The sequence below is a fragment of the Pinus tabuliformis genome, chromosome J (assembly GCF_031772625.1).
Source record: "Pinus tabuliformis cultivar Carrire ecotype Pingquan chromosome J, CPIR1, whole genome shotgun sequence".
Lineage (NCBI taxonomy): Eukaryota > Viridiplantae > Streptophyta > Pinopsida > Pinales > Pinaceae > Pinus > Pinus tabuliformis.
Window position 1 is genome coordinate 1,024,251,589 of NC_142295.1, and position 72,089 is coordinate 1,024,323,677.

The window sequence follows — 72,089 nt, forward strand, 5'->3', positions numbered from 1 at the left end:
TCCTCCTAAGTTGGTAGGGTATTTCCAGGTGGATAACAGTGTCCACCCACCTCTTACACAGTCTCAATGGTTCTTTATCTTCTTGGAAATCCTTCTATGATTTTTGAGTCCCAAATTTTTAGGGTCGTTTTGAGGCCCTAAATGATGTTTTTTGGTAATTCAAGGGTTTTGGTTTTCATGGCATCCCCTAGACATGGTCATACCTTGGTACCAACCAAAATTTGTAGTGCTCAAATAGTTATTTCCAATGAGCTATTGTGTGCCCCTAATAGATTTTGGATGCAGAAAGTTATTCCCCTGAGAATTTGGTGTACAAGCTAACCATCTTAGGCCCCGCAAACCTTTTAGCATTTCATCTTCTATAGTTACACTATTGGACCTTTAAGGTTATTTGTTTATGTTAAAAGACTATTCTTTCAATATTTTGTAGCCCTTTTTACAAATATGCATAGTCGCCATCTCTCTTTTTTCAGAGATAACTACCACCATTCTAGCAAGTTTGTGTTCTACAATATTTTGTTCTTCTATTTATTAATTGAAGTTAGGTTTTCACTATATTCTTCTTCTCTCTACTATATTTCTTAGTGTGTATTCCATTTACTTTCTTTTATTTCATTTCATTTCTTGTACAGCCCATACCACTCAACTATGTAAACCCCCTCCTATACCCACAAAAGTTTGACCCCAACCAAGAATTTCATCCAACATTTATACATCCAAACTTAAACCATATCCAAAACTACATGGATTCACACCCATAATCTTCAAACATATGGGAGATAATGTAATTCAGTCACGATCCTCCCATTTATGGATTTGGGCTAATGAATAATGGTAAAGACCCTCATATAGATATAAGTGTTATTCCCCTATTTCTTGATCTGACATTTTCCATTAGTCTGCATACTCTCCATAATTTTGTTCTAATGTTATTTTTCATGGAATTATCTTTTATTCTTTGATTAAGATTTCCAAAATTATATGTATGAAGGTTGCATTTGTAATTCACTTTTTGTAAAAGTGAATGTACTATATTTTTTTACATTTATTAAGGTTTGATAGATCAATTTATTTCTAGGTGGATATTGCTCATCGTCACTATCATTAATAAAAAATATTTTATTCAAAACAAATTAACTTCAAAAAATTTAGAAATTATTTTTGAAAAATTATAAATACAATTATATTTATATATTTCAATAACACAAAATTTAACTTTCATATTTCAACTTTTTTGTCCTAGGTGACGAATAGAGTTTTCACACAAAACATCAGACAATGTTAAACCACTACACAACTTCCTTCCAATTTTTTTTTAAATATGAAGAACCACTACAACTTTTTTGTCTCTAATGGTGGCTGAAGTGTACACATAAAACAACAAACAATGTTAAACCACTACACAATTTCTTTCTCTCTCTCTTACTGAGGTTTAAACAATAACCCATTTTATTTATGTAACATATGAAATATTTTTTTAAAAATAACTTCACAATTAAGTTAATCTTAAATCATTGATAAAGGAAGAACTCACATATCTCATATTTGATGATAAAGGTAGGTAATACCCAGAATTATGTTTATAATAATAATAATAATAATAATGAAATACTTAATAAATTTGAAAAATATTTTTTCAAGCAAACCACACATTTTATAACAACAAAATGCAACATTTCGATGACAACGTTAAAAGAAGATCCTTATAAAAGCAAATAAATTAAAAGAGTCATCTTAGTGTTTGAATGAAGCTAAAGAAACTACCACCACTAAAACAAAAGGCTATATTTTCAAAAATGCGTTTTTATTTAATTTTTAGTTTCACATCACGGGGAAACTTGCTAGGTCTAGACATGAGAATTTAACTATTTTCATTCTTTAAATGATGTTTTTCATATTCTATCTTTATATTATATATATATATATATATATATATATATATATATATATATATATATATATATAGAGAGAGAGAGAGAGAGAGAGAGAGAGAGAGATACATACGTGTGTGTTGAAAATCATTTATCCCCGATGGGGTGGCATTAACTAGCCTTTGGAGGGGAAAATGAGGAAAGACATTTGTCATTCACAACACATCACATGTCATGGCAATAGAGGGTGGACTCGTCCCTTACATAAGGAGTTATTTCATGTTAAATACATGTGCATGGGGTGGTTAACAAAAATTGTGTGTTGCAGTGGAGGTGAGGTGAACCACCCACCTCCATGCTTATGGTTTTATGAAGGTTGATTGCAAGGTTTTAATTGTTGAAAATATCAACAAGAAATGCTAAATACATAAGTGCTAAATTTAGTACTGCTATAAATAGCATTTTGAGATACCTTCTATTTTAGTTAGTCCCTGAACTAAAATAGAGAAGTAAAAAATTCGAATTTGATCTTAGCAGTCGTTTGTAAAATAATTGATTAATTCACCATGAGTTAATTATTTGTAGAAAATCAAACATGAAGTCTATGTGGGGACATGCAACAGTTTCTCCATGAATTGAGGAATTTATCCATCAGTTAAAGAGATAAGGATGAGTTGTAATTTGAGTTGTAATTAGTTGGCTCAGTTAACTGAGTCAAGTCCAGTTAGATTAATTCAAACAATTTGTTGAATTCATAGTGAGTTTAGTTAGTTAATGCATGCATGCATGTAACTACTACACTTCAGATAACTGATTATTCTCTCATAAATAACTCATGCATGTCAGTTGACAGAGACCCAATTGAGATTAGATGGAGGGGCAATGTACTATTAGTTGCTAGAATATTCCATTGTGAATATCTCTTGCATGCAAAAGGAGTTCTTTCCTTGAGGATTGTGTAGTTACTTCTTCAGGTTTTGTGAGTGTGATGAGGCCAATTCACACATGTGGCTTCATTAGACCGAAGAAAAACTGCACAAGGAAATAGGAGGCTTGGAGGGCTTGAAGAGGACATATACAGTGTCTATTCAGTCTGTGAGATGTATTGTTTGATTGCAGAGAGAGCAAGATATCTTGAGAGCTGATTCTTTTTATAACTTGAACAAGATTTCCACTTGTATTATAATACAGAGATTGGGGTTTTAGTTTGAGTCTTTCACCAGGTCATTTCTTCCATGTTATGTGTGATTGATTTCTCATTCTCAGTTATATGTGTTCTCATTGATCTTACTCAATTCGATTAAGCTTCTGCAAAGTTTGTTGTAGAAGTAGATCTTGTTTTTTACTCTAGTCTATTGCATAATCTATTGATCTATAGTGGGAATTTCTACATGGTATCAGAGCAAAGGTGATCAAAGGAGAAGAACAATATACAAGAAGGGAGAAGTTCAAATTTTGTGGTTCCTGAATATAGAAATCGAGTTCTTATCACATCTCAATTTCAACAATGGCGTTCAGTGGTTTAAGACTCGAGTATGCCCTTTATGGAAGCTTGAATTATATAGCCTAGAAGGATCGCATGGAAGAAGTATTAGAGGATAATGGTCTAAAGGACTTCTTTGATCAAGAAGTCCCCAAGCCGACTGATGCTACTCAATTGGTGGAATGGAAGAAATGTGTGGCTAGGGCAAGGAGAATCCTCTTGGAGGGAGTTCGAGACCATATTGTCTCGAGCCTCCATGGGAAGGAGACACCATTTTTGATGTGGAAAAATTGAAATATCTATATCAAAACAACAATGATTAGAGGAAGCTAGCGCTAAAAGACAAGCTTCGTAAGATCAAGTGTGAAAAGGGTGACACGATCTCTACATATCTGAACAAGCTCACCACCTGCAGGGATGAGCTTGGAAGTGTAGGGATCACGACTGCTGATGATGAAATGGTGAGTCTTGCACTCCTTGGTCTTCCTAAGAGCTGGCATAGCTACCAAGACTCAGTTAATGGAAGAGAAAAACTACCAAATTGGGAATGAATTTGGTCAGATTTCATGCAGGAGGAAATAAGAAGAAGCACTAGAGATGGATCCTCATCGAAGCAAGATGATGAGGAAAATCTAGCCTTAGCGAGTAAGGCAAGGAAAGGGAAATGGAAGGCATCCCATCCCAAATCCATTTCTTCCCATGGTGGGAAGAAGATTGACAAATCGAAAGTGTGATGCTTTCATTGTCATGAAGTGGGCCATTATGCTACAAATTGTCCATAGAAGAAATCCAAGAAGGGTTCCTCGAAGGGGTCTGATGGTGAGGCACTGGCCTCACAGTTTGAGTTGGATTTCCCTCTTATCGCATGCATGGTTTCATCCATGGTGGGATGTGTGTGGAACCTAGACAGTGGAGCTTCATTCCACATGTCAGGTGAGAAGAACCTTTTCAGTACCTTGGAGGAGAAGGATCTCCAGATGCGGATCGAGATGGGTGATGATGGAAAGTACCATGTTTCAGGTGAAGTTACGGTTGTGTTTCAGAGGGAGCATGGAGCTCCCCTCACCCTGACTGATGTAAAGTATGTACTAGGTCTAAAGAAGAATCTTGTGTCTATCGCTATGTTAGAAGATAAAGGCTATGATGTAGTCTTTAGTAAAGGAAAGGTATTCCTGAGGCATATCGGTACTGGACAGACAAAGCGAATTGGGATTTGAGTTAAGAATCTCTACAAGCTGGAGGTAGACGACTGTGTTGCATTGAGTTCCAAAGCTGAGATGGTGTTGAGCCAAGATGTTGGCAAGCTATGGCATAGAAGACTGGGCCACTTGCACCATGGAGCCCTAAAAATCATGCAGCAGATTTCTATCAGATTACCCAAGGGAAAACTTGAGTAGAGGAATACATGCAAAGGTTGTACCTTGGGTAAGTATGTGAAATATTCCTTTCTAGATCGAGACAATAGAGCTAGAGCAATTCTAGAACGAGTTCACTCAGATGTTTGTGGACCCTTCTCTACAGTCTCCACTGCTAAACAAAGGTACTATGTTATTTTTATTGATGATTTTTCTCATAGATGCTGGATCTACTTTATGCAAAAAGGATCAGACCTTCTTGAAGTTTTGTAAGTTGAAAGCGTTGGTAGAGAAAGAACCTAGAAAGAAAATAAAATCCTTATGTAGCGACAATGGTGAAGAGTATGTCTCCCAACAGTTTAAAGACTTCTACATTGCAGAAGGAATTAAATGGGAGTTAATGGCATCTCATAACCCATAGCAGAATGGGGTGGCTGAAAGGAAGAATGGATCAATTGTGGGAGCAGCTCGAGCAATGTTGCATGACCAAAGCCCACCACTACATTTGTGGGCTGAGCCATGCAATACACCAGTATACTTGCAAAACAAAAGCCCGCACCGTATACTGGGAATGAAGACACCTATGGAGGCCTTTTCCAGGAAGCAACCTGATGTAAGTCACTTCTGAATCTTTGGATCATCAATTTACTGTCATGTGACTAAAGATGCCAGGAAGAAGCTAGACCCAACAGCTAAGTTTGGAATACTTGTGGGGTACATGGATACACCCCACAACTATTGGGTGTACCTACCTACCACTGAGAGGACAGTGGTACGCAGGGATCTGAAGTTAAACGAGTAGAAATCCATGCGCTTATCACTTGAGAGGGAGCTCAAGTTGCATACAGAGGAGGAAATTTCAGGTCCTAAGGAGGAGGAGCCTCAGATTGATGCAAAGCAGCCGCATTCAGAGGATCTGGGAGTGGAGATGTCCACTCATGATGAGACTTCCAGAGATGGGCTGAAACACTCAAGGGAAGCTGACAGGCTGATGTTGGATGCACGGGAGAATGTGGGACAACCATCTTCTCAGCGCAGACAGAGGAGGTCATCGACGGTACACTGGGTACATGGCCCTGGTTGGGGAGTGTGTAGATACCAGACCTTCTTCATTCAAGGAGGCAGTGCAGCAACCAATCTGGGTTGATGTGATGGTAGAGGAGTACAACTCTATCATTCATACCAGTGTGTGGGATATTGTCCCAAGACCTTAGGGTAAGTCAGTGGTGAGTTCTAGATGGCTTTACAAGGTAAAGCAGGCACTGTTGAGAAACATAAGGCAAGGTTTGTTGCCCGAGGTTTCTCATAGGTTGAGGGGATTGACTACGATGAGACCTTTGCTCCCATATCAAGGTACTCATTGATTAGACCGATGTTGGCACTATCAGCTCAGATGGGGTGGAAGATCCACCAGATGGATGCAAAGACAACATTCCTCAATGGGAAGATTGGGGAGGAGGTGTACATTGAGTAGCCAGAGGGTTTTGAGACCTTCAATTGTGAGTTGCATGTGTGCAGACTCAAGAGGGCTTTGTATGGGCTGAAGCAAGCACCCCGTGCTTGGTACACTAGGATCGACAACTATTTCACCGGGTTGGGAATCACTAAGAGTGAAACAAATGCAAACCTTTACCACATCAGGGTAGAAGGTAAACCATTGATCATTGTTCTTTATGTCGATGATTTTATTTTGACAAGTGATGATCAGCTGATATAGTCTTGCAAGGAGGACCTTGCAAGAGGGTTTGAAATGAAAGACATGGGTCTTATGCACTACTTTCTAGGCATGGAGGTGTGGTAGAAAGATGGTGAAGTATTTGTGTCTCAAGGCAAGTATGCCAATAAGATAATCAGGTGCTTTCACATGGAGAAGTGTAAGACCATGTAGACTCCTCTAGTTGGGAACTAGAGGAAGGAGGATGCTACTTCAGGTGAGGTAGTAGCTGCTATTATTTATCGACAGCTGGTGGGTTCACTTATGTATATGGTGAACACATGACCCAACTTATGCTTTGCAGTGAACCAACTGAGTCAAGCTATGGTTCAGCCTACCAAGCTATTTTGGAAGGAAGTGAAGCATGTGCTGAGATACCTTAGAGGCACATCTCAGTTCGAATTGTGGTACAAATGAATAGAGGGAGTGAAGCTTCAGGGCTTCATAGATGTGGATTGGGTAGGGAGTCCATCAAACCAGAAGAGCACTTCTATGGGAATCTTCAACCTTTGTTCAATTGTAGTTTCCTGGTACAACAGGAAGCAGATATCAGTTGAACTTAGCTCAGCAGAGTCTAAAAACATGGATGCTAGTCAGGTTGCATGTGAAGCCATTTGGATGCGAAAGACTCTAGTGGGATTGTTTGATCAGAGGATGGATCCTACAATGATCTACTGTGATAATCAGAGTTGTATCAAACTCTCTGAGATTCCAATTTTTCATGACAGGTCCAAGCACATTGATATTCGGTATCACCATCTTCAAGACTGTGTAGTCAAGAGGATCATGTTGTTGCTGTATGTTTCGACCGAGGAACATGATGCATATATTTTAACTAAGGCATTGTCAAAATGCAAGTTCAAGTTCCACAGAGATAGGATTGGGGTTACTGATAATCCCTTTCTTGTTGAGAGGGAGTGTTGAAAATAGCAACAAGAAATGCTAAATATAGAAGTGCTAAATTTAGTACTGCTATAAATAGCATTTCGGGATACCTTCCTATTTTTGTTAGTCCCTAAACTAAAATAGAAAAGTAAAAATTTGAATTTGATCTTAGCAACTGTTTGTAAAATAATTAATTAATTCACCATGAGTTAATTAGTTGTAGAAAATAAAACATGAAGTCTATGTGGTGACATGCAATAGTTTCTCCATTAATTGAGGAATTTATCCATTAGTTAAAGAGATAAGGATGAGTTGTAGTTTGAGTTGTAATTAGTTGGCTTAGTTAACTGAGTCAAGTCCAGTTAGATTAATTCAAATAGTTTGTTGAATTAATTGAGTTAAGTTAGTTAATGCATGCATGCATGTAACTACTGCACTTCAGATAACTGAATATTCTCACATAAATAGGTCATGCATGTCAATTCAGATAGAGACCTAGTTGAGATCAGATGGAGGAGCAGTGTAATATCAATTGCTAGAATATTCCATTGTGAATATCTCTTACATGCAGAAGGAATTCTTTCATTGAGGATTGCGTAGTTACTTCTTCAGGTTTTATGAGTGTGATGAGGCCAATTCATGGATGTGGCTTCACTAGATCCCAAGAAAAACTGTGCAAGGAAATATGAGGCTTAGAGGGCTTGAGGAGGACATATATAGTGTCTATTTGTAGAATTTTGTAGAATTTTTCTGCAAATCAGCTAGCTCCAATACCATGTAGAACTTTTTCTACAAATCAGCTAGCTCTGATACCATGTAGAAATTTCCCACCTGTAGATCAACCTGGTAATGCAATGTACTAAAGCAAAACACTTGATCTACTTCTACAAACAATTTAGCAGAAGCTTAATCAACCATGAGCAACATCAATAAGAACACATATAATTGATATGGAGAAATCAAACACACATAACACAAAAGATATAACCAGGGGAAAGCACCAGCCTAAAACCCCATCTCTGTATTATCATACAAGTGGAAATATGTCCGGATTACACAAAGCCTTAGCTCGGAAGCTATCCAGCTCTCAGTACAATCCCTCTGCTGCTCATAGACAGTCAAAGGCTTCTCACAAACCTTCTCCTCTACCCTCCAAGCCTCCTATTTCTATGCACAGTTTTTCCTGGGTCCTCCAGCTGCAACCTGTGTGATTCTCACCTCACACACAACACTGACCTCTGAAATAACTACACAAACCTGAAGGAGATAAATCCTCATCATGGATGAGCTTCCTTTATAGGAAAAATATTCATCCAACTGATAGCACATTGTCCCACATCTGATCTCAACTGGGTCTCTAACAGAACTGACATGCATTAGTTATCCATGACTGAATACACAGTTATCTGAAAATAATAGTTGTCACATGCTTGCAAGCATCAAAAAACTGTATCTCATTAATTTAACAACTTGTTAAATTAATCTAACTGAACTTGACTAAGTTAAAATAAGTCAACTGATCCTCTCAATATAGAACTCATCCTTAATTCCTCAATCAAAGGAGAAAATCAAGGACACATTCCCCTTTTAGTGGAGAAATAATTGCATGTTCTCACAAAGACTTCAAGTTTTCTTTTCCTTAACTAATTAGCTCATGGAGAATTAATTAATTAATATTTTCCAACTACTGTTAAGACCAAAATTAATTTTACTTCCTATAGATAGGCTAGGGACTGCTATAAATAAGAAGGGACCCAGAAATGCTATTTTTAGAACTTTCTATATTTAGTAGTTTCACCTCTCACCCAATGTGGCTAATGACCTCACTGGCAAAACTGCTATTTTTAGACATGCTATTTTTAGCAGGTCTCTTCAGTCTGTGAGCTGTATTATTTGATTGCAGAGAGAGTAGGATAGCTTAAGAGCTGATTTTTTTTGTAACTTGAACAAGATTTCCACTTGTATGATAATACAGAGATTGGGGTTTTAGGCTGAGGCTTTCCCCAGTTTATTTCTTCTGTGTTATGTGTTTTTGATTAGTCATTCTCAGTTATATGTGTTCTCATTGATCTTGCTCAATTCAATTAAGCTTCCGCAAAGTTTGTTGTAGAAGTAGATCTTGTATTTTTCTTTAGTCTATTGCATAATCTATTGATATATAGTGGGAATTTCTACTTTAATGGTATAGATTTTGGTGTACTTTATTTTCCTCTTGAATTTTCAGTTGTGGAGGAAGTCTTGGGAGGTTCTGCGTTTAGTTCCTAGAATATTTTTTCTCACGGCGGTTTGTGTGAAGTGTCCATGTACTTTTTTATATTCCTACACTCTATAGCGCGATCGCTGATATTTGAATTGGTGGTAGTTTTCTCAAATTAGCCTCTTTCGAAGATAAATTTCTAAGGTATTTTGTATCTATGTCCAATGTTGGTATATGACTGTTGGTATCCTAGAAATTTTTCATTATGTTATGTGTCCTATTATTTATTGATTCACTGGGTGGATGTTCAATTTATATCCTGGGTTTAGAGTAACAGTTTCTTGTATTCTTCATTTTGGTGACGACTGTTGGTGGCTAGGGGTATTATTTTTTAGTGTTTTTCTGTCACAGTGGTTTGGAACTTTAAAACTAGTGTCTTAGGGTTTCATCTGGGAAAATTGGTATTTAGTGAGACTTGAATCTCTCCAATCTCTATCTTGGGGTTATTCATTTAGTCCTGGTTGTGTCTGTTAGTGCTATGCCATTATGAGGTATATGACTTTACAGTGTAAGGAATTGCACTCAGTATTTACATTGGGTCCTTTGTTGTGGTCTTTGGGAAACAACATTATTATGTTTCAGTCAGGTCTCTACAGTCCATTGGTTCACCCTTTAACATGTTTTTTTGGGCGAGGTTCCTCAATTAGTTGTATATCTTGTTCTTGAGTGTTAGATACCATGCCTTCTCGCTAACACATGGAGATTTGCAGGGGTGGTTTTGGTCATGTTGGAGTCATATGGGATCACATGTTTGTGGGAGATTCAATTTCATCCTTCTTCAATTATGTACCGTTGGAGGAGTGTAAGGAAATATTGATTCTAGAATCCAAGGATTCTAGGCAATGCCCATATTTCTTAGAGTGAAAGGTTGGAAATGACATTTTTCTTCGAGTTCCTGACCCTGGGAAAATTTACAAAAAAATATTGTTATTTTTTAATTCCCTATATATGCATTTGTAGATGGATTTTGTGCTACAATCAGTATTTAAAGACAAGAAAATTCACAACTATAACATTTTCTCTGGATTGTAGGATATCAAGAGAATATTAAGGAATGTTAGATTCAAAATCGATGGCATTGATGCACGCTTGAGTCATGTGGAGAATAATTTGTTCTTAGATTCAGCTATAGGATATCTCACAAACCCTATTGGAGACCTTGTTGGAACACCGTTTACTATCACTCCATAACCTACATTGCTTATGTCAGAATAAGCGACTCTTATGGTTGCCTAATTTTTCTTCATTTTTTGATGGCTAGTTATGGAAATCATAATCGTTTGGTCTTGTATATCTCATGGTGGTAGTGAATTCTTGGTTCTCTTTTGGTTTATTTATGTTTGGATAATTGGTTCCCTTTTGGAAATTAATTGTTGGTGTTAGAAGAACGCTCTTCTCATGTAGTTTGGATGTTAACCTTGGATTTTTCCTTTGTTAGATGCTGGGGTGTTTGGTACTATCTCTTTGGACATGTAGGATAGTGGTTGTTCTCTAGACGACTTTCTCTAATCTATGACTTTCTGGATCAATGCTTCGGAAGTTCTCAGGCTTTCACTATTTGGTAGATTCATGTTATGAAGAATGGTACTGGGTTTGGAGCCAATTGGATTTATATTAGTATTTATGTTAGTTATGGAAAGTTTTCCCTTTGTGTCATGGATTTATTGACTCGGAGGTGGTGGTAGCTATCGAGTTTTGTGATCACTGTTCTCAGTTGTTAATGCCAATGTTATCTTTTATGTGCCCTGTATTTTGTTGTCTGGCCATCTCCTAGTCAATTCCCTTTTTTGTCTATGGCCATATGTAGTCTTATTTTCATTATGTACTACTATTTTTCATAATGTAATATAATGTATTTATTTACAAAAAAAAATTAAAAATGGTTTAATTTAATTTCAATTTTCATATTATATAAATAAACAAGCATCTAAATAAACTATATTAAATACCATTATATTTTTAAAATATATGACAAAAATATAATTAAACAATAAAAATAATTATTAAAAATAAATGATAATAAAATTATTGTATCAAAAAATATCATTATTTTATCCTAATGGGGGTGTCAGACCCAAGGACATCCAAATTCAATGGTGGGGGTGTTAACACTCCAAGAACATATGTGTCAAATGGAAATGATGGATGAGGGAAAGTGGTGCAATGGAGGCCAAACATCTCGAAACTTCAACAACTAGGCTAACATTACACGGGTGCATGAAGGAATTAGGTTCATTGTGGTTATGGGAGCTCAAGAGGTTGGTGACAATGTAGAGGACTATGTACAGGCTAGCCGAGTGTGCATGCCCCTTTCCCGTGGTCATTTCACAATGGAGCCAGTTTGAGTTACAAGGTTGGAGGTTTGCTAGCGAGCGAGGGTGTTAATTGTTGGGTTTGGGACCTAGGAAATGAGCAGAGTGGTAGTTTTACGAATGGTTGGTAGATAAAAGGTCACGACGAGAAACTAGAGTATTACACCACTGTAATAGGTTTCCATACCTAAATGAGCTCTCTTGGCAGGTTAGTAATATCTATTGTCTCAATTCCCACCCTTTGGCTTAATGTGGTCTTAAATTAATTGATTTGGTATTATGTACGTCTATTTTGGTTGGTTGTTTCAATTGAATTGTGTAGGGGCCTAGCCCAAAGGGGCTTTCTCATTCTAGTGTCTAGAAAGGTTTAGGAGTCTATCCCAGAGGGACATTATTATTTTGGTGGTTATTGAGAGGGTTAGCATTTGGTGGTGTCTAGTTCCTTCTATAACTGAGAAAAGTAATTTGGGATTATGTGGGGTTATCTGACATCTTTTAGACTCTCGCCCTATAATGGGAAGTCTTCATGTGGTGGTATTAAGGGGGTAGGGGACTCTCAAGGTAGACAATGTGGATCCTGGTTGGTGTTAATGTGTTTTACTTGCAAGCGTGAAATGCTTCACGAAAGGGGTCAGGATAGACGTGGTGGGGCTCCCTGTAGTGATATGAAAGCTCAGGTTGGTAGAGCGGTGGCTAAGAACTCCGAGGGAGGGAATGATGGTGCTTCAGATGGAGAGGTTTCCCAAGAATTTGGGCTAGTGGCAACCCTTCCCTCCTTGGAATGTATTGTTAATCATCTTCAGATGCCATGGTAGATCTAGGAGAGATGCAATAGTAGTGGCTTGATGATAGAAATGATTTAATCACTTTTCTAAATGACATGTAGCATAATTAGTGGGTGATGATAGACAAGATGGATTCTATCTAAGGTATCCAACGAGGAGCGATGGAGTGGCTACATCGAATTGAAGGAAGAATTAATCACTTCAAACACCATGCTCATGATGGAATTCATCCCCAGACCCCTTAGATGTCAACAAGGCACACTTCATCTAAGAAATTTATGATGATGGTTGGTTTTGTTTGTATTCTTGATGTTTTCTAGTGAATTTTTTCTGGCTTGAGTTGCAGTTATAGTGCATGGCATTTTACTTTTTTTTTTTTTCATATATCTCTACTGGCTTACAAATCCAGTTAGAGTGGAGCCTAGAGATCAGGGAAAAAATGGAAAATCGAATGTAATCTTTTAATTAGATAATAGAATCTATTTTGATCAATAAAAAAATAAATTATTATTTTAATTAAATAATATTATTCATTCTATTATTATTATCAATATTATTATATTAAATCAAATTATATTTTTTTAAGGAAAATTATTCCCTCTTCATTGAGAGTGAGGGTCAATACAATAATATTCGTAAGCATGTAGCCATTAGAATAATATTTCTCATCATCATATAACTAGCAAGGAATTGAGCTTAGGTAGGCCAAATAACAACCATTTTTCTGAACCACCACAAATAACCCAATTGTCAAATCAAATTATATATTTATTTTAAATGTGTCTAAAATTTTATAATAGTAATAAATAAATATTATTGGTGAATTTTTCATTATACTATTATCATTAATTTTATTTACTTATGTTATTTTAATGATAATATTTTTACTTATTTCATAATAAATATATTCATTTTATATAATACTTAATTCATAAATAATAAAAAGGAAAAATAGGAAAAGGGAAAGTTAAAATTCAATAGTATAACCAAATTATCTATTATATAAATATAAAAAATTAAATTAATTTTTAAATTAATAAAATAAAATAAAATAATTTGAAAAAAAAAACTTCAAGGATTAACTCAAGTGGTTTAGAGCTAAATATGAATTTCTTTGATATTGTTGTTGATCATGGATTCATCTCTCTTAGATTTCCTTAGGGAATTGTCCCATAATTAAGCCTAATAGTTTACCTAATTTACCATCCAAAAAATATGGAGAAGTACTCCAAAGATTCCCATACTTTCATTCCAAAACAATAATAATAGTAATAGGTATATCATTTATAAGAAGAAGCTATACAACATGGAAGCCAAGAGGTTCTCCAAAATTGCTTCTAACTCTATCTAAAGCCCCACCTCTCACTCAAGCAAGGCTGCCATAAGGATGCCTATTATAGTATTGGCTAGACCGTTGGGGGTAAAAGAGGGGATCATCTTGGAGAATAAGCATAACATTAAAAATATTATTACTTCCAAATTTATGGATAAGTTTTATACCATTAGGGTTAAAGGAGGAGATCATCTTGTAGAATAAGAATAATATTTAATATGTTATTACTTCCAAATTTAAGGATAAGGCGTGGGAGGATAAAGAGTTAGAGGGGAAAAGGAAACTAGGGTATTATAAGGATCTCATCAACCCAAATTATAACCAGAATTATATTTTTGTCTTAACAAGTGCTAAGAAGAAAATGAATTTTCCTAGATAAGAACTAATTCTCATGAGCTTCAAAGTGAATGGGAATTCGTGAATTCCCAAAACACATTGGAATGAAAGAGTCTATCACCTTTGTGATACTAAGAGGGTTGAAGATGAAAAACAATTTCTCCTTGACCATTTGATTCTTGCACACATCCATTTGAATTTTCAAAATATTTTCTACACTACCAACCTTCTTGACATGTTAAGTCAACAATATTATGGTGATCTATGAAGCTTCTCTCCTTTCTTTTTTATCATAAAAGTAAAATATTAAATAATCTCAATTAATCTCTTACTTTCTTTAGGTTTGATATACCATATTGATCTTAGTAAATGTTCATTACCAATTATCATCATCATCAATAATTTGAAAAAAACAATAATTAAAATTATTACATATCTAGAGTATCATTTAACTTCAATAATTTTAATTTAATAAATTAAGACATTTATTATACAAATTAATAATAAAACAATAAAATTAATTTAATTTAACAATAATTATAATTTATTTTTAATTACGTAAAATAAAAATCAATCATCAATACATTAATACGTAATTAGGGATAACATAACATATCACAAATTTAAATATTCCATTTCTATTATTGTTAGGTCCCTATAATACTAGTGATGCCCCATTACTATTGTAGTTGTATCCCTTATTAATATTGTTGTGCCCCTATTATCCCCATATTGTTATTAATGTGCCCCATAGAATCCCTTTATTGTTATTTTTGTGCCTTTATATTATTACTGTTAGGTCGGCTTGGTTATATCGTGACACCTTATACTCCTATATATAGAAAGGAGGTTTTGTCATTTGTATCATCCAAGAATTATTCATTTGTGTAATGTAAAGGAGGTTGCCCTCTCGAAGAGGCTGAATTCTAAGGCGTTCAACTATCTTTTCTATCTTTTTGTGAGCTGGTTTCATAACATTTGGTATCATAGCTTTAGATTCTAAGGTTTCGCTACTCCAAATAGGTCATTGTGGAATTTTCGCTATAATTTTTTTCTGCGATGTTTCAGAAGAGAAAAAAAACCATTTGAGGCAAAATCGCGTTGAACCTCGGGTCCGAATTTCAGAGATTTTTGCGCAATATTTGTGGAGATATGAACTGAGGAAGTTGGTATTTTGCAGACTCCTGAATTTCATTCCAAATAGGTGACCTGGGGAAATCATCATAAATTTTGTTTTGAGCATCAGATTGACATTTCGTAAAAGTTCACAGAAAGAGGACGAACTGTAGTTTCCTGCATATATTTTTTTGCTACTAAGATCAAAATAGTGACACATGGCACTTCATACAAGTTCGCTCTTCTGGAAAGGTCTATAATTAGATCATCTTGGGAGATTGTGCATAACTCTTCCTTGGAGAATCTAAATTCGATTAGACTGGTGGCATTTGAAAGAGGACACAGAGGGATACTGTAGATTGAAATTTCAGAACTGGATGATTCGAAATTATAGAGATACATCAGATTCAATATTGAGCTCCTACAAAGTGCAAAAAGGTGTAGTTTTTTTAAAATTTTGCATAAGCTTGGTCTGAGAAATTAGTTTGAAGGAATTCAAAGGGCATAGTAAAGAATTATTATCGGTAATTGATGACCCTAGGAAAGAAAATGCAAACACCTAGTAAGCAACCTGAAAGCTCTAGCATGACTCATGAAGAAGAGGAAGAAATGCAACATGATATATCAAAATTACGAGACCAAGTGCAACAAATGTCACTCACACAAAAAGTAACAGAATCTAAGATGGATGGTTTAAAGAAAGATGTAGAAGCTAAGATGTATGGCATGGAAGCTAAGATGGATGGTTTAAAGAAAGGCATAGAAGCTAAGATGGATGGCATGGAAGCTAAGATGAATGGCATGGATGCTAAGATGGATGGCATGGGTGATAAGATGGAAGAATTAAAGATAAATTCGAATAAGATGCTACAAGAAATGGTCACTAATGGTGAAAGGGTAGTAAAGGAAACTCATGATGAGAAAAAAAGAAATGTTAATCATGATTTCATAGACTCTAATGTTGGATCGAAGACCCACCACATTCCAAAAATTGATATGAGGAAGTTTGATGGCAAGGATCCCGCAACATGGATACTATGGATGGAGAAATTTTTCGATCTCAATAATGTGAAAAACACACAAAAGGTATATATTGCAACTTTATATTTGGAACCAAATCAGTTTGTATGGTATCAATGGCTTTGCTCTTGTAAACAAATTGTCACTTGGGAAGAAATGATAGCACACTATGAGGATACAAAAAGCAACACCTTTTTTAGCCAACTGATAAGTCTCAAACAAAAGGGTTCAATGATGGAGCACATTGAGGAGTTCCAAAAATTGAACATAAGGGTAAAAAGTATTCCAGAGGAGCATAGGATTGATGTGTTCATAGGGACTTTAAAGGATAATATCCAAAATGGTTTTCACCTTTGGGAACCTGATTCATTAGAGAAGGCATTCAGGTTAGCTAGAAAAATGGAAAGAAAAATTATGGCAATCAGGAAGCCTTAGCCTACCACTCACAACTACAAAGATGGGAGTGTTGTTACCCCTAGCCTTCCATAACCTATAAGGTTGACACCACAACAATTGGAAGAAAAGAGAGTAAAGGGGCTTTGTTACAGTTGTGATATCAAATACACTAAAGGTCATAAGTGTGCTGAGAATAAATTATTCTACATAGATTGTGAAGAGGAAGAAGAAAAGGAACAAGAAAGGTCAAAAGAAGAGGATATACTCCAAGAACAAAGCCTAGATAAGGAAGAAATGAATCCAACCATATCTTGTAATGCATTGGATAGAATTACCACTCCTCAAACCATCAAGATAGAAGGACATATCAAGAAGAAAAAGGTAATAGTGTTGATTGATTCATGAAGTACCCACAATTTTATTCATTGCAAGATAGCAAAAGAATTGAATTGCTTCCTATATCCAGCACCAGAGTGTCAAGTGATGGTTGCAAATGGAGGAATAATAAATTGCTCTGGAAAGTGCCATAATATCAAGCTATCCATGGGAAAATATGTATTGAATAGCTGAATGCTTTCCATTCCAATGGGAGGTGATGATGTTGTACTAAGAGTCCAATGGCTACAATCCTTGGGTACAATAGCTTTTAACTTTCAAGAACTTTTCATGAAATTTTATGTGGAAGGAAAGGAAGTTGAATTAAGGGGTATTGCAGGGAAACCAGGAAAGATAATAAGATCTAAGGGCATGACAAAGCTTCTAAAAAAGAAACAACAAGGTGTAATTGCACAATTATGTTCACTAGATGTTTCCACATCGAAATCATCTATTTCTTCAGATCTCCAAAAAGTCTTGGACAATCATTCCAAGGTATTTGAGACTCCCAAAGGTCTCCCACCTATTTGTGATCAGGATCATGCTATTCATTTGATTCCAGGAAGTGTTCCTCCAAACATCAGGTCGTAAAGATATCCCTATGCCCAAAAGAGTGAAATTGAATGTATGGTTGCAGAAATGCTTGAGGCTGGTATAATTCAACCTAGCCAAAGTTCTTTCTCTACTCTAGTAGTATTGGTGCACAAGAAGGATGGATCATGGCACATGTGTCCGGATTATAGGGAGCTCAATAAGCTTACCATTAAAGATAAGTTTCCCATTCCTGTCATTGATGAATTATTGGATGAATGCATGGATCAATTTACTTCACCAAGTTAGATATTTGTTCAGGATATCATCAAATCAGAATGAAGACTCAAGACATTCCAAAAATAGCATTTAGAACTCATGAGGGTCACTATGAATTTTTGGTCATGCCTTTTGGCCTTACCAATGCACCTTCTACATTTCAAGGTTTGATGAATTCCATTTTCAAACCCTTCCTTAGAAAATTTGTATTAGTATTTTTTGATGATATACTAATCTACAGCAAGTCTTGGAAGGATCATGTTGAACATGTTGACAGGGTGCTACAACTATTGGAGGAGAAACAATTATATGCAAAAGATCCAAATGTTCCTTTGGAGTACAAGAGGTGGAATATCTGGGTCATATTGTATCTCATGAAGGAGTTAAGGTAGACCCTAGCAAAATTAAAGCCATTAAGGAATGGAAAATACCCGCATCCATAAAGCATTTGCGAGGATTTCTCAGGTCAACAGGGTATTATTGCAAGTTTGTTAATAATTATGGGAAAATAGCAGCACCTCTAACAACATTGTTGAAGAAAGATGCATTTTCATGGACTCTAGAAGCAACAAAGGCCTTTGAACATCTTAAAGAGGCAATGTGCCAAGCACCAGTCTTAGCTACACCAGACTTCACAAAATCCTTTATTGTGGAATGTGATGCTTCAGGAAATGGAATTGGTGTTGTTTTAATGAAAGATGAAATACCCATTTCTTTCGAAAGTCATTCAATAAAGGGAAAGTATTTACACAAAGCTATTTATGAGAAGGACATGTTGGCAATACTACATGCACTTAAGAAATGGTGACCCTACCTAATGGGAAGACACTTCAAGGTAAAAACAGATCATGATAGCCTTAAATACTTTTTAGAACAAATATTATCCTCTAAAGAACAACGAAAATGGGTCACAAAGATGTTGGGTTATGACTTTGAAATCATCTACAAAAAAGGGAAGCAAAATGTTGTGGTAGATGCACTCTCAAGAAAGGATGAGGATGTGGAAGCATTGTTGTGTGCCATTTCTATTATCCAACCAGATTGGATAAACGAAGCAAGGGAGGAATGGAAGAATGACAGGGAAGTGTGGGAAATTATTCGAAACTTACAACAAGATTCCAGTACATCTGATACATTTAGCTAGAAAAATGATTTGTTATGGTACAAAGATCGCTTATACCTCTGTAAGAATTCGCAACTCAAAAAAAAGATTCTTCTGGAATTGCACGCTTCTCCCTTAGGAGGGCACTCAGGATTTTTAAAAACTTACCACAGGGTTAAGAAGGAATTTTTTTGGGATGGCCTTAAATCGAATATTCAAAAGTTTGTGGCAGAATGTTTGGTTTTCCAACAAAATAAAGTTGAAACAATTAAGACACCAGGTCTATTACAACCTTTATCCATTCCAAGCCAACGTTGGGAGGAGGTTTCAATGGATTTTATCACAGGTTTACCCAAGTCTGAGCAAAAGAGTGTCATCATGGTGGTAGTTGACAGACTTACCAAGTATGCACACTTTTGTGCATTATCACATCCATTTAAAGCTAGTACAGTTTCTATGGAATTTATGGAAACAATTCGAAAGCTACATGGAAACCCAAAGATTATTGTAAGTGATAGTGATCCCATTTTTACTGGAAATTTTTGGACTGAATTATCTTCTTGTCTTGGTACTCAGTTAGCTCACATCTCATCTTATCATCCTCAATCTGATGGGAAAACTGAGATAGTAAACAAATGTTTGGAAGGATATCTTCGTTGCTTTTTATCTGATAAACAGACACAATGGGTCAAATGGTTGACTCTAGCTGAATGGTGGTATAAAAATTCCTTCCATACTACAACAAAAATGACCCCATTTAGGGCACTTTATGGATATCAGCCACCATCCATCACATCATATTTAAGAGAAAATTCTAACATTCAAGCAGTGGAACATCACATCGAGCATCAACAACAAGCTCTCCAACTCTTAAAGGATAACCTCGTGTTGGTGCAGAATATAATGAAACAATAGGCAGATCAACATCGCAGTGAAAGAAGTTTTGATGTAGGTGACTAGGTATTCCTACGGCTACAACCAAGAAGGATAATAAATTATCACCAAAGTATTATGGTCTGTACAAGGTGTTGCAAAAGATTGGTACTATGGCATACAAATTGGAGCTTCCTGCAGCTTCTCGAATGAACCCAGTTTTCCATGTTTCATGTTTAAAGAAGGTTATAGGTGACAAGCTCCCAGTTCAAACAATATTGCGAGAACTTGACGAGGAAGGAAAATTATATTGGAATCATAAGCAGTCATAGAAACAAGAACTTGACAACTACGAAATCGATCCATTTCAGAGTATCTCATCAAGTGGAAGAACTTATCCGCTGAAGATTCCACATGGGAGGATGAGAATTTTATATGGAAGCATCCGGAACTGCTCAAGGGTTGAGGGAAACACTTTTTTGAAGGAGAGGGGCATGTTAGGTCCCTATATTACTAGTGATGCCCCATTACTATTGTAGTTGTATCCCTTATTAATATTGTTGTGCCCCTATTGTCCCCATATTGTTATTATTGTGCCCCATAGAATCCCTCAATTGTTATTTTTGTGCCTTTATATTATTATTGTTAGGTCGGCTTGGTTATATTGTGACCCCTTAGACTCCTATATAGAAAGGAGGTTTTGTCATTTGTATCATCCAAGAATTTTTGTGTAATGTAAAGGAGGTTGCCCCCTCGAAGAGGCTGAATTCTAAGGCGTTCAACTATCTTTTCTATCTTTTTGTGAGCTGGTTTCATAACAATTATCTATTATTTCCTTATTATTATTATTATTATTATATATTTGTTTATTAAAGTGAAAACAAATTTATATGATAATTGATCTCTTCTGCTTATGTCTTACCATATTAGTAGAAAAAAAAAGTGTTTTTTCCAAAATAACAAAGGAAAAACTACATAGTCATTGAGTTTATACAAGAAAAATCTACAACAAATTGGTCTGAGCATTCTTGTCTATATGATGTAGTTATGATCTATCCTATATTTCTCATAATCCAACAAAAAGGCTATATTTTTTCTATTTATATTAACTTTTAACCATTGAAAATAACAAGGATTCAAAAACATCTAAAGAACATCATGTACATAAAGTTGATGACGTATAAATTTCAATTAGCATGAGATCTACAGGGTTGTCCAAAGGCATTGGTCCTTTTCCTCATGTGAGGGAGTCTTCTGTACAAGCTATATGACTATCCATCTCTCTATGCTCCATTATAATTTCATTGAGCTACAATAAAATTTCTTCATTAGCTTCATTCCTCTCAAGGAGGACACTGTCTAGTAAGGACATAATCTACAAGTAAAGGTCAATGGTGTGCAAACTTTGATACTTTCGACCTCTATTATTCCAAGTATTAGGCAGTGAGTTCGTAACTAAAGCTAATATCTTATAATCAAAATGGAATTCCCTATTATTTATGTTTATTTTGTTAGTCATTTAGATATCCTCCTACACCTTAAGATGAGTTTGGAAATAATGAACTTGGGTAGGAGATTAAGATTTTGATTAAGCTCAAGAGCCACCATGAGCCCCTCTAGCATTTTCCCCATGTTTGGAGCATTCCCTTTGACATGGAATTAGGGAAGGGGGAAATACAAAGTGATAGGGAGGAGAATGCCACACAGATTTAGGAAGAGAAATTGATATCTAAGGGAGAGATTAAGAAGAGGAAGTTGAGTCAAGTAAAAGAATAATGTGAAAGAGGGTGAAATTGAGAATGTTGGGCCAAGAAAATTCCTTGAGTGGTTTGGGGCTTAAGAAGGCGAATATAGAAAGAGCCAAAATAAAATTACCTGCAAAGAGTAAAGGAGCTTTGTAAATGAAACCAAAAATAAAAATTGCCTCCAAACAAACCTTGAAGAGTTTCTTATGGGAGAGAATCAAATTAGGATGAGGAAAACAAGTAAAGATAATATGCTTCCTTAGAACCCAATGCTTCCCCATAAACAAACTAAGAATAATATGATGTTGAGACTAAAGTTTGAAAGTGAAAATCCAAACTGAAGATTTTAATGACCTACAAATAAAAATACTAAGCTGCATAAACTTGGTTCTTATGTTATGAGTAAATATTAAACCACTTCCTTCACTTATGAGCATGATATCGTGACCCTTTCACTAACTGAGAAATAAACTAAATAAGAGTATATAAGAGAGGGGGAGAGAAATTATGAAGCATGTATGTACAACAAGAGGAAAGAGTGGGGAAGTCTAGGCTCGTAGGTGTCTTCCCCCCCCCCAAATAAAAAAAAGAAGAATATTATAAAGCAACTATGAGATGAAGCCAAGACCTTAGTGAGGAAAGCTAACTAGTGAACCTAAATCAAGAAAGAAGAGGAGTAAAAATAGCTAAAGAAGAGAGTTGTTATAAACCATACACCACTACAACCATCCATTATTATCATTGCTAATGAACATCTATAATAAAAAATATTCTTCCTAAGATGTCCTTAATCTGTAAATTGTTGTGGATATTCCATTGGAAATCTTGTTGCAACAAATCTATTAAGATATATTAGAAAAATTGAAATCTACACTATTAGGGTTAATTTATCCTTAGATTTATGGATTTTTTAGTTACTCTTTATTGTGTATACATATAAATTATAACTATATAGAAAATAGATAAAAAATAGAATTATCACTCACAAACCTCAATAACAAAAGATATGACTTGGGAAACCTTTTTTGAAGAAAACCCAATTGGAAGGCGAGCCTTCTCTGCTCTCTCTTTATTTGAATATAAATGTATGCAAGTACAAAGAAGTGATATCTATGGCTCATAGGTTGCTACAATGCACAAATCCACTCTATTTTCTCTCTATCTATTCACTCGTGACGACTTTTTTCATCTATGGAGAAAAGTGAACTCAAATAGAATGAAACCCCTTTTCATCCTAGTGACCCAGTCATAACACAACTCAATAGCCTACTAGTGATTAAGTTTGACTCCTTCAATTCTAAACTAGATTTACAATATTGATTCTTATAGATTCTTGTTCATCATGATCACATGGATAGCCCCTTTTGCATGAATAATGGGGGTTAACATGGCGTCCTCTTGAATCATTGTGGTCAAAATAGGAAGGTCAACTTCCAAGTGGCACAACTCTTGCATACAAACTCTGATTAAAGAAATTATTTTATCATTAGAAAGGTATATATTTGTATAATAGTGCTATGGGTTCCACACTCAAGTGGAAAATTTTACCCCTCAAAAATGTCATTTGATGCCTCAAACAACTTCTAGAAATTTTCAGACCCCAATTTGTCAAACTATGACCCATTGGTAAAAAAGCCCCTTGTGGTGCAGGATCGTGGAGGAGACTGCTGAAGTTTAAATCAAGCTTTGCAGCTTCTTAACAGGTTATGCGGCCCAGTAGCGAGGGATTTTTGTCAATACTGTCAATCTTTTGTATCTACTGTTGTGTCGAGGTCAATCATGTTTGTTTTTTTGTAAATCTAGTAAGCTCAGGAAGGCTAAATTGTGTTCCTCTGGATCCCCTGCGTGGGACTACAAAACATGGTCTTGTCCAGCAACTGTGCTCTGGACACTTTCTGTATCATGCTGCCTTCCCTTCTGGACAGCTGGTTCTTTTTGCTCGTCATGTTGTAATTTCACACTTTTAATGTGAATATTAGAATAGTCTTACTTAGGAAAAAAAAAAAAAACCTTGTGACAAAATTCCTCCACTTTTTCCACTCTAAAAGCATCAAGGTGGATAACAAATAATATAATGATCCAATTTAGATTAGCCCTTCTGAAATGAATTCAATAACATGCAAAATCATCAAAAGTGCAATTATGATGCGAATCTCCCACATAAACTATAATAAGGAAAAATAATATCCACACCCCCTCATTAATTGCTTGAGATAATAGTCAGTATCATCCCATCTCTTCCTTCCACAACTTCATCTGCTACATCTAGGGCTAAACATTCCACTTTATATTGTTTTTTATTTTTTATTAACAATAATTCATAAAATAAAAGTTTGTAATTAAAAACCTTCTATATAATTAAAAATCCCCTTTAAAGGAGTTTTTATTTAACCTACTGCAAATAAAATATTTAATAGATTTTTTTATTGTTATTTAGCCCAAAGAAGATCAAGAATGAGAATGGAAATCACACCTACATCATCTAGACTCTCTAAACATTTATATCTAGGACATAAATTGATAAATTCATTTGATGTATAGGAAAACACCTTTTAACAATCATTTTTTATCTTCATCATGTTGTCTAAGTGTCTAAGAATTTAAAGGTCCGTGAAATTTATATCCAGGAACATTGTTTTACTTTTAGGTATATATGGAATAATACGTTTTTTTTTCTTTCAAATATTTATGTTTATAAACAGATTGTTATAATGGTGTTGTTTATAGGGAAATAAATAATAATTAAATTAATTCAAAGAAATATATATCTCTATTTATAAAAAAAAGGATGTCTAAATTTTCATATTATTTATATTAAAAAAAAATAATGCAAACAAATTATCATATAATTTTTAAATGTTGCATTGCATTATCAACAATAAATGGTTGTCCCTTTGTGTTATGTAGACCTTAGTAGCCATACTAATTATTATATAATAAGCCTAGACCCATATTCTAGGAGGTGGCATCCTTGTTTCCCAGCAAGGGACGGAGATTATATTTCGTTCCCTATCTTGAATGGACCCTTTGGTGTAATACCATGAGTGGTGCATCCTTCAAACATCATATCTAACTCAAGTGTGGTCAATTACAAGAAATGTGGAGCGTATTTGTGTCTATAGTCGAGTGGATAGTGGTTGTCCCTTCTTCAATTTCTAACGGAATTTAGTGGAATATATAAGTGTATTTTCCTTATTTGTATACGAAATGTTAAAGTTGTTGACTAATTTATGTTTAAATGTCATGTTATATTTATTCTGTATGTGTGTAAATAAAAAACCGAAACACATTGTAATGTTATATTGAATAACTACAGTAAACTGAGAAATTAACACAACTTGCTTAAATATTTATTTGCATCCCTTTTTCAATGTTTGTATGCAATGGCATCCTAATTCCCATGCCATTTATGATTTCCTATATGTTTTATGTTCCCAAAGTGGAGACTTAGCCCTAGCTATAATGGCTACATTCTCTTAGATGACTCATGAATGTGGTTAATTTTATAATCATCACATATTGTATGGATGTAGTAACTTGTTGGAGGCTCAGAATGTCTTTGCCTCAACATCAGGGAAACCGACTGGTCGGGAACTTGAATACCATTCCTTTTCCATTTGGGATAGCATTTCCGACTGGGGATATAGGGACCAATTTCCCGTTCAAATATATAATGGAGTTTGGGGTGTGATATAGATGGGGTGAAAACTATTTGATAAAGTAAATATGAATGCAAATAAATAAATCTATATCTATCTATCTAATTCTCGGGATATAACTAACTTTGCATATGCGATTTCATAAAGATTTCTTTATAAATGAAAGATAATATAGATCATCAAACATTTAAAAGAGTTAAAACAAATTAAAGATAATTAAATTGATTAAATAGTTAATCAATTTAATTATCAAGCACATATCGCATAAAAATTATACCATTTCATACATACAACTAAAGATAACAATTAATACATTATTCAGTAGTGAAATAATGCTTAATCGAGTTATGATATTGCATATAATAAAATAGTGATAAAATTTTACTGACTTTCAAACATAACATAAAAATATAATAGTACCACATATATCAGTGCTCCGCTTATGAAATAAGACAGTCTTTGGCCCAACGTTTCTATTAAAATTGTCAAAGAAATATAGTAGTGCAAGTTCCTTGAGTCTTCTTACAAAAATTCTAAACTTTTTCCTTAAACATATAAGGTATTTATAAATAAAAGTCATATTATCAAAATAGAAAATGCATATTTTGTTGAGGAGGTTGAAACAAACATTTCTCGAGATAAGGAACAAAAACATAAAAATATTTTCTGTTTTAACAAGAAACTAAAGATGAAAAGTTAATTATTCTCCCATTTGTTCTCGCAACCTGTAAATAGTTTCCATCAGATTCAATTCCGGGGGATGAGCTAGCTTGATCCGCATCTGTCCTGCAAACAAGGCATCTGAAAGAGGTGGGAGCACACACTCAGTCGGGTTACCAAGGTTGCGAAGAAATAACCATTGTACATAGGGCTTTACCAAAAACTGTTGATGATATTCAAGATTTAACTTAGATAATTTCTTGATGCTATCTTCCTTTTCTTTTTATTTTTTATGCCAATACTTTATGAGTGATTGAGCATCTGGAAAGCATTCTCCTGGGTGTAATAATATTAACATTTGTAAGACATTCTCTAACAATTTTGGTAATATAGTCTACTAGGTCTCTTGCTTTGTAAATTGCTTCTTCATCCTGCTTCATTATGATATCCCAATCCATGAAAAGAAGATCTTTGTATGATTCTTATATTCTGGGGAGATTTACTTTTATTCCATCTGAACTGTCCTGCCAAGTGATGAAGTCGGAAATCTTGTTGTTGATATCTTCAAAGTATGTACTTAATTCAGACATCTAATCAATCAATGAGTCATTGTTTTTCTAGGAGAGAATTGATCTCTCTGACTTCTTTTTAAAATCCTTCAATATCGGTATACTTATGAATTTGAGTTATTCTAAGTTGAAGTTGGTCAATCTGTGTATTTCGACTTTGAATATTAGCTTCATTTTGAAACTTTATTTGATTAAACTCAGTTTGTAATTTTGAAAACTTGAGTTGCTATTCCTTCTCCATATCATGTATTGAATTAAGCATTGTTTGTTCTAATTGCAAGATTTTTTCATCCTTTTCTTTAACTAGTTGTTGAACTTCAGTGGCTTTGAAGATGGTGGTCTTAGCATAGGCTCCTACATATTGCGAAAGATTAGCTAAATCATCAAACAAGTTAGCTTGATAATATTTCCATACTACATCTAATGGAATTCTTCTAGGAAGAATTTCCTGAGAATGCTCCATTCTTATTTTCTTCTTCTGTCAACTCACAATAGCACAATATTCAGGACTGTAGAAAATGTCAAGAGGCAGAATCTCTTTGACTTTGAGGACAATTTCAGAGGTGGGGATTTCTGGGATAACTTCTTTATCCATTATTTGACTTGATGACTCTATTACAGGAGGCTTTACCTTATTGGTTACAGGAGTCTTTTCTATCTTCATTGTGGCTAAATCCTGGACTTCTTTCTCCTGTGTGCTATCTAGTTCTTTGTTGAACTGATCCTAGAATTTATCGACATCACAAGTAGATAGGATATCTATATTTGTTTCTCTATGAGTGCAGTAGTGGGTGTATTTTATATTTCTTTTGAAGATGACGGTAAAGACTTTCCTATAGGCAATTCTGACTATAAAGCAATTAGGCATTAAGAAGGAAGATTCTACAGACTTTTATTTATGTACTCTTGGAATAAGACAAAATCATTGGGACCCAACCGAATCTGTGCTAAATGTTCACCTGTCTATATGACTCACTTGTTTCAAATAAATCATCAAAATCATCAGGTTCATGACCAAATGGCCTTATTTTAACTTGAGTAGTGAAATCATGAATGATGTTTTTGGGGTCATATTGTCTAGGAGGAATAGTGGGGAGATGCATGTTTTTTATTTGCTTGATCTCTAGGAAAGCATGATTGTAGTTATCAAGAGCATAGAATCCATATTGAATAGGAAATTGTGGCCGAATAGCTTTTTCAGAGTCCTTTAAAACTTTAGTTATACCATGACCTATGGTCTGATAGGTGACTTCCCGGGCCAAAAGCTTATCGGGAACATAAATAGGAAGAACATGTGGGGTGGAAAGACTCCCAAAAACATTGACAAGTGAAATTTTCTTCAGTAAACCAATTGCTAATAGAAGTGAAGTCTGTCATAGGTTCTTAAGACAACCTGGGTGGATTTCGATCAAAAATGACTTTCTATAAAGGCAGCATGAGCTTATTGCAAATTCTATAAAAATGAGGTTGGTACTTGGATTCTTATAGAATATCATGATATATGTGAATTGGTGTAGAGTCTTGGAGTGTCCATTTCCATCCCATTGAAGGAAAATCAAAAGAAAAACAAATGTCATCCATAATATAAGCGCTCATATAAAAGGTTGTTATGATTCTTTTTGAGACACTGTGTTTTGCCTATATTCTAAGATTTTGGATGCAATATTATTGGACAAGATAGTAGCCCAAGCCATTACTTCAGAATTAGAAGCAACTTGAATCAGGGGAACCCATTCAACTGTAATTTTTTGTGTGTTTGAAGAGCCAAATAATCTACATATCATTGCAGTAGCATAATAAAATAGACTGGAAAGAGAAGCTAAAGAATACATACCCTTACTATCATGCTTTTTCTTGCTTGGGTCTTGTCTCCATTTTCTAATGGGCTATGATTCTAATTTGTTCTTCTCTGCAAATTTTTTGAGAAACTGCTTGTCGTAAATCTTCAGAGGGTCTAGTAAATGATACATCCTCTTCAAATCTTCAACTCTGAAGGATCCTATTATTGTTTGCCTTGACGTCAAGAACATCTTGTCTTCAATATTAACATTATCAATTATCCACTTAATCATATTTGCATAGGGTAAGATTTTAGGTTGCGTAGCAATTCGATGAAGAAAGGAATTGGCAACATCGGCGAAGTTAGCCACAGATGATGATGAGGCATCAGTTGTTGCTTCTTTAACATCTACTACTCTGGGGTCTTCTTCTTTAAATAGTTTATACATTGTTTCCTAAGAAGAAGTACCAGAGTCCGACGTGCATGTGGTGTCTATGAATAACACAGTTATCTCTGTTGTCTCTGGTTTGAATTGAGTTACTTTTGATTGAACAAAAGACCCTTTTCTTGTCTTTCCTGCTTTGGACATTTCAACGGAATGTCGCTAATTAGTATTAGCCTACAGAAAGGAAATACGGAGCAATGTTTTTATAGCTCCAAGGATGAAAGGAAACACAAGACAAAGACATACATTTCAAATAAAAACTCATCAATTAAATAAATTTCGTGAACCGAGGAACATTAAACCGTTAGATTTGAAATTTAGTGAAAATCTAAGTTCATATGGATATTTATTAAGTGGTGCTGAGTCAACAATTTTTCATTGCAAATCTTTTGTGGAAATATTTTGTTTAGAGTGGTGCTGCGATTTGCGGTATGAAATATCACATACATGCATCAGAGATCAGGCAACATTCGTTTATATCACAATCACAACATAGAGATGAGTGATATTAATAAAGAGCCAATAGAGATGTTCAACTTGCGATCTGCGCTCAACTATAATGAAGTGTCATCATGGCGAGTTCAATGAGACTTTTATGTGTGGGAGTGTGCTTTTTCTTTCTTTTCTTCGTTTTGTTAAGGGAAGCTTTATTTTGCAAAGGATATCATTTATCGCAACATTTATTTAAAGGATATTATCATGACTCCTAATAATTTTGCAATTTTATTTTAAAAGAAAACCTAAGTTATTAGACTAGGACTTAAACCTAAAAGATAACTGAACATGATATCTTTTGAATTTTTTTATCTTTTTTAGAATTTTTGGGAATATAAAACTAAAGTAAAATTTTAAAATGGTCCCCATTATTTAAATAGAACATTTAAATAACAGGGGATTGCTGGGTACCACAACAATTGACGATTCACTGGAAGAACCAGTTATCTCTAAAAATTCATAAACCAAACTTTTAAACTTAAAAGTAAAGACATTAAGGAAAGAAATATTAATTTTGAAAATCAGATAAATAAAACTACTCTGAATCAAAAGTTTCACTTAATTGTTAAGTTCCTTGGCACTTTTATAGATAAAAATCTTTAATTATTAAAATCGGTCATTAATTGGTAATAAAGATAAAGAAAAGAATATTTGAAACTTAGCTTTTGATGAACTTACTTTGTCATAGATAGAGCCACTAATCCTAGTAAGCATCCATAGCCTCGACAGGGTTATCTTTTTCCAAATGGTGAACCAATTTCCCATCCATGTTTGTAAAACTTTAGAGGTAATTTTGAGGATTCATTTTCCTTTTCAAGAATATTTAGAAGTCATTGTCCTAGTTTGGTGGCTAGATAATGACAATGCCATTCACAAGTGATAACAAAATTGAACAAGCTAGCTCGCGATGAGACTCCTTGTCTTATACTTTTTGTTTTTTGTTTTTTTAAAGCATAAGCCACTATCCTGGTTTGGTGGCCAGTAATGATAGTGTCAACCTGTTATTTCCTTATGATCATGGTAAGAAATATCATGATGAGACTTCTTATCTTCTAATTTTCTTATGTTTTAGAATTACACTCTAAAAATACTTGAACAATGAGTGGGGAGGTTCACCTACTCCTCAAGAGTAATGGATGACAACTGAAGAAAAAGATACTAAGATTTCAAAATAGAATTTTACTTTGTTAAAGGAACCTTTCTTTACTAATTTTTGAGAATGAAGACTTTATCAGGTTTGAAGTGATAAGGATGTACAATTTAAATGTATAAAAATCTCAGAGTTTTAAAGTATTTATCTGGTTTTCAATTTTGAGATTGATTTCTTTTAAAATCGATACCTTTCGAGCTTAAAGTTATAATTGAATAGAGATTTTAAAATGAAAGCCAATAATGTGTTTCCCAACCTTATTTATAAAAAAAACATGGATATATACATATAGTAAAGTAGAACAAAAGTCTCACAAAAAGAATTATTTGAGGATTAGTCCATTAATAGGAAGAGCATTTCTCTTAAACCTTTTAGATCTTGTAAAAAAAAAGTTGATGGACCTAATTGTTCAACGATTTGGAATGGTCCAAACAATAATTTTTGAAATTTGGTGTGCTTTCCTTTTTCTTCATGTGCCTTGTCCCATTTCAAACTAAGTCACCACTTTGAAAATATTTTTTTTTAACTGAGCTTGCATCAAAAGAGTATTTTACTAACTATTGATGATGTGCATGGGTTTGTTTAGCCTTTTACCTTTCTTCTTCTAATTTTATAATTCGAGACATCCTTAGCTATATAGAAGAGGAGGGTTGTTCTTCAATAAATTGTACTGAGGCCAGTGAAGGAATAGCTAGATTGGGAGGGAGAATAGCTTCTTTTCCATAAACAAAATTGAAAGAATTAGTTCCAATTGAAGCTTCTATGGTTATCCTATCAGCCCATAAAGCAAACACCAAATATTTATGTCAATTATTTTGACTTTGATCAACCGTACATTTGATAATCCTAATGAGGTTTTTATTGGTATATTTTGCTAAACCATTTCCTTGTGGATAATAATTAGCAGATTATTTTAGCTTAAATCCTCTTTTTAATGTGAATTCAGTCATACAGTTTCTTGAGATATAAGATGAATTGTCAAAGATGAGTGCATTAGGTAATCCAAATATGGTAATGATGAATTCGATAATGTTATCAGAATTAGCTACCTTTAGTGGAATTGCTTCTACCCACTTTTGGAAATAATTTGTGGTCGTTAGGATGAACTTATGCTACTTAGAAGAGTGAGGAACATTCTCACCTATAATATCCAGTCCCCATTGTTTGAAAGGTTGTTCAATGTTAACTAGATGGAGTGGTATGGTTGGTTTCCTTTGTCTTCCTGCAGTGATCTAAAAAAATTTTCATTTTCTCACGTAGGCATGTGTATATCTGAACAATGTTCGACAATAATATCCAGCACGAAGGATTTTAAGTCCAGTAGTGTCTCCTCCAAAATGTCCTCCAGCTAGTCCATCATGGAGGTCCACAAAATTTTCTTTGCTTCAAATTTTTCTATGCATCTTAATAAAATAGAGTCATAATTTATTTTGAATAACACACCATCAATGATCTCATACTAATTTGCTTTAAGTTTTAGAGCTCTTTTATTTTTATAATTAAGTTCTGGTGGAGCATAACCATTTTTTAAATAGAACAAAATATCAACATATTGAGATTCAATGTCAGTAAGGCATACCTCAAATATTTGAATTATATTACCTAAATCTTCACTTGCTTAAATGTTTGATGCTCCAATAATCAATCTACAAAAACCATTTCGACTAACAATCTTAGTAGGTTTAATGTCAATATTGTATTCTTGCAGAGCTATTACCCAGTTTGCTCTTTTCTCACCTAACTCTTTTTGTATAAGTAATTATCTCACTACTGATAATGGAACAATAACTTTTGTATGAGATTTTAGCAAAAATGGTCTAAAATTTTTGACGGACTTGAATACTACAAAAGCTTGTTTCTCTACATCAGAATAATTGGGTTCTACTCCTTGAAAATTCAAACTGAAGGAAGAGATAGGGGCTTCTATTTTTTTAATCAATGATTTCAGTTAGCACTGCAGTGTAAGAAAATTTAGAAGCAAAAGTGTACAAAATAAGAGGATCAGAAAAATTGGGAGTGATTAAAGAGGGGGCGTCAATTATAGCTTGTTTTATTGCTTGAAAGGATTCCGTTTCATTATTTCCCCATTTAAAAACATAAATTTTCTTGATCATGATCTGTAATGGTAAAACAATTTGGGAAAGATCAGGAACAAATGTTTTTACAAAATTAATTTGTCCTAAGAAAGATTACATCAATTTTTCATTATGGGGGAAAGGAATCTCTGATATAGCTTTAATTATGTATGGATCTATGAAGATTCCTTCTTTAGAGACAATGAATCCTAGAAGTTTCCCTTCATTTAAAGAAAAACAAGAATTTTTAGGATTAAGAGAAATCCCACATCTTCTACATCTCTCAAATATTTGTTTCAGGTCATGATAGTGCTTGTTTCTCTTCTTAGAATATATGGTGATGTCATCTAAATAAACAAAAATTGTTTTTTGACCTTTGAAAATGATGTCCATTTCCCTTTGAAAAGTAGCTCCTACGTTTATTAATCCGAAAGACATTTTTTGATATGTGTAAGTTCCCCATTTAGTTCTAAATGTAGTCTTTAATATATCATCTGGATGAATAAGTACTTGGTTGTAACCTAAGAAACCATCAAGAAAATACATAAGCTCAGAACCGGCAACTGACTGTAAGATTTGTTCAATAGGTGGTAAAGGAAAATTTCGTTTTCACTAGCTTTATTCAAATTGTGAAAATCTATACAAATCCTAATGTCACCATTCTTTTTCCTAACTGTTACTAAATTAGAGACCCATTTGGAATGTTTCACTGGAAAAATGATTTTTGCCTTAAGGAGTTTATTCAGTTCATTTTTATTTGATTCTCCAGATTTGGATGAATCTTTGTTAATTTTTGTTGAACAGGATTAACATCAGGCATCATTACGATGGTGTATTGGATGATGGAAGTATCATAAGTCCTTAGATCTTCATAATTCCAAACAAAGAAATCTTTATATTTCTTCAATAGACGAATAAAACATAATCTTCCATCGGGAGAAAGACTTAAATCTAACTTGACATATTGAGGTTTACATTTAGATCCAAGATTTACTAATTCAAGCCTCAATGTTGAACTCTGAAGTTTACAATTAGATAGTTTCTTCAATTTATCTTTTATATCATAAAGGTTTTCAAGTTTAACCACATATTTGGGGAGAGAATTATCTTCATTTGCTTGTTTCATTTATCTGGAATGTTCACCTTCATCAATTATCTGATCAGAATATGATTCTTCAGATGTTAAGAAACTTAAGATATATTTATCATCATTAAACACGTGCCAGTTTGTAATGTTATCCAGAATGGAAAGGCAAAAAATTATCTCAATCGAAAATCGATCTAGACTGAAATCTTCAGGTGGAATTATCTTGGATGCAACATTGGCTAATAAATTAGCACTAGCATTTTGAAGTTTAGGGATTGGAGAAATATCAAAAGCCAAGAAATGTGAAGTAAGAGAGTGAATTAGAGTCTAATAATGTTTCAAATGGTTGGAGATACAATTAATATTATTTCTAACCTGTTTGATAAAAAATTCCAAATCTCCAAATACTTGAAGATACTAGACATCAAGAGATATTGCTTTGTACAAGCCTTGAACTAGAGCTTCATACTCAACAACGTTGTTTGTACATTCAAACTATAATCAACAAGCTAGCATTTTTTTTTCTCCATCAGGACTAATTAAGACACATCCTGCTCCAACACCATCATTAGATCTAGATCCATCAAAATACAAAGTCCAAAACAAAGATTTAGCTAAAGGCTTATCTACAAAATTGACACATTTGGCTACATCTGTCTGTGAATATTTTTCAATTTGCGATGCAATAGAATTAACTGAGAAAGGTGATTCTTAAGCTCTGAAATTACCCGAATAGGACTCTAAGAAATAATTCACAAGAATATTACTAGTGAAGATGACTGGTTCATTTTCTTCATCAATATCAATTACTAAATATTTCATATGTTTTTCACAATCCACATGAATTTGATTTGTTTTCAATTATATGGTAACCACATATGAGACCAGTTTGTAGCAAAGTAACCATGTAACTTTTCAGACCAATCTCTACTTAGGATTAAACCACAGAAATCCAGAATATCAACAACTAGAATGTCAATGATTTGAAATACTTCAGCATTAGAATAAAGTCTAATGAGGACTAAGTTGATTTCTCCTAATACTTTAATTTTTGTTCTATCAAGTTTCATTATATGAACAATAGATTTCTGGGGAGATACATTCAATTTTAAACAAACTGATTGAGGAATTATATTTGATGATGCTCCAGAATCGAATAAGAAATTGTGCAAGTATTTATTGAAGAGTTCAAAAGTTAAAATGATCCAGATTTAAATAGGAACGCAACAAATTACAGGGATAACCATAAACACAAAGATGCAGTGGAAATAATACTTCATTTCATTAATGTAAAATACTGAAATATGCTTACAAATAGAAATGGAAATAAACCAGCTAGGGCGATGGTAACTTATCTTCGAGAAGAGATATGGCAGCTACATGCCTCTAAACTACCTTACAATGAGTCTCAAGGGCCTTTTTATTATTTAACAATAAGAGAAAACCCTAAACAACCAAAACCCTAGCTCGAGGAGATGTAACAGCAAGAGTTTATGGGCCCCGTTGGGGTGAGTTGGACAGCCAAATTCCTGGGGTCGCGACTTGGTCATATTATCTCCGTTTGACGCACATGATAACCCGTTGGAAAGATCTCTTCAAGGACTACGACAGAAAACATGATTTTCGATACAAAATTGTTGGCGGTAGATTTCCAAAAAAATTGCGTTTAGGGCCTCAAAATGGCTCTGGAAGTTTAGGACCCAAAAAACTGCTAAAAATAGTAAATTATGCTACAATTAAGGAAACTGAAAAAACTGAAAGAAGCAATGGTGGGGGTCCAAGTGGAATTGGTGGGTGGCCACCAATATCCACCTAGATCATAAAAGAAATGGGGGAGTGTGAGAATTTGATCTATCTTTGATCAAGATAGTATCTATGGAAGTGATTTTATCTATAGAATTAGTAGGAGGTTTACCTATTCCATGTCTAGCTTTAGAAGTGTTAGCAGCTGGTAAAGGAGATGTATTCAATTCATTAAGAAGATACGTTTGTTGCTGTTTTAATTTTAAAACTTTAAATAAAGAGATGTTAGCCTTAACTTTCTTCATATCTTCCACTATATTATACTCATTGTTATCATAAATGACCAAAGTTTTTGATGTGGATGGAGGATTAGAAGAAGAAGGAAGGGTTGTTTTGTTGATGTTTTTGTCTTTATTGGAAGAACTAGAAGTCTTTTGTTTATGGATTTTTTGAGCAGGATCAAGTGATCCTTTACTTCTTGTACTTACAGGTAAGGCTTCACATTCTTCTTCATTGTCAGTAGTGGGGAGGATAAAATCCCAAAGCCCATGAACTTCTACAATTAAGGAAACTGAAAAACTAGAAGAAGAAATGGTGGGGGTCCAAGTGGAATTGGTTGATGGCCACCAATATCCACCTAGATCATAAAAGAAATGGGGGAGTGTGAGAATTTGATCTATCTCTAACCAAGATAGTATCTATGGAAGTGATTTTATCTATAGAATTAGTAGGAGGCTTACCTATTCCACGTGTAGCTTTAGAAGTGTCAGTAACTAGTAAAGGAGATGTGTTCAATTCATTAAGAAGATACATTTGTTACTGTTTTAATTTTAAAACTTTAAATAAAGAGATGTTAGCCTTAAGTTTCTTCATATCCTCCACTATATTATACTCAATGTTATCAGAAACAACCAAAGTTTTTGATGTGGATGGAGGATTAGAAGAAGAAGGAGGGGTTGTTTTGTTGATGTTTTTGTCTTTATTAGAAGAACTAGAAGTCTTTTGTTTCTGGATTGTTTGAGGAGGATCAAGTGATCCTTTACTTCTTGTACTTATAGGTAAGGCTTCCCGTTCTTCTTCATTATCAGAAGTGGGGAGGATAAAATGCCAAAGCCCATGAACTTCTACAGATTCTTCATCTTGAGAATCCTCAATAGACATATTTATTTATTCTTCATCATCATCTTCATCTGATTCTACGTTTATATGACATTGGGGGGTTGGTAAGTTGAAGTATGAGTTCTTTTAAAGGGTCTGAAAGATTTCTTTGAAGATTCAACCATTTGTTTTTTAATCTCAACCATCTCGTTAGACATAGTTTTGAGAACTTTCTATAGTCCTTCAAGATCAAAAGGATCTTTTGGATTTTTCTTCTTTGGTTCATCTTTAAATGAAACCTTTTTTGCTTTTCTTTCGTCAAGTGAAGTTTTCTTTTCTAAAGCAAGTATTCTTTTCTCAACTCCTAATGCTTCTTTCATGTTTGTTGGAAATAATACTGAGAGGGGGGGTGAATCAGTATTATCAGATTAATCAAACTTTTTTAAATGCTCAGAAACATATACGCTACTTCAGTTAAGTGAACCAGCGTGTACACGCTACTGTGACGAAGTAAAACAGCGTATAAGAAGAAAACTCACAATTTAGTTAGCTTATTCTTCAATTAAGTGCATCAGGACATTATTCACCACATTAACAGTAAACATGTGCAGTATAACAGAACAGATAAAAAGCCACACACATGAACACCAAGATATAAGGTGGAAACCCAATGTGGGTGAAAACCACCTGCTGCAAGTTGTCTCTATCTTTCTTTAATATGAAACTTCAGTTTACAATCTTTTGTACTGGTGCAGCCTTATACCAGTACGCAGGCTACAACCTGCAGAAGGCTACAACCTTCTCTCGTTCTCCAAACTTCCTTGGAAGGGAGCTCCAACCCCCTTTGCTCTTGTACTAGCCAAGATACTAGTACGTAGGTGCTGACCTACAATCTTCCTTCTTTCAGGTATCACTTTTCATACATTTTCAGACTTGGATATTCCTGAAGCACAACATTACAATCTGAAGACCACAATTCATTCAATTTCCACAACAGATCATTGAAGCATAAAACAACCAAACTTTGAATCACTGAACCACTGAACCCTGTCAATCACCAATTACCAGAACACAGAGCAGACTACAGAACTCTGCAATAACAGTCAGACCCCACTGTAAACCCAAAATCAAGCTTCAAAAGATATACGCTACTTCAATGAGCAAAACCCGCGTATACACGCGCTTTTACCGAAGCCAACCTGCGTACAGATCTAAAAATAAACTTTCTCAATTTGCAGCTGTACCAGACATTAGTTAGACCCAGAACGTAACATTGCGACAATATGCAGATCTAGAAATACGCATAATCAACCATATCATGATAATGCATTTCAAACCATTAGATCCCGATCTATCCTTAGATCTAGTCTTCCATCCACCGATGTGATCTCTCCTTGGCTTAGATCAAGCAACTCAGAACCTGCATATCAGATCTCTTTCTCTCTTGGATATTCAAGCCTTGTCAAAAGATAATCTTGCCTAATGATCTTCTTCTCCTTATATAGCCTTAGGCCTTGCTCAATACCAAGAGCCAAAACCATAGTAACACAATACCATCAACTTTAAAACTAGGGATCGACACGCCCGTCGAGACATAATGGTCCGAAATCATAGGCACAACTTCCAAGGACTAACCACCATGGACCAAAGGAACCTTTCCACATACACGCGCTTTTTATGAATCGAAATAGCGTGTACACGCGACTTGGGCTTAACGAAACGGCGTGTATGAGCTTCCTTGGCATGCTGTACAGAGATCTGTCTTCTGATTAAGTTACCATCACCTGTACCAACCTCTGAGCACCTGTACCAACCTCTGAGTGAGTTGCCATCAAGGACAATACTTGAATCATAATGCCAAAAATCTCCCCCTTTGGACTTGATGGCAACCACCACACCAAGTCATTCTCCCCCTTTGACATCAAGGGCAAAGGGTGGACCAAGATATTCTCTTCCTTTGCTGAATCACACTGTCCATACTCCCCCTGAGTACCTGCTGAAATCTCTGAATAATCTCCCCCTTTGTATATGCCAAGGTGTACCAATCTGTCCATGCTCCCTCTGAGTACATGCTGAATCTCTGTACCGCTGAGGTGTGTTGTACATGCTCTTCCTGACTGTAGGCAAGATCTGCAAAAGATGTTCTTCAAGAAGAACATGACTCTATACATCATAAAGGACCTTCCTATCACTTAGGACTCATACATACATCCATCTCTCAACTAAGTGAGGATATACAAAAATTGACTCATCCACCCAACCAAGTGGGTATACATCAAAAATTTACAGATGACAACCAGTCACATTGCATCAATCATCCCAGGCATAGTGGGGAAACCAAAATAGGCCGTTACATGACCTTGACACCATGAAAGAGATACCACAAAAGCGATATATGACATAGAGACGAAATAACTAGACCAAGACTTATGAAAGTCACCAGCAGCATCTGATAATCACCATTCAGATCAGCAACCAAGAGATCCTTCTGTTCTCCTTTCGCCTTTGTTCCTCCTGAAATCAACACCAAATGTGAACTAGAACCAAAAGCTTTAAGATAATGCCAACAATGCATCATTGGAAGATTATCTGCTCCCCCTGAACCTGTGCCTGTTGCACTTCCTGAAACTGTGCCTGAAGAATTCTGACATTCCCATTGCTGTTCAGAACTCCAGAGTTTTCCCTTGCTGTTCAGAACTTCATATACGCGATTTTTCCTGTATAGAACAGCGTATGTACGCGGATATACTTTCTGCAACAAGCGTCCAACATATACGCGACTTACCCATCATGAAACCGCGTGTATACGCGCATATCCCTTCCGTAATCTGCGTATACCAACTTTTCTGTAGAACAAACAAACTTCAACAACAGGATGAAGCATCAACTACTCCCAGCTTTTGTCTGAGATATTCAAAAGTTTCCCTGGGCAGTGGTTTTGTGAGAATATCAGCAACTTGCTCCTTAGAAGGAACATACTCCAACTTGACCTTCTGCTCAAGCACTTGTTCCCGAAGAAAATGGTACTTGATTGGTATGTGCTTGGTCTTTGAGTGCATGACTGGATTCTTTGAAATGCTGATTGCACTTGTATTATCACATAAGATAGAGACAGGTGGAGTGCAAGTGATTTGAAAGTCCTGCAAGGTCTGCATCATCCAAAGAAGTTGTGTGCAACAAGATGCTGCAGCCACATATTCTACTTCAGCTGTAGATAAGGCAATCGAACTTTGTTTCTTGCTGAACCAAGATACTAATCTGGAACCCATGAAGAAAGCACCTCCACTTGTGCTTTTCCTATCATCCACACTTCCAGCCCAATCTGCATCTGTGTAAGCATGAAGAGTGAGATCTGTATTTCTAGGATACCATAAGCCATAGTTTTGGGTCCCTTGAAGATATTTGAAGATTCTTTTGACTGCCTGAAGATGAGTTTCCTTTGGGTTGGCTTGAAATCTTCCAACCATTCCTACTGCATGTGTAATATCTGGTCGAGTACCTGTCAAATAAAGCAAACTCCCAATCATGGATCTATAAGTGGGTTGGTGAACTGCTGCTGATTCATCATTTGCACTGAGGCTGCATCCTGTAACCATGGGTGTACATACTGGCTTTGACTCTTCCATGCCATACTTCTTCAAGATCTGCTTGAGGTATTTGGTTTGAGACAAGAAGATACCTCCTTCATTTTGTTGGATTTGCAATCCAAGAAAATATGTCAATTCTCCAAGAAGTGACATTTCGAATTCTTTCTGCATAACCAAGGCAAAGTTTTGACTCATGGTCTCTTCATTGCTGCCAAAAATAATATCATCTACATAAACAACAAGAATGAGCAATTTGTTATTTTCAACTTTTATATAGAGATTGCTATCTGCTGATCCTTTTGAAAAGCCTTGTTGGTGAAGATATTTGTCCAACCGATAGTACCAAGCCCTTGGAGCTTGTTTGAGCCCATAGAGTGCCTTTTTCAATCTGCATACAAGGTTTGGATCATTCCCAAGAATGAACCCATCTGGCTGCTCAATATATACTTCTTCTTCTAAGTCTCCATTCAGGAAGGCTGATTTCACGTCCATTTGAAATACCTTGAAGTTTTGAAAGCTTGAGAGAGCAAGGAACATTCGGATGGCCTCTAGTCTTGCCACAGGAGCAAAGGTCTCTTCAAAATCTATTCCTTCTTGCTATACATACCCTTTACAAACAAGTCTGGCCTTGTTTCTAATTACTTCTCCATTTTCATTTAACTTATTCTTGAAGACCCATTTTGTTCCTATTACATTCTTATCTTTTGGTCTAGGAACTAATTCCCAAGTGTTGTTCTTTTCGATTTGCTCAAGTTCTTCATCCATTGCTTTGACCCAACATTCATCTTTGCATGCTTCTTTCACATTTTGTGGTTCAATGGAGGAGAGTAGAGCCAAGTAGCTTGAAGCTTCTGCAAGTGTCCTTCTTGTTTGTACTCCTGCTTCTTTCTGCCCCACAATCTGAGTTTCTGGATGATTCTTTTGGACATATCTGGATGGAGTCTTCTCTTCTATTCTTGTCTGCTCCTCTGGTTCTTCTTGAGATTCTTCTTCTTCTTGAGGTTCTTCTTCTTCATCATTTCGCCTTTGAGAGTAACCTTCATCTTCTTCAATGTCTTCATGATGAACTTGCCTAGGAATATATCCCTTCTCATCAACCACTATATCAATACTGTCAACGATTCTGCCAAGTCTTTTATTGTAGCACTTGTATGCTTTGCTATGTGGAGAATAACCAAGAAGAATGCCCTCATCTGCTCTAGGTTCAAGTTTGCCAAGTTGCTCATCAGTATTCTTAATATAACATTTGCTCCCAAAGATTTTGAAATGCTTCACGGAAGGAGTTTTACCACTCCAAAGCTCATGAGGTGTTTGAGTGCTGTTTACTCGGACATTTGTTTTGTTAAGAATGATAACAGCAGCATGTGCAGCTTCACCCCAGAAGGTTGCAGGAGTACCTGATTCATCGAGCATAGCACGAGCCATTTGTTGGATAGTTCTGTTCATTCTTTCCACAACCCCATTTTGCTGAGGAGTTCTAGCTGTAGAGAATTCTCTTCTTATCCCATGTTCATCGCAGAAATCAAAAAATTCATTTGATGTGAACTCCCCACCTCTGTCAGATCTGAGGCACTTAATTTTGTGTCCTGATTCATTTTCAGCCAATGCCTTGAAGGATTTGAATTTTTCGAATGCTTCATCTTTGTGCTTCATAAGCCCTAACCAAACAAACCTTGAGAAATCATCAATGAATAATATCAGATATTCTTCTCCTCGAGGTGTCCTTTTCCTAAATGGACCACATACATCTGTATGGACTAGCTCAAGAGGCAAGCTAGCTGATCCTTCCTTCTCTGGAAAGTTAGTTCTGGTTTGCTTTCCAAACTGACAAGATTTGCATATGGTGTTGTCTGGAATTTTGATATCTGGAAGATCGCGAACTGCCTGATATTTGCATGCTTTCCTTATTTGTGAGAAGCTTAGATGTCCCAACCTTCGATGCCATAACCAGTGCTCTTCATCCTTGCTAAGATAGCATTGTTGTTGTCCTTCTTCAAATATGTACAGATTATTTGGAGTTCTTTTGCCTTTGAGAACTGTTTTACCTGTATCAAGATCACGAACAAGACATCCATTCGATCTGAAAATAACCTCGGTTTTTTGATCACACATCTGGCTGACACTTAGAAGATTATGCTTCAATCCATCAACATACAAAACATTTCCAGCCTTGACCTTTTCTTTCAAAGGAGCAATACCTTTTCCTTTTATAGTTGCAGGAGTATCATTTCCAAAAGAAACTTTCTTTCCCTTTTCTAAAGTAGAATAAGATTCAAGTTTTTCTTTATCACCTGTCATATGTTTCGAACATCCACTGTCAATGTACCATAGATTTTCCTGTCCTTCTGCATAAAACGCTATCCCACATCTTTCTGTTTGAGGTTCTTTTATTCTCCATTTTTTGGTGCTCGTGGCTTGTTCCTTTTTCTCCTGAAACCTGCTCCTGCATTCAGATTCTTTATGACCAAAATTATTGCAAATAGAACATTCAACTTCATTTTCAAGAACCGAAAAGTTGTTATAGGTCCTCTTTGTAATCCCTGTCATACTTCTTTGTTTTTGAGCTTTCCTAGTCATGATTGTTTTATATGCAACACATTGAGCTGCTTTGTGACCAAAGTTATGGCAAGAGAAGCATTGCCCATTGAAGAAGCTTCTGCGGTTATTGAATCTACCAGCCAACTGATTGTAATTTCTATTTTCATCTATTCTTGTGCCAAACTGAGAAGATTTTACCTGTGGTTGGTTGTAGCTTTTGTTCACCCTTAAGAAGGATTGTCCCTGATAGTTTCTGTTTGTAATTCGTCCCTGCTTTACCTGATTATCTTCATTGTTCTTCTGCTCATTTCTTCTTGCTGCATCAAGATAACTTTTTGAGGTGGATGCTTGAGAGGTTTCTCCATTATAGCCCAAACCTGTCTTGTTTAGAGGAGACCGCTGCACATTGATAATCTCATCCAAAGTTTTAGATCCTTTGACAAACTTAAGATTAATAGCTTTTGTTTTCTCAATTTCTTTTCTGAGACCAACAATTTCACCTTCTAGTTTTTCAAGATGTTTTTCCTTTTCATCAATTTGAAATTGCAAAGTATCAATGATCACACTCTTTTCTTCTATGCATCTCTTGAGTCTAGTAATTTCATTATAGAGATTATCCACATCTACAGCATCCTCATAATCATCATCTTCAAATGCCATTAATAGCTTATATTTATTACCTTGTTCATCTTCATCACTGTTTGATAAGCCATCACTATCTTCATGGGTGTAGTAGCTTTTCTTATTTGCACTTTGTTTCTTATTCCATCTAGCAGGTTCTTTTCCTTTATCCTTATTAGGACATTTTGCAGCATAATGACCTACTCTTCCACAAGCAAAGCATTTGAAAGGTAGCTTCCTCTGAACCTTCCAGCACCCCTTTGAAGATTTCTGACAAAATTTGATTCTTCTTCCTCTTCTTCTGGAACATGGCTTGCTTCATAGTAATCTTCTTTTCTTGATGCCTTAAAAGCAGCTTCCCTTCTGTCTGATGGACCTCCCTTTCTCATTTCATAAGCAGTTAGAATTCCATGTAGCTGAGACATAGTGAGAACTTTGAGATTTTCCTTTTCTTCTATTGCAGATACTTTAGATTCAAACTTGGGGGATAATGATCTTAGAATCTTTTGAACTACTATAGTCTCTTTTATTTCTTCACCCAAATTTTTCATACAATTAACAATCTCATCTACCCGAAGAAAATAATTAGCCACACTTTCATCATTATACATCTTGAGGGTCTCATATTGAATCCTGAGAGTTTGAAGTTTAGCTTGCTTTACCTGTTCATCTCCTTCATAGCTAGTGATCATTTTGTCCCATATCTCTTTTGCTGATTTGAAGTGCATGACCTTCATGAATTCTGTTTGAGATATACTTCCTAATAGAGTACTGACTGCTTTTGCATTTGTTTCATATGCCTTTTTCTCAGCTGGATCTGTAGGAGTAGCTGAAGGAAAAGCATAGCCTGTTTCTACAATGTCCCAAACTTCTGTACCAAGAGATTGAAGATATGCAGTAACTCTTACCTTCCAATAATTGAAATTTGTTCCATCAAAAACTGGTGGCCTGATTGATGCTTCTTTCTCGTAGTTGCTCATGATGAATGATCTTCCTTCAAGCGATCAAGCTTCTCTGAAGGACCTGCTCCGATACCAATTGTTGGAAATAATACTGAGAGGGGGGGTGAATCAGTATTATCAGATTAATCAAACTTTTTTAAATGCTCAGAAACATATACGCTACTTCAGTTAAGTGAACCAGCGTGTACACGCTACTGTGACGAAGTAAAACAGCGTATAAGAAGAAAACTCACAATTTAGTTAGCTTATTCTTCAATTAAGTGCATCAGGACATTATTCACCACATTAACAGTAAACATGTGCAGTATAACAGAACAGATAAAAAGCCACACACATGAACACCAAGATATAAGGTGGAAACCCAATGTGGGTGAAAACCACCTGCTGCAAGTTGTCTCTATCTTTCTTTAATATGAAACTTCAGTTTACAATCTTTTGTACTGGTGCAGCCTTATACCAGTACGCAGGCTACAACCTGCAGAAGGCTACAACCTTCTCTCGTTCTCCAAACTTCCTTGGAAGGGAGCTCCAACCCCCTTTGCTCTTGTACTAGCCAAGATACTAGTACGTAGGTGCTGACCTACAATCTTCCTTCTTTCAGGTATCACTTTTCATACATTTTCAGACTTGGATATTCCTGAAGCACAACATTACAATCTGAAGACCACAATTCATTCAATTTCCACAACAGATCATTGAAGCATAAAACAACCAAACTTTGAATCACTGAAACACTGAACCCTGTCAATCACCAGTTACCAGAACACAGAGCAGACTACAGAACTCTGCAATAACAGTCAGACCCCACTGTAAACCCAAAATCAAGCTTCAAAAGATATACGCTACTTCAATGAGCAAAACCCGCGTATACACGCGCTTTTACCGAAGCCAACCTGCGTACAGATCTAAAAATAAACTTTCTCAATTTGCAGCTGTACCAGACATTAGTTAGACCCAGAACGTAACATTGCGACAATATGCAGATCTAGAAATACGCATAATCAACCATATCATGATAATGCATTTCAAACCATTAGATCCCGATCTATCCTTAGATCTAGTCTTCCATCCACCGATGTGATCTCTCCTTGGCTTAGATCAAGCAACTCAGAACCTGCATATCAGATCTCTTTCTCTCTTGGATATTCAAGCCTTGTCAAAAGATAATCTTGCCTAATGATCTTCTTCTCCTTATATAGCCTTAGGCCTTGCTCAATACCAAGAGCCAAAACCATAGTAACACAATACCATCAACTTTAAAACTAGGGATCGACACGCCCGTCGAGACATAATGGTCCGAAATCATAGGCACAACTTCCAAGGACTAACCACCATGGACCAAAGGAACCTTTCCACATACACGCGCTTTTTATGAATCGAAATAGCGTGTACACGCGACTTGGGCTTAACGAAACGGCGTGTATGAGCTTCCTTGGCATGCTGTACAGAGATCTGTCTTCTGATTAAGTTGCCATCACCTGTACCAACCTCTGAGCACCTGTACCAACCTCTGAGTGAGTTGCCATCAAGGACAATACTTGAATCATAATGCCAACAATGTTTTCTACTAGAGTCATTTTATTAGCCCTATCGACAAAAAATGCGATATTTGAAGGTAAAGTAGATATATACCACTCATTCTGTACATCAAAACTAGGTTTAGATGTATCTAGGATTTTATTTAAGATTTTATTAAATCTAGAATTAAAATCCTTGATTTTTTCATTGGGACTTTCTTTAAGATTGGAGAGATCATTAATCAAAGTGAAAGTAGTGCGATCATCACCAAACCTGGTTAAGAATTGTTGTTCAAATATATTACATCTAGTAATGGACCCTGGTGGAAATGAAAATACCATGAACCTGCAGATCCTTCAAAAGTGTAAGGAAATAATCTTACTACACAGTCCTCTTCAACAAATCCTTTCAGATTAATGGCTAACATATAATTCTTGAGATGTTCTTTAGTAAGAATTCCATCATCAGGATTAAATTATGGTAGCCATATTTCAGGATGTTTAGGTAGAGCATGGAGAGGTGCTAGCATAGTTCCAGGATTCGCCCATGGTCTGACTTGAGGTGGTTGTTGTCTTCCATCCATTATTGGAGTTTGGGTAAAGGTAGATGTAGAAGGTGATTGTGTGGAAGAAGAGGTAGATTGTGTATTAGTGCTAGTTGAACTGGAACCAGTACTTTGAGAAGAAGGGGTATGAAAAGGAGGATTGATTGGAGGAAATATATGAAATGAAGGTGTTTGTGGAGGTGATTTTGAAAAAATATCACTAGTAGATGTTTGTGATTTAGTTTTCTTAGTCTTCATTCAGAAATAAGGAAGAGGAAACTCAAATGGAGTAACTCCAAGTTTTTCACTTTGAGAATGAGTTAAAATCCAAGTAGGTTGAAAAGATGAAGATATGCCACCTTTAGATGTTTTTGACCATTGAGGTTTTTTACCAGAGATAGAATACTTTCTAGTTTCTCAATTAAAGTTTCAACCTATGATTCCTAAAGAGAAGAAGGTGAATCGGTCAATGGGGGTAATGTTCTAGGAGATTTTGCGGGTGCTTGTTCAACTTTTGATCTCGAAGTATGAATTTTAGATGAAGATATAGAAGTTTGAGGTGATCTTGAGGGGGAGTGACTCTTAGAATGGCATTTAGATTTAGGTTCAACTATTTTTTCCATTCATAGTTGGGGAACTCCTTCTAGCGCCAAAAATGTTGAAGGCTTAGAATGCCTTTGTCTCAACATTGGGGAAACCACCCAATCAGGAACTTGAATACCGTTCCTTTTCCATTTGGGATAGCGGTTCCAACTAGAGATATAGGGACCAGTTTCCCATTCAAATATATAACAGATTTTGGTGTGTGATATACATGGGGTGAATACTATTTGATAGAGTAAATGTGAATGCAAATAAATAAATCTATATCTATCTATCTAATTCCCAGGATACAACTAATTTTGCATATGTGATTTCATAAATATTTCTTTATAAATGAAACATAATATATATCATCAAACATTTAAAACAGGTAAAAAAAATTAAAGATAATTAAATTGATTAAATAGTTAACCAATTTAATTACTAAGCACATATTGCATAAAAATTATACCATTTCATATATACAACTAAAGATAACAATTAATACATTCTTCAGTAGTGAAATAATGCTTAATCGAGTTATGATATTGCATATAATAAAACAGTGATAAAATTTTACTGATTTCAAACATAGAATGTAGCATAAATAAAAGATAATATTACCACATATATCAATGCTCCACTTCTGAAAGAAGATAGTCTCTGGCCCAACTTTTCTATAAAATTTCCAAAGAAATACATTAGTGAAAGTTCCTTGAGTCTTATTACAAAACTTTTGAACATTTTCTAAAAATGTGAGAAGGTATTTATAAACAAAAGTCATATTATCAAAACAGAAAATGCATATTTTGCTGAGGAGGTTGAAACAAACGCTCCTTGAAATAAGGAACAAAAAAGATAAAAATACCTTGTGTTTTAACAAGAAACTAAATATGAATAGTTGATTGTTCTCCCATTTTTTCTCGCAACCTGTAAATAGCTTCCATAGGCTTCAATTCCGGAGGATGAGTTAACTTGATCTACATCTATCCTCCAAACAAGGAATCTAAAAGAGGTGGGAGCATGTACTCAGTTGCGTTAACAAGGTTGCAAAGAACTAACCATTTTCCATAGGGCTTTACTAAAAATTGTTGATGATATTCGATATTTAACTTAGATAATTTCTTGATGCTATCTTATTTTTCTTTTGATTTGTTATGCCAATACTCTATGAGTGATTGAGTATCTGGAAATCATTCTCTTGGACACTCAGTAATAAGATTAGCATCTGTAATACTTTCTCTAACAATTTTGGTAATCTTGCCTGCTAGGTCTCTTGCTTTGTAAATTGCTTTTCAGCCTGCTTCATTCTGATATCCCAATCCTTGAAAAGGAGATCTTTGGAAGATTCTTATATTATGGGGGGATTTTCTTTTATTTCATTTGAACTATCTTGCCAAGTGATCAAGTCAGAAATATTGTTGTTGATATCTTCATAGTATGTTCTTAATTCATACATTTGATCAGTCAATGAGTCACTATTTTTGATGAGGTCAATGATGATCTTTAACTTCTTATAGAAGTTCACTTGTTGTTGTGCTAGGAGAGCTTTGATCTCTCCATCTTCTATTTTGAATCCTTCAATATTGGTGTCCTTCTGAATCTGAGTTATTCTAAGTTGAAGCTGGTCAATATGTGTATTTCGACTTTGAATATTATCTTCATTTTGAACTTTTAATTGATAAAACTAAGTATGTAATTTTAACAACTTGAGTTGCCATTCCTACTACATATCATGTCTTGAATTAAGTATTGTTTGTTCTAATTGCAAGAATTTTTCATCATTTTTTTTAACTAGTTGTTGAACTTCAGTGGCTTTGAATATGGTGGTTGTAGCATAGGTTCCTGCATATTGCGAAAGCTTAGCTAAATCATCAGACGAGTTAGCTTGATAATCTTCCCATACTACATCTAATGGAATGATTCCAGGAAGAAGTTCCTGAGAATGTTCCATTCTTCTTTTCTTCTTTTTCGACAGAATGTTCCATTCTTCTTTTCCTCTTTTGTTGACTCACAACAGCAAGGTGTTCAGGACTGTAACAAATGTCAAGAGGTGGAATCTCTTCTACTTTGAGGACGATTTCGGAGGTGGAGATTGTTGGGATAAATTCTTTATACATTATTTGACTTGATGACTCCATTACATGAGGCTTTGCATTACTGGTTACAAGAGTCTTTTTTATCTCCATTGTGGCTAAATCCCGAACTTCTTTCTCATATGTGATACCTATTTCTTTGTTGAACTGGTCCTATAACTTATCGAACTCACTAGTAGATAGGAGCTCTTCTATTTGTTTCTCTATGAGTGTAGTAGTGGGTTTCTTTTTGTCCTTTTGAAGATGACAGTAAAGAATTTCCTGTAGGAAATTCTGACTGTAAAGAAATTAGGCATTCAAAAGGCAGTTTTTGCAGCCTTTTATTTATGTACCCTTGGAATAAGACAAAATCATTGGGACCTAGTTGAATCTATGCTAAATTTTCCACCTATCTATATGAATCACATGTTTCAAATAAATCATCAAAATCATCAAGTTCATGAACAAATGGTCTTATTTTAACCTGAGTAGTGAAATCATGAATGACCTTTTTAGGGTCGTACTGTCTAGGAGGAATAGCTGGGAGCTGCATGATTTCAATTTGCTTGATTTCTAGGACAGCATGATTGTAGTTATCGAGAGCATAAAATCCACATTGAATAGGAAATTATGGCTAAATAGATTTTTTGGAGTCCTTTAAAACTTTAGTTATACCATGACCTATGGTCTGATAGGCAACTTCCTAGGCCAAAAGCTCATCAAGAACATAAATAGAAAGAACATTTGAGGTAGCAAGACTCCCAAAAACTATAACATTAGTAAAATTTTCTTCAGTAAACCAACTGCCAATAGCAGTGGAGTCTATTGTAGCTTCTTGAGACAACCTAGGTGTATTTCGATAAAAAATGGCTTTGTATAAAGGCAGCATGACCTTATTGCAAATTCTATAAAAATGAGGTTGGTACTTGGATTCCCATAGAATTAGTGTAGGGTCTTGGAGTGTCCATTTCCATCCCACTTAAGGAAAATCAAAAGAAAAACAAATGGCATCCATAATATAGGTGCTCATATAAAGAGCCAATACAATTCTTTCTTAGACACTTTTCTTTTGCCCATATTCTAAGATTTTGGATGCAATATTTTTGGACAAGATAGTATCCCAATCCATTACTTTATAATTAGAAGCGGCTTGAATTAGGGGAATCCATTAAACTGTAAACATTTTTGTGTTTAGAGAATTGAATAATCTACATATCATAGCAGTAGAAAAACAAAACAGAGCGACAAGAGAAGCTAAAGAATACATACCCTTACTATCATGCTTGTGCTTGCTTAGGTCTTGTCTCCATTGTCTAATGGGATCTTTTTCTAATTTGTTCTTCTCTGCAAATTGTTTGAGAAACTGCTTGTCATAAACCTTTGGAGGGTCTGGAAAATGATACATCCTCTTCAAATCTTCAACTCTGAAGGATCCTACTATCGTTTCCCTTGACGTCAAGAACTTCTTGTCTTCAATATTCACATTACCAATCATCCACTTCATCATGTCTACATAGGGTAAGATTTTAAGTCGTGCAGCAATTCGATGAAGAAAGGAATTGGAGACATGTGTGAAGTTAGCCTTGGATGATGATGAGGCATCAGATGTTTCTTCTTTAACAACTACTACTCTGGGGTTTTCTTCTTCAAATAGTTTATACATTGATTCCCAAGAGGAAGTAGCAGTGTCTGGCGTGCATGTGGCATCTTTGAATAACAGAGCCGTATCTATTGTCTTTGGTTTGAATTGAGTTACTTCTAATTAAACAAACTACCCTTTTCCTCTCTTTCATGCTTTGGACATTTCAACAGAATGTCATTAATTAGTATTAGCCTGCAAAAAGGAAATACATACGTTTCAAATAACAACTTGCTAATTAAATCAATTTTGTCAACCAAGGAACATTAAACCGTTAGATTTGAAATTTAATGAAAATCTAAGTTCAAACTGATCTTTATTAAGTGGTGTTGAGTCAGCAATATCTCATCGCAATCTTTTGTGGAAATATTTTTTTTAGAGTGATGTTTCGATCTGCGATGTGCGATTTGTGATATGAAATATCACATACATGCATTGGAGATCAGGCAACTTTCGTTTATATCACAATCACAACATAGAGACGATTGATATTAATAAAGAGCCAGTAGAGATGTGCGACTTGCGATCTGCGCTCAGCGGTAATGACGTGTCATTGTGGCAGGTTCAATGAAGATTTTATGTGGGAGTGCACTTTTCCTTCGTTTTCATTGTTTTTTTAAGGGAAGCTTTATTTTTGCAAAGGATATCATGTATCACAATGTTTATTTAAAGGATATTATCATGACTCCTAATCATTTTGCACTTTTATTTTAAAAGAAAACCTAAGTTATTCGACTAGAACTTAAACCTAAAAGATAATTGAACATGATATATTTTGAAGTTTTTTCTCTTATTTATAGTTTTTGGGAATGTAAACCTAAAGAAAAAATTTAAAAGGGTTCCCATTATTTAAATGGAACATTTAAATAATAAGGGATTGTTGGGTACCACAACATAACCCTATGTGCACGATGTGGATAGTCATCCTTGTTAAATACATGTTTTTTTTATCATCCTTGGAAGGATACAAGGATCCATAAAGAAATTAGGAAACATCTCTGAGTTTTTTGGAAAGATGGAGTTCGGAGAGGCCTTGGCCCCTAGTCACATCAGCTAAGGGGATCCAGTACTAGGAGCTATCTTATAAAGGGGCTTACTAGTGTATTAGCCTTTGAATGAATGTATTGAATGGTGTAAGATAAATATCTGAGGTGTTGTGGCATGAGCGACAAATTGTCACTTGACAACTTTATTCATGTCTACCAAATTCATTAGTTAACAACACGATATATCTGAGTATGGATCACTTGGAGGTTTTGAAGGATGGTGTTAATATGACGTCACAAGTGGTGATATGTCAATACCACATGGACAACACATGTCACTTAGATATATCCTTTTTGGACATGTTAGTTATACATAAATTACTAACATGTGGCACAAATTAGTGTGTGCCATGTGGTAGTGGACCCATATGTTGAGTGCCCATGTGTCAGACACATTAGTTGATGCCACATGGTGGATTGTGATTAGTTGGAAAAGTGATAAGGTAGTAAACTAAGTGGACCACTAACCTATCAACCTATCAATGTTTTGCAAGGGTTTCTCATAACAATTTTTTTGTTAGGGTCTTGGTATCCAGTGTCAAGCTAACACCATATTGGCATATCAATGAATTGATGGTATACATCAATATCAACATTTCAATGGATTCGAGATCCAATATTGTATTAGCATATCATTATTTTCCCATATTGGGTCATATCATATATTATCATATTGGGGTCTAAGTTGTTGGGATTTTGGCCTATTGGCCATAATACCTATATTGACGATGAGCCATATTGGACATAGCGGCTATTGGAACGCAAGGAGTTTTGAGTCATGTGAATTATAAAATTCGTTAATATGGAGATGCTCGATATGCCATGTGGGCCTAAAAACAAGGACTAGTCTAGACTGAAATATGGTCAAGAAAGCCACATGGTAATATGGATTATTATGTTCCATTTAGGGGCGCAGGGTAGGGGGTTTAAAACAGGCATAACTTTGTGCATGTAGATCAGAATGAGACAAAATTTATATCACTGGAAAACTCTCAATAAGCAGAAGATGATGATGGTATCAAAATCGTAATTTGAGGTTATGATTAAAAAACAAAAACAAAAAACCAATTTTTAGATAATCCCATCATCATAATGTATCTTGAAGGTTGAGTCTAATTACACCCCATAGCCATAATAGCCATAATTGAGTCTAATTACACCCCATAGCCATAACATGCTCAACATTTGAGTGTTGAGCATGTTACAAATTGGTATCAATATATGGTTTAAACATTGGATCTAGTTTGTCCATATCCAAAACAATAAAGTATAGATCTATTAGATCTAAAACCTCCAACACCATGCCTCAAGTGCCAGAGATACACAAAAAATGATAAAGTTGGAACCTTAATGTAGGGCGATATTAGATATGTCAAGGTTTAGTCCTAAATATGAACAAAATCAAGAAAAGTAAAATCATCAGAAGTTGTGGTTTATAGACTAGGTCTAGAGGGCCAGAGATGCACCACAAGGATTGGAGTAGTATTTTACTACAAAGTAATATCAGAGTGGCTTATAGTGGTATCACTATACTACAAAGTAGTATCTATTACTACCCCACTACAAATAGGTCAAAGCAAAGGCTTAACATCCGAATTTAATGGGCAAGGTTTGTAATAGTAAGGGTGTGCAACATTGAAACATGGGCATTGGGTACAACAGAATGTTGTATAAACCTAAGACTATGATATGCACATAAAGGCTTTGAGACAAGAGTAACATATATCTATTAAAAGGTTGAGACTAGATCGTTGAAGATCCATCAGAAGAAGAGATTCATTGGAAAAGTTGATTGCCAAGGTTGTGAAAGAGCACATTGTCAAGGTGATAAATAGACATCCCTTGAACATCTTAACAAATGATAACTACATAAGCACATGGCCAAGTGATGTAACCATGATTGAGGGAGAATCTCTCAAATTATTTCTTGTTATTTTGATGTTTTATTAAATTATGAAAGGGTTGTAATATGTTGATAAATAAGAGCATAAGCATGATGATATGGTGAGGGATTGAATATATAGAATGCATATGCATAGATAGGAATTAGTAAAATAATAGGTTATATGCCTAAATAAATGTTGAATGCATAGAATAATGAATGAACATGCATATAGCATAAACAAATACTTGAATTAATCTATTATCATAATATGATTATGATGACTAACCATGGGATAATGATGAACATGTAACCAATATCAAGTTGACTATATGGATAGAGAAAGTAATAAGGATGTTACATAATTTTTTCTGGGGAGAAGTATAGGAAAAATAAAGTATTAATCAAGCATTTGGTGAAGAGGAGTTTAAGAAATCTCTCAGAGACACTATTTTATCATGTAGCATACAATAAGTGCTAACAACCATGTAGGTATGTTCTAGTATGCTAAAAATATTAAAAGGAAATTAGGTGAGACATTCCTTATTAGTCCCTACCTTCGGCAACGCAGGGACTATAGTGATCACTCAGAATTGACCAAGCATTAATTCGCTTTGACTAATTAAACATAACCAACGTTTTAAGAGAAATATCCCTGCAAAGAATTTTTTATGCAAAGTTTGAATTTCCACCTCTTATTGCTGGAAAACTGTATGATTTTCATGTTTTTAATTAAAACTTAGGATAACAAGTTTTGAATTTTAATTCGATGCGGTTTAATGCTAGTTTGTAGTTAACATTAATTCTAAAATATTTAATGTTTTAGAATACTTTCCATTAAATCATAACCAAAACTTTTTGTGTCGTGTTGTGTAATTTAATGTTTTCGAATATTAAATCATGACCAAAACTTTCTGTGTCGTGTTGTCTAAGTGGTTGTTGGCATGTTAACCATCTGTTAGGCTTGCCACAGCTACCAATTGCCACAACTACCAAAACAACACCCACAGTTGCCAAAATAACACAAGCATCTGTCATGCTATCATGCTTCCCACAACTGCTAAAATAACACAAGGTCCCTCATGCTCTTGTTTCTTATTGTTTGCTTTGTAGACTCCTAATTATTCTCCTGAGCGCACTAGAAACTAGAATCACTAAAAGATGCTCCAAAAATTACTCCTTTAGTTTCATGGCCCTTCAAAAAATACTCCTTTCGTCTCATGGCCATTCAGCACACTAGAATAGTAGAAATATATGTCATATCCCTTTTGGTTAGCCCTTCAGCACACCAAAATAGCACATGAAAATAACAGAAAGATATGTTGTATCCCTTTAGTTAGCAGATTACAGAGGTTGAGTTAGTAGATTTCACCAGAATAGCACATGAAAATAACAGAAAGATATGCCATATCCCTTCAGTTAGCAGATTGAAGAGGTTGAGTTAGCAAATTGCAGATGTGTAGAAAATTTTGTTTTGTGCCTCCTTGAAAAAACTCCAAACCAATTATGGAACAGGAAGAACAATAAAACATAAACAATTAAATTGCAACAACAAATCCTGAAAGTAAGAAACTATTGCATTCTTTTTCATACATATTTCTCATGCTGGAAGATATTTCTCATAGCCCTTCAGTTAGCAACAACTAGTCATACAAATGATATGGTATGTTTTACAATGTCTAGAAAGTTTCAATAAATTTTGTAGCCCTTCAGTTAGCAGACAACGACTCATACAAATGATATGGTATGTTTTACTATGTCTTGAAAGTTTCAATAAATTTTCAAAATTTCACTCTGTAAATAAATCTATTTACAATTTTTCACTCTGCAAATTTTCATATTAAAAGTTAAAATGAATCTATATAGCTAGTAATAGTATCTAGTCTTGTTTCTGCCTCCCTCTTCTGGTTCCTTTTCTTTTCTGAAATCTATGCCTTCATGGCCCTTTTATTTGTTCCCCTTTTTTCCGCCATTAACGTCTCTAACCTCCTGTCCATCTGTTTCGAATTTAGTTGAGCATTCTAAAGCTCCTGCCCAACTAATTAATTAGTGAGCTTGGCGATTCCCAAACTGAAACCCACTATATCTAATTAGCATTTTGGAGGAACATGGCATGTTAGTTGTGGTTTATCTAATCTATCATACTAGTCTAAATCCCATGGGGTTGACTACTAGCCAGCAAGATCAAGAGGAATCGATGGGTGAGGGCCTAAAATGGAGTCTGTCAAACTCATATGTAGTGGACCTAGGGTGTTAAACTAGGCGGGACGATGTCACTGAGCATCTCACACTACAACTACAACCCCTCCATAACCTCAGCTAGCTCTCATGGCTTGCTTTGGCCTTGAATTTCCTCTGTTCAGTATAGCAGAGAACATTAACAAGCATTCTACATGTGAAGTTTCACACAACAGAGAATGTCAGCTTTCTTCCATTCGGTATAGCATAGAACATAAATAGGCATTCTGGGTGTGAAACTTCTCAATGCTGCTAGCTTCTGCAAAATCCTTTCCATGCCATTCGAGATTGCTAGAAACCTACCATTAAATCCATACAAACCTTTTCATTTTTCCATCCATAATTCCATCCAAAGAAGCAAAGTTCTAAGATAGGGACATTTAATGAGGTCTTTTAGAAAGAAATAATGTTTCAATACCCTACGAAGCTTCTCACCCGAAGGTGTACCAGACCTAGCTCTATGCTAGGTCTACCAAACTTAGCTCTATATGGGTCTTCGTTATTAACCCAAATATAAAAAATGAAAACTACAATACCCAATTTCTAAAATATATATTTAGGTGCCTCTCAAACACAAACCCTGCTTCAAACATATAATGCCATATTCATTGTAGAATTAAGGAAAGAGTCTCGAGACATGGAATTGGAAAATGGTTCTACGAAACTTACCTACAATTCATTGATATGAGCTTTAAAGGAAACCATCATCATCTGTGCCATTTTCAAGATGCTTGAAACACATTTAATGTTCATTTAATTCTGCTATTTGAGAAACACATTTTGTGCAGTGGAAAATTCAATGTGCATTTTGACAATGGATAATGAAATTTTCTTCAGGTGCCCGACAAACAATTTTCATGGCTCTCTTCCAGAGCTTGTAATTGGGGTTAGGATATAACATAGCAATATATGTCCTTGTAATAGCTTATGGAAATCGCTTTTTCATAGCACACATAAGAGAAGGCATAACACTCTGAGGCTAATGAAAGTGAAAGTAGCCAAAGAATAGGTGCAGACAAGCTAAATCTCAACCTGCTTGACTACCATTACTGCCGACGGGAACAACCACCTTGCTTCCCTTTCCAATCAACAGGTTGATTAGGCCAGAGAAATAATGCACATCACCTGGATAAATAACAGGGATCAGAGAACCATATGCAGTTGTATGTTTCCTCTGGTTCGCGAGTAATGCTACGAATTTCCTCAAGTAGTGAGCCACTCACACAATAGTCTTATTGACTGACGAGACTATTTTCATGGCTCTCTTCGAGAGCTTGCAGTTAGGGTTAGAGTATAATAGAGAAAACCCAGGCCCATATCTTTGATTCACTCATCAAAGCCTTCTAGTACCAACCATGAACACGTGGTTTAATAAATAGACGCGTGGTTTATCTTTTTAAATCAATAATGGCTCCCTCTAAATATGAGCGTAGGTTGTCTGGAATGTTTGTCTCTAGTCTAGATATGTGCCAGCCAACAAGTAGATGTGGGCAACCATTCACATTGTGGGTTGGCCAGGTGGCCAGAATATGTTTCCATGAATGATGCTCATATTAGAAAAATGAAAAAAAAAAACCAAAAAAACATTAAACTTTGATATCGTATCAATAATTCTAGTTCTGTAAATAAATGGTCCTATAAACAATCAGCTGTGCTAAAGTGAAGTAATGTTTAATAATTAGCGATCAAGCGCAAAGCCTACGATGAGGAACTTAATATCTCAACATATGTAAGATTTGTTTGAATATTGTTGTAACTGTATTAGCAATAGATTTTATAATTAGCTATGTCGATAGAATAATTAGATTTTATAATTAGCTATGTCGACGGAATAATTTATATTGAGTAATGGCAACAACCGAACATAAGTTGCTAGGCTAGATAATAGTTATATTAACATATTGAAACTCATATAAATTTATAATATATGTTATATATATGCCATGTAGCACGTGAAACTTCGGCTCTCTCTAGGAAAATATCAGTTTTCTTGATTTTTGATACGAAACATATTTTCTGATTTCTGGGTTTCCTGAGTCTTTCCACAGCGATGCAACATCATTTTACAGGGTGCCCAATATTAGGGTAAGCCAATACCTTGAAGCCTCTTTTAAATGCAGATGGTGAGGATAAATAAATTCCAGTTCAAATAAGCTTTTCAAGATAGTTTGTCTCATTATTATCAAGATCTTTTATTTTCTACTTTTACAGTTTCCCACCCAACCATGTTATTCCATCCTTGGGAATGGTGGTTGAATTGTGATCCATGAACTTGGGATTGCAATTTGCATGAGTTGTGGCCACAAATTTCTTTGTTAACCAAAATAGTTCTTGTCAAATAATTATGTACTTTTCATATTTTTGTGCAACTAAATCCAAGGTGCCTGAATTAGTAATTGTTTTGATGGTGATTTAAAGAGGGGACGATGGACAAAAACTCAGTCTAATAAAAAATGTTATTGAAGAAACTGCGAAGAAAGGTGCCGAGAATATGGATCTTCGAGGAAGATTAGTGGAACAGCTTGAGTGGTTCCCTGATTCAATTGGAAAGGTTAGCAACCTTGTCCAAGTCAATTTGTCTGAGAACGATATTGTGACACTTCCTAGTTCCATAGGAAAGATTTCTTGGTTAACAAATTTAGACTTGCCTTCAAATCAATTGCATAGTCTTCTTGATTGCATTGAGGAGATTTCAAGCCTGACTAATCTAGATTTACATGGCAACCGCTTGAAGATTTTGCCTCCCTCAATTAGGGATCTTTCCAGTCTTACAAATCTTAACCTGAGTACAAACCAGTAGTCCTCACCACCAGAGTCTATTGGGAAGATGACCAACTTGAAAATCCTAAATGTAGAGACAAATGAGATAGAGGAACTACCATATACAATTGACCAATTTACTGCTCTCATTGAATTGTGAACTTATTTCAATCACCTCAAAGCATTACAAGAGGCAGTTGGAAAGCTTGTGCCTTCAGAAGTCCTAACACTGCACTATAACAGAATAAAAGAGCCTACCAACTACTATGGCTTCTTTATCAAGTTTGAAAGAACTTGATGTGAGCTTCAATGAACTGGAGTCAATACCCAAAAGCTTGTTCTTTGCTACTAGTCTTGTCAAACTAAATGTTGGCAGAAATTTTGTTGACTTGCAGTCCCTTCGTTGGTCCATAGGCAATCTTGAAATGCTTGAGTTAGATATCAGTAGAACTAAATGTTGGCAGAAATTTTGTTGACTTGTAGTCCCTTCGTTGGTCCATAGGAAATCTTCAAATGCTTGAGGAGTTAGATATCAGTAGAAATCAGATAAAGTTCCTTTCAGTTTCATTTGCTATGTTAAATAAAATTCGAGTGTTTAAAGTAGAAGAGACCCCACTTGAAGTGCCTCCAAAGCATGTAACTGAAATGGGATCTTAGGTAATGTACAATGTCAATGTTCAACATATATATTTGGTCTTTCAAACCATCCAGATCATATTTCTTTGCTCTTTTGGAGTTTTTGAAGTACAAGAATGAACAAATTGCTAAGAAGGAAGAAAAATCACAAGTTTCCAAGCCCAAGAGGAGGTGGTCAAAATTTCTATCATGTCTGCTAATCTTGACTTGAAACGAAGAAGCAGAGGCTATGTCAAAGCTTCAATAGGATTGCTACAGAATGAATTTCTAGTAAAACTTTAGTTCTACATATCCAAAGATTAAGCATTCCGTTTCAACTTAAACATGGATCATAATATTGTCATGATCGAACAACTTTTGCATTTTGGTAGGGCACAAAAATTTACTTTTTTATATATGTGACTTGTTAAGCAACACCAAAATATGAAGAGTAGCAGGAAGCTTATTCGAGAAAACCCAATCCAGTTATTTGACCTTTTAGGTTCCACTTTCTTTGTAAGCTGCTTATTCGAGAAAACCCAATCCACATAAGCTAAATATGCATTGCTTATAAGCTGCATTGCCTAATTAATTTAGATCAAATTAACAAGGCATATTCATCCTTGCATCCAAGCAACGCAACAAAACATAGCATTGCCGAATTAAATTTAGATCAAATTAACAAGGCATATTCATCCCTATATCCAAGCAATGCAACAAAACATTTGTGTCCTGAAATTGCAAATCCGCAGGGACTACAGCTACGCCAATGGCACTTGTTAAATATTCAATATCAATAATGATATGAATCAATGTATTGAAAGTAAATAAAGAGATATCATTATCTAGGCTCTAGGTGGTATTAATAGTGACTTGATCATTCCATGATACTTGGAATAAATGATACTTTGTCGGTCATTGTCAAGGAAAGAGCATAATATGTTGTGCTTATGAGACATGCCACTAAATGGCACTAAGTTATCATAAAGAAGGTTGTTTTTACATTCCGTGAATGTCTATGAATAATAAGAAGAATGCAAATAGTGCACAAGTATGATAATGTGCATGATTTGATGTACATGATTGATACATTGTTTGAATGCATCATGTAAATGCATGTTTATTATTTTTCATCTAAAAAGGATTGGTATGAAACTGAAGTGATTAGAGTGGGTACTAATCCATGAAACTAAGATTATCTTAGGGCTATTGAAAGTTACAACTAAGGAAGGATGCATGCTTCTATGGTTACATGTGAATGGACTGCCATAGAGCTCTGACTAAGGAATAAAGCTACAAAAGATTAGTATAAAAATTATTTATTCTCACTTTGTTAAACTATATTTGAATTATTGACTTAAATATTATTGCATTAGACTAATATGTTAGATGTCAAATAGGTTTTATCAAGTGATTTTGTTATGTAGAATGAAGGGTTGAATATAGGATAGATAATCAACATAGTTAACAACCAATACTCAGGAAATATAGTAGGGTACTATGAAATTTAGGTTGTGTAAAGAAAATTTAAATCAAGTACCCTTGAATTTTTTCCCACTACTATTTTCTTGAGAATAAAGAAGTATTGCAATGTAGAAAATTATTATTTTATATGAATTATTGCATAAATAATACCAAAAGGATAATGGCCTTGGTATACCTAATATTGAAATATCTTGTATGCACAAGAGTTCAAGGGGGAGGGAGACTTATGCTATTATAAGAAGAGTTTTGGTTGTTTTACCTTTCTTCAAAAAGAGTTAAAATTGTGGAGTACCTTTAGCTTGAGCAAGTTGATTTATTGCGGGATGTGCTAATTTATTTCTCAATGATTCTACAAGTAAAAAGAATACATTGGTTGCTAATTAAAATGTTTAAGTTCATGTTTAAGAATTAAATTAACTAAAAACTAATTTGTGAATGATATTGCACCTAAAGAAAGGATTTCAAATGTTCATATTAATTTGGTTAAAATATCCCTTATTGGAAATGGGACTTGAAGAAAGGAAGTTCCTCCAACAATCAAAAGAGCCTTGAAAAAATTCTAGTTGAACATGGATAGTAATGGTAGCCATGAAAGTATGGAAATAAACCATACTACAACAATAGGTAATTCATAGTAATGGGTAAGCATTCCTCCAGGATTAAGTTGTATATTTAATGATATGAATAAATGTACATGATTTATGAATTCACAAGAGGGGTATGATTAAGGCCTAGAGATTTCAATACATAAGATAAGATAAAAATGTTAGACATTTGTATGGGCTATCATAATGGACAACTATTAGATAGGTTAGTACACTCACAAATCAAGGAAAACAATGATGGATTATGGAATGAAAAATGTGGGTTTGTGAAAATTGTGAGGTTCATGAGGTTGTGAGAGTGATTCTAAAAAGGAGATGATTGAGAACCCTTTAAGTCATAATAGCTTCAGTGGGATTGTGATTTGATCTTATTTAACTAGTTAAGGGTAGGGGGAGGGTTGGTAGTGTTACACAACATTTTGTCACTATCCCTGTACTCTCCGTGCCTTGATCCTCGAGGACCTCTACAATGAACCCTACATGCTTTCCCTCCATGAAGGAACTCCCACTGTGTCCCTCTTCATGAGCAGAACAATTCCCTTTTGCACCATTTCCCCAAAATCTTATGTTCTTCCCAATTTACAAGATCGGCACTAGTGGACTTTGTCCTCCTCGTGCCGATATGTAGGGATTAACACTATATCAAGTGCCGAAAGGAGTGACTGAGCTTTGTTCCTGTCATGTTGGTCCTCTTATGGAAAGTTTTTTAAATAAGGAGTCGAAGCTTCCAACTCTAGAAGCTTCGTAACGGAAATCTAGTAAATGGTTTGGCCGGATAGGGTCGAGGATGTTATTTTGCGCTACTTTCCCCTATAATGATGGAACTACCTCAAGAGATAAGACCTTCTCCCATGAGAATAGGACCCATATCCCATCCATTTATGCTATATAAACCTCCCTTTTTCCTAAGCAAAAGCTAGCGTTAATGTTGGTGTGCTAGTGCTAATTAAGTTTGGAGTAAACAACAGGCTATCCATAGTTGTAGCTCTCTAGTTGTGTGAGGGAGAAGTGTGAATTTGGTTTAGTGTGAAGCCTAAAGGGAAGAGCCTTAAAACTACTATTGTTGAGGCCATCATGGAATTCTAGCAGAGGTGTGTGGGAACCTGGTTTTGTCGGAGGAGAATGGCAACATGAAGACAATGGTTGTAATCTCTTCTTGATTCAATATATATGCAACTATCGATTGATTTCCTACATGATGTGTCATCTTACATGTTCATGGCTTAGTGTTTCTTCACTTGTTAAGTAGGTTGAATTACAATTTTTCTATTATCACAGTTGTTGTTTGTTGTTGTTTACTTGTTTCAGGTATTTGAAGAAGGAAGCGAGAGATAGCTAGAGCGAGCAAGCAAGGACATCATCAAATGGGATAAGCGTACTAAGAGGTAGGCCCTACTAATTGGTTCTAACCTAAGGAAATCTTCCATAGAATGTATCAGTTGTGGCTAGACCCATTATCGGGCTAGAGGAATTGTTTGTGTCCATTGTCATAATTTACTTCACCACAAATTAGTGACCATACTGGGGAGCCAATCCTTCTATTTGTCTTGTGTGAGATTTCATGATTTCGTGTGAACTTTTCTATTTCCACTTTTTCCCTTTGGTTCTATTTCTTTTCTTATGCTTACTAGTCTGAGTTTGAAATTCATAGTAGTAGATCTAGTCCCTGTTTTAAAAAATATATATTTTTTCTTGTCTCCCTCACTCGACGTGCTTAATCTACTGATAATCGCATTGCTCAATGTGATATGCTGAGAAACAGTCGTTCTGACCTACCTCTGGCGCTTGTTGTTAGTTAGGTAGTCACGTCAATGCCTATAAGTGAATATTAGGGTTTTCCCCCAATCTTGGCCAATGTGTTTTTCTCTCATGATTTCGACCCCATAAGCCTCTTAGACAGTTTTCTCCCTTACTAGAAAGTTTCTTTTCATTTGGTTTTGTTTGGTTGTTGGTTTGGCATCTTCCTACTTGATTTCTGGAGTCATTGGATGGTTAGTGACACTCGGGCATCTGGATTTTCATACATTCAGTTGATTGTGAACTCAATGAGTCGAGTTGTTGGTGTACTTACTCCTTGCATTTCATTTGCAGTCCTTTTACAAATTTGACATCCATTACACAAGTTTGAGAAGTTTTCAATTACTTGTCTAAAAGTTTCTTTTCTGGCATGGATTACATTTCTTGTCTTGTTTTCGGTAAAGTCACTGCTTCATTAATCTGAACAAGTCTCTCTTTTCGTGTTTTCATTTGCTTGAAGAGCTAATTGTCTCCAAAAACTTTTTCATTGAAGTGTTGTATGCAAAAAATTCATTTCGTTGATTCATGAAAAGTATGAAATTCTAGTTTGTTGCATCATTATGCTATGGTAGTCAACATCATTAAAGACTAGGAATGCATTGGCATTTGAAAAGGAAAATAACTCTTTTTCTTTTGAAAGGACTGTTAGAAATGTATTTTTTAGGAAATTAGGAGTTGGAATACATTTTTCATTAGTTTATTTTTTCGAAAAGTGAAGTAGTGAAAGATCATTTTGCTTTCAGTTGCTTGGTTGTTTGCATTTAATTATGTGTTCTATACCCTCTATAGTGTAGAAAATTCATCGAATTGAAAGGGTCTTGTCTCATTTAGTTGCATTTAAGGTTTTTCGAGACACATCGGTAAGCCCTAAAAACTGAGACATAACTCAAGATAAACTTTAAAATCAACTCAATTAACCTAAGGTGCATTTGAAATCTAATGATCATATCTAGAAGGTCCAGGCTAGATACATGTTCTGACGTCTTTAAACCTAGCATCTATCATTAGCTTCGGCATTAGACAGTGCTAGTACAGATTTGTGCTCCTCGTACCGTCAAGTATATAACGGGAGACCCATCTAGGCTAAAATATTTTATCCATAGGAAATCGAGTCAGCCACCTTGCAAACATGATACACCAAACACAACATTCAGAGAGATTGCTTACTCATACTTCTCGGTTTGCTAGGAGGTATTCTTCAGTTCACGATTTCCTGGTAATCCTTTTTTACCTAAATCACCTAGAGCAGTCATTTGATATTTTTGACTCATTAATACTTAAAATATCATCCAAGAACTTGTCCTTTCAAGCTCGTTTCCAATCGAAAGCGATAGGGTCATCTTTGTTTCTTTCTTGACTCTTAAAAAATGAAAGAGAACCAATCTATTTACACGTCTTAATAATTGATTGCCCGTGATTTCATAACATCTTGTTAGTCTTTTCTAGACTAAATCGTGAGTTTCCCTTAAAGAACATTTTAAAGCCTTGAATTTTATCTCTCTTTTTTCCTGTTAACTAAGACAAGGTCATCATGGCTGAACCATCTAGTTCACCTAGTTCCTCTTCCTCTTCTCTATCTGAAAGATTGCCTGAGGAGTTGTTTCCTGAGTTACTAGAGTCAATTGAGGACCAAGGTGTTGAACTTGGAATTGTTCTGAGCATTCAAACTTTGTCATCTCATCCTCCACCTACTTTAGATACTAGGTCATTTGTTGAACTTGGTCCGAAATCTCCGAAAAATCTTGTTCAAACTCCTAAGAGTTCGCTAACCACTGATGGTCAACTTGGACTAGTTATCTATCCTCTGAATCCTTTGTTTGACCCTGTTGTGATATCACTATAGCATCCCTATAGTCTATACGATTAGTGGGGTATTCCTTTGGAATTATCCCCTCATACTTCTTCAATCATTCATTGTCATTTTTTGTTAGATATGGAACCCGAAGGAGATGCTCTAGTCACCACTCCGGAGGAGTTAGAAGTTTATACTCCATATACTATCGAGGAGGAAGAACAACCTTTTCCTCCTACAGGTTTCCCCTATACAGGGAGCATTCCCACTAGTATGCCACCTAATTATGTGTCTTTGGCACATTTGGTTTCAAGTACACCTTGTGCCTCATCACTTTACCATAACCTTGTTTGGGCATCCGGTGCCATGCCTACTTCAGGTTCATTTGTTGCAAACTCAACCTCCTAGCAGGTTGTTGCCTCAGTCTTGGTGCAACCCACCATTCCAAACACTCTTGTATCTTCAGTCTTAGTCACGCGTCTGGTTCAACCGATTTTCTCAACGAATGTCTATATCAGTTCCTCCATCCCTCTGGTCAGTGACCAAGTTGTGCCACCGCTTGGGGGGCAAAACCTGAATGTTTTTATGGTGTCAGGTGCCACCAATGTGAGTGGCTCACAAGCTCAATTACTTGGTATGAACTAGCCTTCTTCTGGCATTATTCACAACCCTGTAGATCCTATTAGATCAAGAAATTTCTAGTACCAACATGTTCAAAATCCCATTGGTCCGTCTGGGTTGAGCAATGTCCAGTATCAGTAGCCCTATGAGGCTCAGGGCCAATACCAAACTCCTTACATTCCATATGGTTCTCAAGGAATGGTTAATAAACCTTACACTCTTTAGTCTGGGTAGTACATTTAGCCTAGCTCATCCACTTTCCAGCGTGTCTATGGCCAAAGTTAGTTCAAAAAATTTTGGGGCACTATTCAAGTACCCTTGCAACAGCAAGGACAACCTCTACAACAACAAGGGAAACCTTTGTTACCACAAGAGCAACCTTTGTTGCAACAAGGGCTATCCACACAACAGCAAGGGGAAATGATCCCACAGCAAGGTCAACTACAACAACCGCAAGGGCAACCCTTGCAAAAGTTGCAACAAACCATGCAACAACAGAGGCACCATTCTGCACGAACCTCCTAGACCATGTCCTTGCAGGTCCTACCTTTGCAGCCCCAGGGACAAATTTTGCAGCTGCAAGGCCAACCCTTCCAACGGCAAAACCAACTCGGGAAGCGGCAACCCTTGTATACCTATCAGTAGGGTCAACCCTTGCAAGGGCAAGGCTAGGGTCAAGTCCTGTAGCAGTAGGCCCAAAATCCTAATATTCTAGGTCAACAAGTATGAAACCATTTTGGTCAAGGGCAGTAGGTATAGAATCCCTATGTCCAAGGGCAACAAGTGTATAATCCTTATGCCCAAGGACACTAGGTCCAAAATCCTCTTGTTCAGGGACAACAGGTTCACCACCCGTATGTTCAGGGACAATAGGTACAATATCCATATGTCCAAGGTCAACAGGCTCAACAACATTTTAACCCATATGTTGCTTATCAGCAACCTATGGCTAGATAGTTCCAAGGTATTCAAGGTCAAAATCCTCCCTATGGCCAAGGTAACCCACAATGGGGGCAACATCAAATTCCATATGGCCAAAATCCCCCACTGTGGGGCCAAAATCCTTACCAACAGGGATGGGGTCCTCCGCTCAGACCCACTTACTGACCTCCTATGACTTTTAATACTCAACTTCCATTCTTAGCCACACTAGAGTTGCTAAATGTGTCTCGCCTTACGAATGATCCAACTCTTCATTCGCCATACTGGCCTTTAGTGCCATCCAAGATACCGAGTGGTTGTCTAAAGTTTGATGGGAAAGAAAAAGAAGATCCTCAAGCCCACATGATGACATATCACCTCTGGTGCTCTTCGAACTCTTACGTTGATGATTCGATTCATCTCAGGCTTTTCCAACGAACCCTCACAGGTTCTATAGCCAAGTGGTACATTGAGCTTCCTCGAAGTACTTACCATGACTTTAACTCTTTAGCCATGGATTTCCTCTTGCATTTCTAGCTGTCGGTTCACTATGAAACAAGCACCTATTTTCTCACATCGCTTCAGCAAGATACTGTGACACACATCTTCAATCACATCCATGAATGGAGATGTAGACGTCACCTGATCAAGTTTGATATTACTGATCAATTGCTCATACTAAATCATCCATTGCCCCAATTGCTCATGATATAGCTATGGGTGGATTCATTACTGAATAACAAGCCATCACTCATGCTCAGTACTTATATCTAGTTTACTTTTAGTCTGGCACTTTGTATGACTTATTACCCGATGCTCCGCAGCCATCATCTGATCCCATGGCATCAAAGTCGTAGGTTGCACCTCCTGTCAATGGAGTTATTGGTTTAGTATTCTAGACCCCTGCTACATCTTCTTCCAAATAAAAGTTGGTCTCCAAAGCTGTCCCAAATAGTTCTTCCCAGAATCCACCTAGCCTTGGTAAAACCTTAGAGGTCCATGCTGTCAAGTCTACTACAGTGGACAAATCCTCGAAAGGTAAGAAGAAAGGAAAAGGCAAGGGTAAAGTGGATGCCCCAAAACAAGGTCCTCCCAAATCGTTTGCTGGTGAATCTTCACAATAGAAACCTAAGTATACCTGCCTCATTTGCGAGGAGGATCACTATACCAAGGATTGTCCCCGATGATCCAAAGTTAGTCATTTACTTAAAGGGACCCCTGTTGTCCTCAAAGAGTCATTTTATTCTCAACAGACCCAAATGGTAGACTAACCTCAATCATCTGCTTCCTCAGGGTCTCAAGTTTTCATGATGAGTATGCTTATTAATGTGGCTACTAGATCAAAAGATTACCAAACTCCCACTCCAATAGCTAGGAAAGAGAAAGAAGCCACCCCTTCTTCTTCTGCCCTAAGTTCTGGCCCTCTTCATATTGAGCGCCCTAACCCTGATTCTACTATACGGCCACCCTCTCATGGTGTGCTACGAAAATCCTCATACAATCCCAATGCCCAAGCCGTTCAATACTATAATATTGTGGAAGGTTTGGCTCAGTTACCATCAGCTATGTCAGCTCTCGAGGTGCTCCAAAGCTGCCCATCGCAGTGGAAATATTTTCTATTAGCTATCAGGGGTATCGATCTCACCGATTCAAATTTGATATGTTTTGATCTAGAGAACCATGTTCCACATCTCCCTCATCAGATTGTTATTCTCATTCAAGTAATCATCAATGATAAGAGCATCCACAGGACTGTCATCGATTAAGGTGCTTCCACCTGCACCATGTTAATCAAATGCTGGAATGCTATTAGTTCTCCTGCTTTGAACCAATCCCTGAATAGTTTGGAAGCTTTCGATGGGAGCGATTCGCGACCCTTCGATGTCTTACATAACCTCGTCATTACTCTGGAAGGAAATATAGTACAAGTTGAGCTAGAAATTGTTGACACCAATCTCAATTACAATCTTCTACTCGGCCAGAGCTAGACCCATGCTATGCATGTTGTAGCCTCCTCCCTATTTCACATGATTCATTTTCCCCATCAAGGGAAGATTGCCACTATCGACCAACTATCTTTCTTTGACTCTTCCTCCTTGGATGACGATGTTCCATATCTCAAGCACACTAGTGCTCCCTATGAGAGTGTGGGGGCAGGTCTTTTCAAAGGCTCTGCCTTAATGAGAATTTTTCCACTCCCACCTCCTCATGTTGCCTTTTTCAACATGGTCTTGGCCAAATCTGATCCTTGGGTCATACCTTCACCAAATCTTGTTGATACTTGGGGCGCGATTATGCCACTTAGTCCTACCGAAATCAATTGCGTGGAAATTGTTTTGGCTTCGAGTTCTGCATCCTATGGTTCTTTTGTTTCGAAGACCTCTCTCGATATGTATTCTCAATCTCCATGGCTTGGCGCTTTGGAATCTCTAGATCCCTTAGTTGAGACCTTCCTTGCTGATGAAGGTATCATGGAAGTCATGTCCCTTGAGGAACCACCTTGGACCAATACTCATCATTGTTCCTCATTCCTACCTCGCCCGACGGTCACGTCTACCACTTTCGAAGCGTTCTCTTCTCCGTTTCCTTCCCTCCCACTTCTGCCACTTATCATGACTCATGAAGTATGGTCGAAAGGAAATTTGGGTAATATTACCCAAATGATGCTAATTGATATTTCTATCAAGCCTAGTATCATTGAACATGTCCATATCGGGGTTTCTTATTCTCCAGATGAGATCAAGACCTGTACTCATCTGTTTTAGGAATTCCATGATGTGTTTGTGTGGTCCTATGAAGAAATTTCTGGCATTGATCCTAGCATTGTTGTGCATGAAATACCAACTTATCCTCATGCGAAGCCCGTTCGCCAATGGCTTCGCCCAGTGCACCCTAGGAAGGTCGCCACTATCAAGGGTGAAGTTGAAAAACTTCTCAAAGCTAGATTCATATATCCCATCCCTCTTACAGATTGGGTGTCAGATATTGTCCCAGTGACAAAAAACAAGGCACAATCTATGTTTTCATTGATTATCATGATCTCAATCGTGCCCATCCTAAAGATAACTATCTTACTCCCTTCATTGATCAGATCATTGATGAATGTGCTGGGAATGAGGTTTTTTCCTTTATGGATGGTTTTTCTAGTTACAACTAGATTAACATTGCACCAGTCGATCAAGAAAATATAGCTTGCATGGTTACTTGCAAGAAAAGACAGCTTAGGTCATCTTGCATGGTTACTTGTGTACATCACTGTGTCATTCATTTTTGTGCAGTGTGGTTTGGTGTGTTATTTTTCAAACAACCCTCCTATTTACTATGTTTTCCTTACTTTTCAGATGTCTGTGACTCCTACATTGGTTTTGCTGATGGTGCTTGTTGTAGTACCTGGAACCTATCATCCATGGCATGGGCTATTTATGACCCTAACAGTGAGTTGATTGACCTTCAAGGTATCTGTGTAGGTTGCACAGCTAAAAAAATTGTTGAATATAGTGCGCTCATCGAACTGTTGTCAGAAACCATTACTCTTAACATTCGAGAGTTGGTTGTCAACCTAGATTCACAGCTTGTCATCCTTCAACTCTACGGGAAATATTCCATCAGAAACCCTCAAATATTGAGAATTTATCTCTGTATTCGTCTACTAGAAAGACATTTTGATTACATTACATATCCCTAGGCACATAAATACATTAACAGATGCATTAGCTAATTATGTGTGGGATAGACATTTACGAAACATGTGAAAAGATAAAACAAACCCTTTGTACCATAGTAAGCAAGAAAATACATCATACATACATATATATATATATCTCTCTCTCTCTCTATATATATATATATATATATATGGTGATAATGTTTGATACATCAAAACCATAAAAAATAATATGTGTGTCCAAAATAACATCGACGGCTCACAGGCCTCATATATCTATGGCGCAGAAGCCTCAACAAATGTAAGTGATGGACCTAGGAACTAATAAGCATGGTGATCATGGTAGCATGACACAGCTCATGCAACAAGAGTTAGCAATTGGTGGATCCGATCCGATACTCCCATCATGTGTCCCTGGTACTGATGAGGAATGTCTCTCACTCGAGCATACTCTTGGATACCACGAGTCAACCCCTCAAGGTTCCTCGTGATCTCCTCCTCATTTTCACTCCCCTCCTAATAAGGAGCAACGACATTAATCGGGTGGGCAACACGCCTAGCTATTGGGGACATCCTAGCAGGGCACTCTGGTCCAACGTCTACATTAACAAAGCGAAATGTTATAAACACATAAACACCAAAAACAATTAAAAAATCATAAAATTAAAAAATTGATTTTTTACCTTCATCGTCAAAATCCTCTCCATCTGGTAGCAGCATGTCCAGATCTCCATGGATTTTGGTGCCACTATATGGCCAATCCTCCACGACGATCTTCTATCATCGTACCCATGAAAAGAATGCAGGTTTGTATGACATATGTTGGCCCCCAGTGATCTTGGGCATGAAATGACTCCAGTGAGCCATCAGCGAGTCATGTGGCATGGGAGGATCTACCTCATTCAATTGGTACTGGAACAATGGCACCCATTCCAATAAAAAGGTCACTAGTACAACTCCGAAGCAAAATTGCTTCAAATTCCTCACCTTAGATTTAGTCAGCTGGCGTTTTATGTTGATCTTCATGGCCTATGCCCAGTTGAAGATTGTCGGTGCTGTGCAAGTGATAGCATACAGGGACTTCGAGTTGTTAGTCTCATGCACTACCTGGGACCCCGCCACTATTGATAGTCAACAGTAGCATTCTCAGTGTCAGATTCTGAACAATGGAAATCTCAATCTTTCCACTCTTGGATTTGAGGGCTTCAGGGAAATGTTCAACGAGCAACATGGATATGCATGCCCCAATCAGTCATGGCCCATATAAGTTGATTGGTTCCTGTCTTCAGGATAGTCCTATGATGAAATATATGTCTGAAGTTTTAACTCCAGCTCCTGGTCACCAATCACAAATATTTCTCGATTTATGTCCCAGAGACTAGTTAGGTACCAAAGAAACTCTGGTTGGGCCTGCATCCCTGGTGTGAGAAGTAATTTGAGGAGCCCACAGGCCCTCAAAGCTTCTAGGAAATTTGGATCATTCAGTGCTTGGATGTCCACATCTTCGTGTTCCCATTCTTTCCAGTCTACCATTTTCAGCAATTCTTTCCTGGAAAAGCCATAGATTTGAGTCAAAAATCATTTTTGGCCCATAAATTTCAAGTTTCAATGGTGGTTTTTTGAGGAAATAGGGTTTTTCCCTATTCATGATGTCAGCATGCCTGTTTTAAAAATAGTTGCGCCAGCAGTGCGATAGGCTATGTTAATTAGCCTCGGTCGGCATGATTCTCTGCCCGGAAGTTGCGCCAACCGAAGGCAATTTTTTTTTTATAAATCCTCCCTCAAGAAACCTAAAAATGGTTTAAAAAGGAATAAAAGGCATGAAAATGAAGCTCAGGGACTTGGCTTTTACTTGTAATTGGCGACTCAGTGAATGACCTCCTGGATCTCCCACAATCTGCTTTGGAACAATTAGGGAAAAAGTGAGTAAAAGATATTTCACAGCAAGGAAAAATGGTAAATGGTAAAAAAATATTTACTTTTCCTCCTTTTTATTCAGTTTTTCATGAAAATATTAGGTTTTTGTAAATATTTTAACCTATTTTGCCTCAAGAATTGGATAATGCAC

General features: G+C 35.9%; 1 pseudogene; it reads left to right on the forward strand.

Moving 5' to 3' along the window:
- Positions 1–5,517: 5,517 nt before the first annotated feature.
- On the forward strand, positions 5,518–59,178 carry LOC149230346 (plant intracellular Ras-group-related LRR protein 4-like; annotated as a pseudogene).
- The last annotated feature ends 12,911 nt before the right edge of the window (positions 59,179–72,089 follow it).